The sequence below is a fragment of the Nelumbo lutea genome, chromosome 1, assembly GCF_056320005.1.
Source record: "Nelumbo lutea isolate HS-2025 chromosome 1, American lotus-T2T, whole genome shotgun sequence".
Lineage (NCBI taxonomy): Eukaryota > Viridiplantae > Streptophyta > Magnoliopsida > Proteales > Nelumbonaceae > Nelumbo > Nelumbo lutea.
The window spans coordinates 179,611,643-179,683,731 of record NC_142684.1 but is presented as its reverse complement, the minus strand read 5'-3'; the positions used below and the strand labels follow the sequence as shown (position 1 = coordinate 179,683,731).

Sequence of the window (72,089 nt, the reverse complement as noted above, 5' to 3'; positions counted from 1 at the left end):
CTTGGTTGAGAGAGGAAATTTTAATTTAGCTCCATTTTTGAAACTTTTAACTCATGTTGTTCAGAGAAGCGTTTTAAAAATCAATTTGGAGGCTGAACCATTTTTGTCTTTAGATCACAGGTTGTCGGTTCAACCGTTCAGGTCGAATGGGTCAAACCGTGTCATATCAATGTTTATATATTTGAAGTATATGCATTATTTTAGACATGATATATGTATTATTTTATATTTAATTTATGTTTTAAAATTTTTTTATGCATAAAAATGTTAAAGATTGCGATTTGAGGCCAAAAATAAGGTTTTTTTTTCACAAAAATAACAAGACAAGGCATTAAAAGTTACTCAAAATAAAAAAATAATCACCTCAATTCGGCCATCAAAATGTAAAATTATGACCTTCTGAAGTTTGCATACACAATTAATATGCAACTCGCAATCCAATGACTAAGTCACCGATTTGACAATCCAACCATCTGAGTTAAGGATTTTATTGACTTTTCAATAATCTTTAGGGCAACGCCGGGTTTTATAAGAACCGGACCTGAAAAGTCAATTAGATGACAGTTTAAACGGTTCGACCCTCCGAATGAATGGCAGGTTAAAAACATTGCTTAGAGAGGTAAGTTAATAACAGTGCCTAAGTGATCAACATCAATGATAAGAGCTTGTACTGCATACTGTTCCAGGTTGGTAGGCTGTCCAGCACTTGGTACAATTTACATATTATTTCAAAGAATAACATGAGGGAGCAAAAAAGTACAGTAATGCCCATGTTTGTCTTTTTGGTATTTGACAATGAACTTATACCTCCCTTGGTAGGCTGTCATTCTAACAACATATGTTTTTTATAATTGAAATACTTGTACCTCCCTTGACATTTCTCAAATGTATTTATGCCTCCCCTCACCTTTAAAAGTTGCAAAGACCTCCCCTCACTTTTGGTGTAAAAGTTGCTTATTGACCCCTTCCGCTAATTCTAGTGGATGGAGAGTGGAAAATTCCCAAACTACTCTTGTGTTATTTATCAGAAAAGTTAAAGTTTCATATTACTAAAATTACCCTTCTAGGATTATTCTGCCATCACTTGAAATACTTCCCACTTAGTTCCTATTTTCAAGTTCCGCCACTCAACTCAATATTCTCAAGGATTCTACAAAAACCCTGTGTTAAACAAATAATACCTACTTGTTGAAGGTGATTTCACACAATTTTCTGAGTTTACTTTGATCTTTTTTTTTAGTTTTTAGAGGTAGCATTTTTTCATGCGTTAAATACATTGTTAACCTATATCGTGTTTAGAAGTGTGGGCATTTTTTGGGACCGATTTTCAAGAAAAAATGCTCATGCTTCCAAAACCTGCTTTTCACAAAAAAAAAAAAAAAAAAACACTTCTGCCATGTAGGCAGTAAGCAACACTATGCTGTTTGGTAAGATGATTTTCACCACTGTTTTTCATGTATGTGCTAACAGGTAAGCACCACATAGGATACACATCAGTCAACCATTGGGAGAACGGTTTGGTGTTTCATGCATCGGTGGGGTCCTGATTTTTGAGGCATGCCCAATTTTTTAATAATCGCTTGAATCAAACAATGCGATACATAGGTGTTTGTTGAAATGTCTACATGGATCCGATGTGACACCATTTAAAAAAAAAACGACCACGGTTCCAAACATCCCCTAAGCTTTTTGTGTTTTTTATTCTTGATTTTTCTTGATCTATTATTGTTTATATAGCAAATAGGGCGATTAAAATGTATATATAGATTCTACTTAGCAGATCATACCTTGTTTTGTTATTTGTTTATATAGGCAACTTCACTGTTTGTTTAATACCTAGGTCTACTCGTACATGATGAGTCTTTTTTTTTCTTTTTTGTTGCAAAAAGTTTGATGGTACAGGAGTCTTCTTCTCTGTCAAAGAAATTTTTCTATATGTTTAATGCCTTTTAGTATTAAGATGCTTAGACTGTAGGAGACAGAGGCCCCTTACCCTATTGTTATTCTATTGGTGTCAATTGTGAACACATTAATATATTCTGCATGCCAGTGGTCTCTCAACCAGTAGGTGTTTGATGATGGTCCTCAATCAAGGTCCATTGGCATAAAGACTGAAACAACCCCTTATAAGCAAAGAAAAGACACCCTGCAAGTTAAGAATTAGTCATAATGCATGGCAGATTATAAAACTAAAATCAAATCTTGCTATATTTTTAGTGAAATAAGTATAAGATCCAATAGGCAGTAGTTGCCCTTGGAGCAAAGGGAGAAGTAGAATTGTTTTGTTGTCTTATACAAATCTTATGTATTTATATATGTTAGACAGGATACTAAACAGCATGGGAGACATTAATGTTGGGGGAGGACTAAGTGGTTTTGATGATAGCAATGTTGGTGGATTGGTTGTTGACAATGTAGATGGAGCAGAGGAGGACTTTAGTGAAGAAGATTATGACCCTAACTATGGTATTAGTGATAGTGAGCAAGGTGAAGATGATAATGACACTGAAGACCTTGATCTTGAGTTTGAGACAGAGGGACTTGAAAGTGGGGGTTGTGCCAACAATTATTTTTCTGATTATGAGCCAACTTCCAAATATGAAAGTTTAGTTGGTTCAGATGATAAGGATAACAGAAGGCCAGAAATTGTGTTTAACATAGAGGATCCACATACATGCTTCTCCGCTCCAAGAAGGCACTTACTACATAAAGAGCATACTACAACAAATACATGGCTGGCATAAAAAATAGGGGACAAAGTTTTGGGATGTAGCAATGGACGAGCCAAGGCACTAAGGGATGCCTTTTGGGATGTAGCAAGTGTTTATACGGTTCAAGACTTTAATGAGGCAATGTTGAAGTTGAAAAGTTTAAGTCAGCCAACTTAGAATGGGTGAAGGACATACCTCCAAAATGTTGGAGTAGGCATGCTTTTAGCACTAGGGCAAAGAGTGATGACTTAACTAACAATATGTCTGAATCCTTCAACAAGTGGATAATGGGAGCTAGGTACAAGCCCATAGTGTCTCTTTTTAAGTGGATAAGGAGAAATTGGATGGTTAAGGCAATGGATAGATATGAAAAGGCTTCAAATGACAACAATGTTCTTCTTCCAAAGATTGCAAAGTGGGTTTTCAAGCAAAGATATTTTGCAAGGTATTATTCTAACAATTACATTTTTATTCTTTTTTATTATTGCAAAATTCAATTAAACATTACTTTTGTTTTTTGTATATAGGAATTGTCCAGTGTTGCCAACTACAGAAACTAAATATGAAGTGCAATGTAATGGGATTTGGAATAGTGTGAAGTTACAAGACTTTACATGTACATGTCGATTTTGGGATATTAGTGGAATCCCTTGTCAACATGCAATGGCCGTAGATATTCATAGGAGAGAGAGAGAGAGAGCATAGAAGAATACTTCAATGTTACTGCTTCCAAGATACAGATTGATGATTAGTTATCGGTTTTTCACGTATCATGCCTTTTTATTTTCTCTGTCAATCAAATGGCCCTAGATCTAATAATAATAATAATAATCAATTAAGTTGAATTAGAATGCAACACTCTTGGCAATGTAGAACATGCAAAACCTAATGGAATTGAAGGAAGAAATGTCAACCTAAGGTCCCGTTTGATTCACAGGAATAGAGGTTTGGAATCAAAATTGGAATGGGCTATTTCGATTTCAACTGTTTAGTTGGGTGGAATCGGAATTCCGTTCCCATTCCTGTTGGAATGGTATTCTCCCATTTGAGGGAATGGCCATTCTCTACCCCTCTCTTGGAAATTAAATCTCATTCCTGCTGATTTTAATTCTCATTTCCATTCCCATTCCTATTCCTATTTGAACCAAACAGACTATGAGAATGGACCATTCTGATTTCGATTCTAGAAGATTTTGATTCCGATTCCAATTCCGACTACGAGCCAAACGGACCCTAAAACTTGTTACAAAGTTACTCTATGAATGAAGCAAATGAGAAGAAACCTATTTGATATAGTTATTGCTGGGGGGCTTTGGAATCTTCCTCATTGAATCCTTTAATTCACAAGGTAAATGAAGCTGAAATCCTATGTCATATATATGCATTTCCTACACAACCCTTTTCTAGCATTGAGCATGTTAGTTGATAGACAAGATTGGACACACTATCATAAACTTTATAAGTTACCCACTGAAACTGCACATGTATTCTTATCTGAATTCTTTGCTTACTTTAACCATTTCACAATTTTTTTTTGTCCTTTTCATCACAGGTTAAGACCCACATCAATGTTTAGAAGAATAAAACCACTGCTCAGAAACCAAAACAGAGGTCTCTAACCTAGCCAACCAGAGTCCAACCTGAAGAATTGGATTGGGGGTCCAACAACTTGGGTTGGATTAAGATTGACCTCGACCAAAGCTAACCCAACTTGACTTGTACCTCCCATATAGGACTTCTTTTGTTCTTTAAGCCCAAATCAAATTGGACTCGATGGCTCTGCCGTATAGACAATTGATCCAATCAGAGCCCAGGAACTGACTGCCCTAATTAACTATCCTTAGGCAATACCTTAGCACTTCATAAAAGGGCTTAGATCTGCCATCCACACCCTGTTCTCACATCCCCACCCATGAAACATTATAGTTGTAGATTGAGAATATCTCCTTTGTCATTCAGAAAAAAAAATTGTTTTTTTGTGAGTAGTAGTTTATGTTTATTTAAAATTACATATATCGATTTATTTAATATAAATGAAAAGGGATGTAGTTCAAATGGTAGAGTGCTTGTTTTGCATGACTTAGAGCTTATTGTTATAAATTTTAATAAGACTTAAGCCTTAAACCTCAATAAGCTAGCAATAGAGGATAAAATGGACCATGACTTTTCAAGATTTATACAAGGTTGTTGTTGCAACTGGGGGCTTTGAATAAGTTTTCTTCAATCTGTAAGCGTTTGCCGAATAAAAAAGAATAAGAAATTTGAACGTGTAAGCTTGATTTCAAGCTCAATGTTTTAAAACACGAAGGCGTGATGCGAGGCGTTCCACTACCTAGAGGTGTGATGCGTAGTTTAGAACGCAAGAGGCATAGGCTTTAAGAGGAGGATAAAGAGGAAGGGGGATCTCATTTTTTCTTTATTTTTAATAAAAATCTTTCTTTCTTTCCCCTTATGTTTTCTTCCCTTTCTTTTCCTTTTCTCTTTTTTTCTTCTCTTTCTTTTCCTTTCCTTTTTGTTTTCTTTTTTTATCAGATGTCCATGAGGCATGCGCCTTTAGCACGCCTCATGAAAAAAGCACAAGAGGCATACACCTCTTGCACTTGAGGCGTATGCCTCAGAGGTGTTAGCGCCTCCACGCGTATGCCTCCCACGCCTTTCTTTTTCTTTCTAGTAGGGGTGGGGCATTGGTTCGTAAATGGGGCTTCAGTGATTTTCCAGTATTTTCCAATTACTATCTATCAGAGAGTGGGAAAGTTTCTTCATTATCTTATTTCAACGGTTTGCCTGGCTATTCTTGTTTGGATTGTATTTTGTGGCATGTCCAGACTTAACTTGAAGTTTTTCAAGTTTTAAATAAACATGGAGAAAATTGGTGTTTCTTTGCAAGTGGACTAGGGAGTCCAAACAGAAATTGCAATGTTTGCGAGGGAATAGTCTAGAACAAGTTCTCTATGACTATAGATCGTCCTATCAATTAGAGGTCTATGTTACTTTTGCATTTTATTTTTTCTATCTGTTAAGAAGAATGAAGATTGGACCCATCAAAAAATAAACAAGAAATAATAAATGCTCGTGTTGAATGCTTATCATATTGATGATATTGTTGAATTGACAGGAGTGGAATGCTTGGAGGCCCTGGGTTATTTTGGCATTGCTACAAATCTGGTTGTTTACCTTAGCAAGGTCTTGCATCAAAGCAATGCATCAGTTGCAACAAGCATCACCACTTGGAATGGAACTGGCTATCTTTCATCCTTATTGGGAGCTCTTATAGCTGATTCCTACTGGGGCAGATACAAAACCATTTTGGTCTTCATATTGGTCTATTTTCTTGTATGCTTGACTTAAGATTCTCTATATGCAGCTCAATTCTTGTATTTTCCATGGTGTTCATGCCCTATTAAGTCAATCTAGCTGGTAATTTACTTAAACAGATGCATGTGCACACCTCCATATGAATGAAGGCAATTATAGGTTGCTAGCTTCTTTCCTGATTAATTTCCAAAAAATGCATTAAATTTCTGTTTCCCCTTGGGTGTGGGGGTATAATTACATTTCTTTTTCTTTCATGTCTTTAAACAGGGGATGCTAACAATCACTCTCTCTGCTGCATTTTCATTGTTGAAGCCTCTTTTTTGTAAAGGAAATTGCAAAATTGTTTGCCCTAAGAAGAAGAAGAAGGAATCATCAGCAACGGCTATCTCTTTGTTCATCATTATGCTGCTATCTCTCTAACTCTCTCAAATCCCAAATTATTTGGTGTATCTTAGATTTTAATATAAGATCAATGTTTAATCTCTCATCTCTTGCATCAAATTTTCAATTTCTTCATTGGAGTTGCAATCTTTTGTTATTACAACTTCAAAAGAATCATATAAATGAGAGAACTCAAAATAAAAATGGAATAACTAAAAACCCTAACTAATTTTGGCCATTGAGATTAATCAAACATGATTTTGATATATGAAAGTTTCTTTTATCATTTTTTTTTATTTTCTAATTTATATTTTTAAGATAAATAAAAATTTAGAATTAGTTTGAAAGCAACCTGAGAACCGTTAACTGGGTTGAACATTTTAATAGTTAAACTGTTCGGATTAGTAGTTCCCTGACCATTTCAACAGTTTTTTATAAAATAGCAATTTAGGGCCAAAACGAAACCAATGACCTGACCAATTCCTAGGCCAAACGGTCAAATCATCTAGTCTAGTCTGATTTTTAAAACATTGACTAAAATACTCATTTTTTTTTAATTTAGTGTAAGGTTTAAATTGTAAATTGAACTACAACTTTTCACCTAATTCAATTCCCTCTATTTAAATCTTATATTTTTTTTGATAACTAAATAAAAGAAAAAAGATTTATACTATATATAGAAGTGTAGATGTAAAGTGGAATTTTTTGGATTAAAATTATCCTCTATTTCTTTGTTTGGTAAAGGGTATGAAAGTCATTTTATTACAAATTTAATGCCAACTTTTGATGGCTTCTAAAATGCGCATATTTGTCTATTTATTACATATCTAATTGTAAGGGTTGAAAATGTAATTTCAATTATTACTTTCCACCTCATTTAATCCCCTTATACTTAAAGGTATTGACTATCATTTTCTCTTATTAAATCCTACATTTAAGTTATTTTTCACCAATAAGTTATTTAAGTTAAGTCAATATTTTTAACAATATAAACCCATATTTTTAAAACTGACTAAAAAGTAAAACCATTCTTTATTCAAGAGGTGGCTAAGCAATTCAACCATCCGAATCAAATTGATAAACCTTGAAGTCATAGTTAGGTAGTAAATTTTTTAAAATAGAAATAAAAATAAAAAATTACAAAAATGTAGAAAAAAATAGACACATTTATGATATTTTTATTAATCGAATTAAAAAATAAGTGTAATAAAAAATTTATTTTTTATTAATAATGAAAATGAAATACCTACTTTAGAACAACCAAAAATGAAATTATTTTACTATTTGCAAAGATCAATATAGTTCAACTTTTGGGTGGTCAAATGTGTTAACATTTAATGTCATAAATAAATAATAAAAATTAATAAAATATAAAAATACACAAATGAAAAATACATAAATGTTGTAAAAATAATTGAGGCACATGTATAATATTAATTAATTATCACATTAAACAAAAAAAGTAAGTGTGACATATCAGAATTATTTTTATATAAAAATATAAAAAATTATAAAAAAAAAGTAAGCACATCTATAATTCTATATTTACACTACTATTAAAAATATAAATAAGATTGTAAAACTTTCTTTTGACTAAAATGCTAATTTTTTAATTTAGTCCCTATTTAATTGTGAGGTTTAAATTATAAATTGAACTACTACTTTTCATCTCATTCAATTCCCTCTATTTAAATCTTACATTTCCTTGATAAATGAATAGAAAAGGCACCAAAAAGATAAAATATTATAAAAATAAGAATTTAGCCAAGCAAGTAGACCTATCAATGATACTTGAAATTTCACAACTTGATCCAATTACAACATATTTAGATGAGTTGTTTATGTAATCAGATTTAGATTTTGCATCTGATTAATAGTAAAAAACAAAAAAAAAACATATAAACAATAAAAATACATATTTATAAAAAAAATTGGATATATTATTACTATCATTATCATCATCTAGAATTAACCATTGGTTTTTTTTTGTATTGCTTAACCAAAATGAAATCGGTACCTTCAGTTTTTTGAAAATACTGAATTGGAATTAAAGCTATCGATTCAATTAACCAAAATTTTTTGTTCAGTTTTACTGATCCAGGTTTTCAAATTTTCATGATCACCCATACTATCTAGTTGGTGTAAATGGATCGAATTCGAATTGAATAAAGCAACATCTGAATTTGAATATGATTAAATATTTGAATTCGACAGATTAATTATTTTAAGTAATTAATAAATATATAAAATAAATATTTTATTTATATAAATATATAAATATATAAATATATAAATTATATAAAACATTTAAATATTTTATATATTATATAAAAATTAAATAATCGATTAAGTTTGAATATTTATTGAATCGAAACAAATCATGTCCAAATTTGACTGATTATAATATTTGAATTATCCCAATTCAATTCGATTATGTTGAACCTCAAATTCAAAATTAGATTTCAAATACTGCTAACACCCTTGGATCTTACCGTCCAAGTCTAATAACACTGATATCAACTAGGAAACTACACATTAGGAATATTTCTTGTATTTTATATTATCATATAAGGGAGGTTCAAAACATTTATTATGGACAACAATGTATTGTGGTCAGCAAATGTGGACTTTGAATCATAGATTCTAGGTTTGCATTTATTGTGAAGTCCAAAAAATATAATTTGACATTATTAACTTTTAGGTTTTTGAATCCCCTTAGAACTTTTACTAATTAGTGGGGGCTCGTTGTTAGGTTGTTGGTTCTATGGTTTGGTCTGATCGATACTTGGAATCGAATCCCACTACCGGTAAAGGTTAGGGGAGGGGTGGTTCTTTTGGGCAATCTTTTCAAAATCGGACCAGATTAGAAAAACTGGGAACCAGTCACTTGATTGGTTTGGTTTCAGCCCAGAATCGCTTTTGGCCAAAAACTATTGATTTGGTCAGCGAATCATTGACTTGGATAGTTGAACCGTTGATCCGGCAATAGTTTTTGGTCACTTATACTTTTTTATTATTTTTTGTTAGAATGGGTCATCCGTTCGATTCAAATGGTTAGACTGTTTGATCCAGAAACTAGACCCCAGAGTGGTTTCCTATCCAGTTCAGTTTTAAAAACCTTCCGGGATGGGCTACCCCCATTATGTGGCCCAATGTAGCAACTTGCACATAGTTACTGCAAGAAATATATGCACCAAAAGATGAAAATATCATTTAGTAGTGTTTTGATTGTAGGGTGAGTCTTTGTTGAAGGGGCTAAGTATCATCCAAGTGGTGGGAGAGGAAAGGGAGAGAGAATTAAGGAGAATGTATGAAGGGGTCAGGCAAAAGAGAGTCCAAGAGTCCATGTAAACCTTGCTTTATATATATATAGTACTAGCGGGGACCCGTGCGATACATGGGATTTGTTAAGTGAAATCTAAACAATAGAAACACATAAGAGTATACAATTGTTTTATATTTTTAACTTTTAAATAATTAATAATTATTTATATTTTAGGTTTGACTATGATATGGGAAAGATATGATATCTAAATTTTTTTTGACCAATCAACAAGTATCATATGTGGTAGCCAACCAAGTGTTATTTATCAAAATTCATGGGTGGATTTTAATTGGTCAAAATTCTTCTAATACCATATCTTTCCCGCATCATAGATTTTCCCTTATATTTATATACTACTTTTAATAATTTTTTACAATACAAAAATAACAATAATTAATTTTAACTAGGGTTGTTCATCAAACTGATAAAATCGACCAACCCGGCAAACTTGACCCAAGTTGGTCGATTTTCTAGTATTTCTAGTCTGCTTTGACTCAACAATTCCCCAACCCAACTAGGTTGATCAGTTTCATTTTGGCCATTTGTTAATTGATCAAAATCGAACAACCAACTGTAGATATATATTGATATTTTATATTTTTAATATAATTTTTTAATATGAGAGAGTGGAAAATTTCCTATATTTCTTAGTCTAGAATATTTTATATCATAAATTTATTTTTTAATAATGCCACTTGATGTGTGGCTCATTGTGACACTAGCAAGTGCACTAGCCATTCAAGTAATAAAGTAGTGAGTGAAGTATCGTTCCCACGAGGATTTAGGAAACAATTACCAATACTAAATTGAGCACTTCTTATCTGATCAACAAATAAATCAAAACTTTAATGAAAGCTAAAAAAATCCTAAATTAAAATCTATCTAAATCATTGGCCCAATTGCCTTCAAATTAGGTTAGAAGAGTAAGCAGTAAATGTCAATCTCAGAATTCAGCAATCTATCAATTTGGATCATTCGAATTAATCATGATTGAGCCTTGGTTTGGTGAAACCCCAAGGTCATGAACAGCCTCTCTCAAGCGCATGTTCATCCTATGCATGAGTGACGGTTCTTCTATCTCTAGCAAGAATCTAATCCCCATGCATGCATTTCTTCAAACACTTCTAAGGCATCAATTCAAATCTGAATTGATCACCAACTGAATTGTGCAAGTTATCTCTAACCTTGCACTCAATTCAGTTCTTGAATAGTAGATCTGAATTCCTAGAGTCTCTCTCAAGCACTCTAGGAATTCCAAGCTGTAGATTAATTCAGCCAATCTGAAAATTGCAGATCTGAATTCTCTTTCAAGCAATTCAGATCTTGCAATCTCAGATATGAGTTTTGAAGGTTAGTTGGCCGAATTAATCTACAATAACACCCTTATTCAAGAAACTTCAAGTACAATTCATAACCATTTGAATGAATAAAAAAGAATTAGATTGCTGAACTGAAATTTTACAAGCTGAAATACATCAAGGAAGAATGGAAAAAAGGAGAAAGAAGAAAGAAAATATAACAAAGAAACTGAATTCGAATCAAAAGAGAATGAAACTACAATTGATTTATTACAAAAGATCTTTGAATCACAAACCCTCAATTCGAACTCACCTTCTCTTCTAGCTTGCTTGTCTTGAACTTCCTTCAGCCCTTCTTCTTCTTCTTCCTTGCGCCTAGCCTTCTTCTCTTCTATTCTCTCAAGGTGGCCGAACCTCTAAGAGTGGGAGAGCCTTCCTCTCAAGCAATCGAACACCTCTCCCCCCTCCTAGAGGCCTCCTTATATAGTTTTTCAAGGGGGCTCTTGCCCCTTCTTGAAGCCTCTAGAATGGGGTATATTACACCCCTTTCTTGAACTTTCTAGAGTTCTCTTGAAAGCCTCCTAAGGGCTGCTATTTGGGCTGCACTTAGGCTCTGTCTTAGCACATGATAGCTATACATTGAGCTGCTCTTTTGGGCTGAGAATGGGCCTTCCTTGCTGGGCCGAATTCTACTCATAGCTAGGCTTTATTTTCTTGGGTTTTCTCAAGGAATTCACTTGCTCTTCTTGGGCCGAAGTGCTCTCTCTTGCTTTCACGACCGGGCTGGACTGAAATTGGTCTTTTTGAACCTTCTTTTCTTGCCTTTTTCCTTCATTTTCTTGGATTAATTATCCATGAACTTATTCTTAGCATTAAGCTAAATTAAGGTAAAAATTAATAAAACTGGCATAAAAATCCATGCTAAAGTCCTCAAAAATTATAGATAAATTGTAAGTTCATCACCACTGTAATTTTTTTTTAAATTTAAATCTTTTGAAACAACCGACCAAATCGAAAAACTAACCCAAAATGATATAAGCCGAATTGGCCAATTGATTTTGATTGACCAGCTCCCCAACCTAACCAGATCGATTTGGTTGGCCAAACAACCTACAACCGAACCAAAACAACCCATTAAAACTCCTAATTTTAGCTAAATTAATAGTCTAAGAAATAACAACAGTTTAATCTCTAATAATTATTGAAAATTTGTAGTGAAAATGCATAACTATTGAAAATACAATAAATAACCAATAAAAATATAATAAATGCTAAATAATATATTAAATTAATCAATAAATAGTGTAATCTCAAATAATAGTTTAATCTCAAATAAATATTAATTAATAAATTACAAAAAAAATACAATAAATTAAATTTAAAAAGTTAAACAATAGTAGTTTAATCTCCAATAATTATTGAATTAAATAACAAAACAAAAATAGATTTATAAATATAATAATTATTGAACAAAAAATAAATAATTATTTAAAATACAGTAAATATTAAGTTTTGCATGTATAAATATATATAAATATAGATTAAGATTTTAAAATTATTACTAATAAATATTAGTTTTTCTTTAATTTTTTCTAGAATTATTAATTGATATAACTGTAATTTGTTATTTACAATATTACTTCATTATTTAAATAATATCATTATTTAAATTTAAAATATTGATTGAATTTAATCATCCATAAAATTATAATTTATACTATTGTTACATAACTTTGTTATTAATTTTGTAAAATATGAAGTTATTATTAATTTGAATATTGTGTTGTAATCATTTTTCTAGTTTTAAGAATTTTTTAATTCATTACATAATTTCATTATTTTAACTATTTAAAATCTTGTTATGTTAAATATTTTGTTAGTTAAAATATTTAGTTATTTAAATATTTAAATAGTATGTAAAATATTTAAAATTTCTTGTTATTTGAATTTTAAATATTTTAAAGTCATCACATAATATTAAATATTTGAATTTTAATTTTTTTTGTTAGATTTTTTATTATTTGAATAACATTTACATTGGCTAATCCAAGAAACCATAATGTATATTGTTAGTACATAATTTCATGATGAATTATGTAAAAATATAAATTTATTAATAATATGAGTATTACTAAGGGGTCGTTTGGCAAGTCTTTTTGTGAAGATCTTCTAGTAGCTCTGATAGTCAAAAGATGCATTGAGCTTTTTCATTAAGATCTAAGTAGCCTAAAGCCCATTTGGTTAATGTTTTTGCGCATCTTTCCATGTGAAGAATAAAAAAACGCAAAAGCTCCATTTGGAGCTTTCCGAAAATCACCCGATTTGGGCTTCTCACATCTTTTCGATGCATCGACTTTTGACAAGTAGATCTGCCGCAAACCAAACGGGAAAGTCTGAATCACAGTCTTCCAAGCTTGTAAATAGCCAACAAACTACGCAAAAAGACATTTCAAATGGTGCCTAAATCTATTGTAATTATTTTTTTGTGTTTTTAATAAATATTTTAAAGTTATTATATGATTTTGTTAGAATATTTAAATAAATTTTGAATTTTTAATCAAACTTTCTTTAGATAGATATAGATAAAAAGTGGGGAGAGGATGAAAAGGGATTAGAGATAATTTAGGAGAGAAATAGGAATTAGAGATAATTTAGGAGAAAGTGGAAGGTAGTGGGGAAGATAGTTTAGGAGAGGATATTATTTAGGTTATTGGGAATGTGTGAGAAAGAGATTTCAAGTGTTTTTTTTATGGGAAAGGAAAACATCACATTGGTTGTTTAAAAAAAATGACATGAAATAAAAAAAAAAAAGGGAAATTGTCCAAAACCCACCATCACTTTTTATGAATTCTCTGAAACTCACCACAACTTTTGAAAACGTCCAAAACTCACCATGTCAAATGAGTTTTATTTTCCAAAACTCACCTTCCGCTAAAGCACCGTTAATGTTTCTTAACATAAATGGCCATGTTAGCATAAATAACACTTTTCATGACCAAATTACCCTTGAATGGCAAATTAGGGGAAGATGGTCATTTAGGTTAGGGTTAGACCAAAATTCTCTCTCTGCTTTGCCTCTCTTGCTTAGATCTGGCCACCACACCATTTTCTCTCACTCAAATCTTGAAGGTAGTCACTGCATCACCCACTCTCTCACTCAGATCTAGTAGCCACACCACCTTCTTTTGCGAAGATTTTGAAGGTAATCACTGCATCACCCTCTCTCTCGCTTAGTTCTGGTTGTCGCACCACCTTCTCTCACTCAGATCTTGAAGGTAATCACTGCATCACCCTCTCCCTCACTCAGATCTGGCCACGACACCACCTTCTCTTGCTCAAATATTGAAGGTAATCACTGCATCACCCTCTCTCTCGCTTAGATTTGGTCGCTGCACCACCTTCTCTTACTCAGATCTTGAAGGTAGTCACTGCTCACCCTCTCTCTCACTTAGATCTGGCCACCGCCCAACCTTCTCTCTCATTCTTGAAGGTAGTCGCACCACCCTCTCTCTTGCTCAGATCTTGCCACTGCCACACCACCCTCTTCGGATCTTGTTGCCACCGTAGCACCTTCTCTCTCGTTCAAATCTTGAAGAAAACGATCTACTGGTTTGAAGATTTGAAAGAAGACGATCATAAATTTCAAAGATTTTTTATGTTTTGAAACATTTGCAATGCATTCTTTTGAATCTCGAATGTAAATCCCCATCTAGGGTTCTACAAATTTATGCAAAAAATTTTTTTGTAATTATTTATCTGATTGTCTGAATTTCTTTTTGAAATTTTGTTGCAACAATCTTCGGATTCAATGTCTAATTTTTATTTATTTTTTGAAATTTTTTATGATTTTATTAGTTTGTTTGTAATTTTTTATTTTTTCTAAAATATATAATTAAAAAATCTTTTTTTTATTTTGATTTTTTTTAGTTGATGTTTTTATATTTTTATCATTTTATGTATTTTCGTGGCTGTTTTTTATTATCTTTTTGAAAATTTTATCACTTTATTGTGTTTTTTTACAATTTTTTACTTTCTTCTATAATATATAATTATTGAGTTTTTATCATTTTATGTATATTTGCAATTTTTGTTATTATCCAATCTTTATATTTTTCAAGTTTCTTTTGTCTTTTTTAGTTTTCAAATTTCTTTTTTTTTTTTTTGCTTTTTTAGTGTTTTGTTATAATTTATAATGCTTTTTTCTAATTTCTGTTTTTTTTACATTTTTCTATTTTCTACAATTTTTATTTTCTGATTTAGTTTTCAATTTCTATAGTTTTTTATTTTTTTATAATTTTTGTGTTTTTATGTATTTTATATTTGAAAATATTTTTTGAACACTTTCCTTTTTTTCACGTTTTTGTGGTTAGAATATTAAAATATATAGGTATATATTTAGATTTTTTCTATAAAGGGTAAAATGGTAATGGGTTAATTCCCGTTAGTCTGTTTAGCGTCAAGTTAATAACATGGTGAGCTTTGGATGTTTTGAAAAACTGTGATGACTATAAGAGAATTCATAAAAGGTGATGGTGGATTTTAGACAATTTCTCAAAAAAATTAAAAAAATTAAAAAAAATAAAATTTATAGACCGTTGTACTTTAGTGTGTATATATAGACTCCGGAACTCCTGCCCACGCTTGTCGAGTCTTACGGTGAGCTCGAGCCATAACACTTATTAAATTAGATTTGCTCCCAACACGTTAAAATCCATTATAATACGCTTCCAACAAGATTTGATAGCACACATGTCACGGTGAGACTGAGACTGGAATGTATTTGGTTAATAGCCATAATCCTTATTAAATTAGATTTTCTCCCAACAACATCCATTCCAATACGCTTCCAACATTTTTTGATAGCGCACATGTCACCGTGAGACTGAGACTGGAATGTATTTTGTTAAGAGCAGATCAAACTCTCACAGGTGACTTATCCCTCTGCCCTCCCATGGTCGAGTTGGGATTTGCTCATAACCAAAAGTAAAAAAAGCTGTCCAACACGATTCCAACAAGAGTGAAGGAATGCACGTGTACTCTACTACTATTAAAGTCCACGTGTGACGTGCTTCTTACTCAAATTTTGCAATGAAAGTCAACGTGCCTCTCGTGCTCCAGATTTGCTTCCAACATTTTCATCAAATAATGCTTTTTCCTCATTCATTTGGTCGAATGTCGATCAGTTCGATCATTCCCTCGTCTAACTTGACAAAGCCCGTTCTTGGATGGTCTGGGTTGGCTGGGGTTGCAAAGAGAAAGGGGTGGTTCCATCATCCATGGAAGAAGGTTTGGTTCATCTGGGTTCGTCGGAGACAGGAGAAACCACTCCTTTTCTAAACAAAGAGGTAATACCTTTGCTTCCCATACCAAAGAAAGTCATGCTTTTCTACACTTTCTTATTAAGAGCTTAATTAAACTTCAATTTGGCATGGGGCTAATCCTAAGCAACCTTCATTAAAGGTACAGTTGGGTTTGCCACAGTATGACTGTACTCCTCCAGCTGAAAACCAACTGATCGTTTCTTTCTTCAGATGAAGCTGATGGGTTTTTCACTTTTTCTTGATTAGGAGAAATAGGAAAACACTTCTCTTGAATTGGAATTGCTTCTTGGTTATCGCTTCTTTCCCCCTTTCTTGCTTTATTTATTTATTGATTTTTTTTCGTTGAAGGAGCAACTGAACATAGAACAAACGGAAGATGGGTCAGTGGATATTCAGGGAAAACCAGCAGGTCGGCATAAGATTGGAGGTTCAAGAGCTTCCGCCATAATTTTGGGTAAGTATTCTTATCGAGTATATGTTTGGCGTTGTTCTTTCTCGTTTAATTAGCCCAACTGTATCAATTAGTTTGAAGCAACTGTATATGTTTGGCGTTGTTCGATCAATGAAAGTGCATATATTCAATCGTATGACATGACTTAGAGCTACAAGTATTAGAGGATAAACATCGACCATGACTTTTCAAGATTTATACAAAGACTATTGTTGCTACTGGGGGTTAAGATCAAGTTTTGAACCTCCATCCGTAAGCTCTCCAAGTTTCTCTTTCTTTCTAGTAGGGGGTAGGGCCTTCGTTAGTATTTAGTAAATGGGGTTTCGGTGATCATCCAGCATCGTCCAATTACTATTTGTCAGAAAAAGTGGGGAAGTTTCTTCATTATCTTATTTCCACAATTTGCCTGACTATTGTTGTTTGGATTGTATTTGTTGGAATGTCCAGACTTGCCATGGAGTTCATTCAAGGTTTAAATAAATATTGAGAAAATTGGTATTTCTTTGCAAGTGGACTAGGGAGTCCAAAAGAAATTATAGTAGTTACAAGGGGAATAGTCTGCAACAAACTCTCCATAGATCATCTTTTCAATTAGAAATCTATGTTATTTCTTGCATTTTATTTTCTCCATCTGTTAAGAAGAACTAGGTTGTACTTATAAAAAATAAACAAGAAATAAGAAATGTCTATGTCACATACTTGTCATATTGATAATTTCATGGAATTCACAGGAGTAGAATGCTTGGAGGCCTTGGGTTATTTTGGCATTGCTACAAATCTGGTCGTTTACCTTAGCAAGATCTTACATCAAAGCAATGCATCAATTGCAACATGCATCAGCACATGGACTGGAACTGGCTATCTTGCACCCTTCTTGGGAGCTCTTATAGCTGATTCCCACTGGGGCAGATACAAAACCATTTTGGTCTTCGCATTGGTCTATTTTCTTGTATGCTTGAGTTAAATTCACTATATGTGCAATTCAATTCTTGAATTTACCACAGTAATCATGTCCTATGTTTAAATGGTTTAGCCAATCTACTAATTTACTTAACTAGACAAATTTACAGTTTCACGTGAATTAATTTCCAACCATTTTCTTGATCAGTGTCCAAAGAATGCACAAAATTTCTGTTTCCCTTGGAAGGGGAGTATAACTACATTTCTGTCTTTCATATCTTTAAACAGGGGATGCTTACTGTCACTTTCTCAGCTGCCTTTTCATTGTTGAAGCCTGTCCTCTGTGAAAGAGCTCAAAAGCTAGTGCTCCTATTCGGTTTATATCTCATTGCCTTTGGAAGGGGAGGAGTTGGCTCGTCTCTGCTGCCCTTAGGTGCAGACCAATTTGAGAATAGAAATTCAGCTGAAATAGAAAAGAAAAAGTCCTTCTTCAATTGGTTTTATTTCTCTGTCAACATTGGTGCTCTTATTTCAAGCACAAGTTTAGTTTGGGTTGAAGAGAATGTTGATTGGGCACTTGGATTTGGAATTTCTACATTCTTCATGGCCCTAGCAATAGGAGCCTTTCTATATGGGACACCAATTTATAGGATACAAAGACCAGGTGGGAGTCCCCTAAAAAGAATTCTCCAAGTTCTGGTTGCAGCTCTGAGAAAAGCAAAAATAGAAGTCCCCATTGATAACAGTCTCCTACATGAGGTTCCATTTAAGAACTCGATTGTCAAGGAAAGCTGGAAATTAGTTCATACTAATGACTTCAGGTACCTTATCCTTCTTTTCCCTCTTACATCAATTCTAATGGTTGAGAACTACTTACAATGAGACACAAATTGCTCATGAACATGTATTTAATTCCATGGATTTCTTACATAAAAAGAAGGTAATAAAATGTCTTTCTAGATTTCTGGACAGAGCTGCTACAATGTCAGAATCAGATGCAAATAGTACTGATTCTCGAAGTCCTTGGAGACTCTGCAGTGTGACTCAGGTGGAGGAGCTAAAGATTCTTCTCCGTTTACTCCCAATTTGGGCGGGTGGCGTTATATATTCAGTTTCTTATGCCCAAATGAGCACCACATTCATTGAACAAGGAAGCACAATGGAAACAATGATTGGAGGCTTCTCATTCCCACCTGCCTCTCTCTTTGCCTTTGAAGTCCTTATTGTCATCTTATGGGTTTTTATCTATGACACACTTCTTGTTAACATTGGGAAGAAATTTATATCAAATGGACAAGGACTTTCAGAGCTACAAAGAATGGGAGTTGGTCATCTACTGATGATCTTAGCCGTGTCAACAGCTGCATTGGTGGAAGAAAAAAGGTTGGAATATCTAAGGTATGGCAAAACCATGAGCATAGCATGGCAGCTTCCACAATATTTTATTTTTGGTGTTTCAGAGGTCTTCATTTATGTTGGACAGCTCGAGTTCTTTAATGGTCAGGCACCTAACACCATGAAAAGTACATGTAATGCATTTTCCTTGCTTACAATATCTGTAGGCAATTACTTGAGTTCTCTTGCTATTACATTAGTCACTTCGGTTACTACACAAGGAGGAAGGGCAGGCTGGATACCGGCTAACTTGAATGAAGGGCACCTTGATTATTTCTTTTGGGTTTTGGCAGGATTAAACACACTCAATTTTGTCAGTCACCTTATCTGGGCAAGAAGATACAAGCCTAAAAACATAGTTTTTGAAGGTTAAATTTTAAACGACTGGTTTAAATTTTGTATAATGAACTCTCCACTGGTTTAAACCACTTGCTTGGCCACCTTTTGTTGGTTTAATGTGATTAAAGGTGTAATCATTCAATAGCTTGTGAACCATGGACATTCTTTGTAGAGAATATTGAAGCTTGCTGAAGATCTACATGCCAAGATGTTCGTGTTCAAGAAAGGATTTACCAATTTGAAGGTAATTATCATTGAATCACCAACTTTAGTTTGACAGAGACTTAGAAACGAGTTAAATTCTCTCTAATAGGAGTTTCTTAAAGATTAAATATAGGTTAAGCCTTATCCCAAGCTCCCAACTATTTTGCATTAGCTACATGAACGAACTCTTCTTTGCATTCCTCTAACCAAGGCCTCCTATTTCTTAAACAATAGGTCATCAAGTCTTCTCTCACTACTTCAAGGTTTAAACTATGTACTTTTTAGTATTTCATTTGTACAACTGTACTTCTAAAGAGTTCAACTTACCAAATGATGGTAAGGGAGATGTCCAGGAACATGAATCTAGCATTTATCTGGCATGCAAACCAGGATTCAATGAAAATAAGGCTCTGTTTTTTTGGCAATGCAAATGAAAATTGCAATGGTGTAAAACTTTGAAAATAGGCTGAGTATCTGGTTTACTTTTATTTCAGATTGGACCTTATCTGTTTGTTTGAGAGGAGTAGATGGGAAGTAGAATGATGTGGCCCCACTTGAAAGATAATGAAGGTGGGAGGTTTTTTTTTTGAGTGGAATAGGAAGTAAAATGAAATGGGTAGAATTAACAATTAAGGTACAAGGAAGGTGCTGCACATTTTGCATCAGTTTTTGAGATGCAAAATCTGCACTAACGAGTACAAATTTGACAAAAATAAGTGCAAACTTGCATTAGGTAGGAATTCAAATCATGGTTAGAAGCAAACATTGCAAATCTGAAGCGCAAAATTTGTATCTGATTCGGATTTACACTGCTAACAAACAGAGACACTATCCTGCAGAAAAGTCATGACAAATAGCTTCAAACCTTATATTATTCATCACATATCTTTGACTTGGGTTGAAATGATGTGTTCCCAATTATGGGAGGTTCTCGCAGCTTAATTGCACAAACTGACCAATGTTGAATTTGGAAGTTCGTCATCTATACACGAAAGTCCCATCACTGCTCCCTTTGTTTTCCAATAGGAGGTTCTCGCAGTCATGAACTTAATATAACATGGGCATCCTTTTACACCGACCTTGTCCACATCACTCCACCCTTTGTTTTCCAATCCCCTCAAAATTTTGGAGTTTTTATAAATTTTTTTAAACAAATAAATTCACCATATGAACAATTGCCTTCTCTCTAAACAGTTCCCATAATTAGAAAGTCCCATCATGCTATCCTTTAATCTGACTCTCTACTTGTAAAATTACCTAATTAATTAGCTTAATCGATTTATCTTAAATAAGTTAATTATACAAGTCACATTAATTTAACTTAACATATCACAATCAACTTGAACACCCCGTCGAGTCTAATTTTTTTACTATTCAACGCAACCGAATGTACAGTTCAACCAGCTATTTTTGAGATGTAATATATGTGAATATACCATTTGAATTTTTAATTCATTTTTTATTTTTATTTGTAAAAATTGTTTACTTTTACGATTAGGCCCAAGAAAGAGCTTTTTTTTTGACAAAAATAGTAGGGCATTTGGTGTAAAACTATTAGATCTTAAAAATCAAAAATAAAATCACTTCAATCAGATATCAAAATGCCAAGTTAAAAAATATATATATACATTGAATGTGCAACTCGCTACCTGGTGACTGGGTTGAATGAATCAACAGTTGAACCGCCTGGATCAGACAATTTTCGACCAAGTCAATATTTTGATCAAACATCAGATTTTAACAGAACCGGACCCAAAATCAAGGCTGGGTGACAGTTTGAACGGTTCACGAGCCAGGTCAGCCTTGAGTTAAAAACATTTAATAGAACCCAGAAAATGACTCAAAGATCGTAAACCTTAGGAATGGAGACAAGACTACTAAAAATGCCTTTCCAACTGTAAAGAGAAGGTATTATAGTTTAGTTAGACATGTATTAGGTGGATGGTTCCATACCAGCACTAAAAACATAATAAATATGATCGTTAATACCCAATGAAGACCAATCAAAGATCTATAGGCAAAATCCTCCTCATAATACCTTCAAGAGAGTATAGCAAGGAAAATTATTTAAGCTCTCAATAATCGAATGTGAAACTACAAAATTTTCAACTCCAAATCCCAGCCATGCAAAAACCAGGTCCCCACATAAAAATCTATCCTCAGCTACAGAACAAAAACTACATATATGATATTGATATTAAAAAGAACAAAACTAAAGATCTAAAAGCAAAAGAGTCACTGATGCCAACCTACTGAATTAAATGATTTAGGCGGTCGAGGCTGCTGCTGCCGCAATGCGCTTTCTTGCTTCCTCAATAATGGAAAGCTTAATACCCTTGCCCTTGGGAAGAGACACCCATGGCTTTGTCCCCTTGCCAATGGTGAAAACATTCCCTAGACGAGTAGCAAACTCATGGCCTGTTGCATCCTGAATATGAATAGTCTCGAAGCTTCCCTTGTGCTTCTCCCTGTTCTTGATGATTCCAACACGCCCCCTGTTTCTTCCACCTGTCACCATAACAACATTTCCGACATCGAACTTAATGAAATCTATTATCTTGTTGGTCTCAAGGTCAATCTTGATGGTGTCATTAGCCCTGATGAGGGGGTCTGGATAGCGGATTGTACGACCATCATATGTGTTCAGGTAGGGAATTCCCTTGTCTCCAAATTGCACTGATCGAACTTTGCAGAGCTTGAACTACAACAAAGCAAATTAATTTACTTCAAGATCTTCAACAATGTCTCTTAGACAATCTTAAACGTGTCCAAAATACAACATACCTTTGCCTCTTCATCCTTGATAGAATGGAGGCGGAAACGACCCTTTGCATCATACAGAAGTCGAAAATTCTCATTTGTCTTGGGAATTGACACAACATCTGTGAATGAAAACCACAAAGAGAAGCAAAATTTAATGCTAAACAAATATAAATAAAAAAAAGAGAAGGATATTAAGTTCCTATAGCTAAAATCTTGGACCAACAAGTGTGAAAATACACATTTGAGTCTAACCCTGTGAGTGACCACTTTGTGCAAAAAAGTGTCCAAGTTCTGTATCCAGCCCACCCCCTCCCAAGACCCCAGATAGCTGGGACCAACATTGGACAATGGCCATTTTTGTCCTCCATCCTCTTTCTGAAACCATCAGCTAGTATCGATACACTCCTCTTGAAACTCATCATTAATGTCATCACCATCTGAAGTGGGAATTCTTTACCAGACTAATCAAGCCATCCCGGTTGGGCATTTCTCAGCTTGAATACACCTAAACTTGTGCCCCGTCACGACTATTTGAAGTGGGAATTCTTTACCAGACTAATCAAGCCATCCCGGTTGGGCATTTCTCAGCTTGAATACACCTAAACTTGTGCCCCGTCACGACTATTTGATGTCCCAAGATGCCAACATGAAGTCTATTTCTCACCTGAAACATTGTCAAAGAGCAGTATCCTCCAACTTCATTAATATGTAGTTGTGAACCCCAAATCGTTTCTCACAAAATCCATTTTGGCATTCCACTCTTTTCACAACATTTTTTGGCATCATCTTTTCAGAACATTAACCTGTACCAGTGCAACTTCTCACTGGAAAATGCTATCAATGTCCATAGATGCCTTTACTCCAAACTCTCAAATCCAAATGAAACTCTGAATCAGGTTTCCAGGTGATGCAAAACCTCATCAAATCCTTCAAGATGAATCACAACATCCTATAAGAACCTGCAGTCAATCTTTTGACTGACCTATTAGGCCAAATCTGTTGGTTCCATAAAAGGATTACTGACCCTTCCCTAAAACAATAACACTCATTACCAGATATGCTGTCATAACTTGTTATTCTCATTTCCACAATTCAGCGGGTTCTACTATGAAATGTCTAACTCAATTTATCTCCTTGTGAGAAACCACTGAATGATAGCCACATCCACACCACACAGTATCTGAGAACTGTCATGGGAAGAAGAATAGTAAATAAAAAACATGTCAACATGTTTTACAGTCACAAGACAATCGAGGGGGAATGGAGGATTACTTCAATAATATCTTGATGCAAGCACTCCATAAGATTGGGAACTTATCCATGTATTAGATCGGAAAAGGAGAAAAAATAGAAAAGGTAGTCCTTTAATGTATAATTGCTCCAAGGACAGAGTATAGTAGTTGGCAAGTACTTACCCATGAAACCAGCTGGATATGTCTTGTCTGTCCTAACTTTTCCATCAACCAAAACATGCCTTTGCATTAAAATAGCAATAACTTCACGGTATGTAAGAGCATACTTTAACCGGTTTCGCAGAATGAGGATCAATGGCAAGCACTCCCGGGCTTTGTGGGGTCCAGAAGATGGTTTAGGTGTCTAATAAAAGAGCATGTCAAATTAACATTCAGAAAACAAATAGACAGACAGAAAAAGCATTTATCAAATGAAATACTTACAAATGCACCCCCAAGCTTGTCAAGCATCCAATGCTTTGGGGCATTGAGCCTCTTCAGATGCTTCTTCAATCCTCTAGCCTGAAATACAAGAGAAGTTTTTGAAGATTAAAGAGGAATTAAGGAACAAAATCAAATCCATGGAAATGAATGGAAATTTGCCAAACCTATAATTCAGCAACCAAAGCAAAGACACAATCTGAAAGTTGATGTGCTTGTTGAGAAATAGCTGTGACTTGTGAGGCATTGTTGATGTAGAATGTTTGAAGGGAGGGTAGGTTTACTTGGTACATGGCAGTCAGGGTCTTTGTATTTCAGTTGTGTTGTGAACATGGAGGTCAGATAGGCATTGTGTTGGTGCTTGGGATGCAAAGCTCATATATGCTTGTATGCTTTTGCATTTTTCTTTATGAAATTTTATTTTATTATTAAAAACAAAAACAAAGCAAGGACGCAAGAATAACATGAAAATACCATACCTGCATTTATCGAGTTTTCTCTTTCAGAAGAGAGAAAATAACTTCCGAGCATTTGTCCACTGACCACTCAAATGGGACTACGGGAGAGTTTAATTTATCCTGTTTAATCTAATACTTTCATACAAGGTTGCCCCTTATTTTAAACATTTGTTAAGATCAACTGCATGGATGCTCTTGGCATATCATCTGGAGACCATCCAAACAACTCAACGGGATATCTTTACATTAATAGATGCATTTTTTGGCTAGACTTCTACCGCTCTCATTTATTGCACCTAGTCAAGATTGTTTCACAAAATCAGACTTAAAAAATAAACACTAAATTCTGGAATTTTCCAAAACACATGTTCACCTACTTTCTAAAAACGTGTGCACCAATTTTATTGGTATTCAATCCCGAATGTAATGGAAGCCTATCAATTTCAAGTTCACACTTATCTAATACCATATAACTTCCTCCACTACGATTTCTATCAACAAAACATGAAATAGACACTTGTCTGAAAGATCTGTTGATTTGACAAATCCAAGAATCCAAGAAGTGTTTCTCGGCAACAAAAAAGGGGAAAAAAAAAGATGAAGATATAAAAAGTTGAGAAAGTAGGATTCCCCTGGTTTCCATTAAGACCCTAATTCCTGAAAGTACATTTTATAGATTGATTGCATATTTCATCTTTAACAAGAAAAGGGCTCTAACATATAAGTTTTCGTAGTACTTCCTCAACTCACAACCCCATTAAAAGAGTTAGAAAAATTTGGGCAACCCTAGGTTTTTTTTGCCTAATAGGAGCAATTGAACATAATTTTGGGAAAAAAATAACACAAAAAATAATAGTGAGCAACCATGAATATACATCCCCAGAAAAAAAAATAAAAAAAAAATGAACGAACAAACCCCCTTCTTTTTTATTCTTTTGCTACAAAAATAAATCCCCTTCTTATTTGGTGATGCGAGAACATTTGAAATTTGGGAAATCTCCAACAAATTCCAAAAGGCATTGCATTATTTGTGGTGTAAAATTTCCTATATTCCAATCAATATCTTGCTATGAGGTTTAAACAAAACTTACTTTGAGTTTCCCCATAGATTAATTAAACCTGAAATTAGGTTGGCCGTTAATGAGGAGAAATTCAAGTTAGAACAAGAACGCAAAGGTAGTACCGGTTGGTTAAAACTTATCAACAAATGGGCGTACAAAAATCACAAATTGGTAAGCCGCAAGACATTTGTCTCAACACAAGATCATAAGTAAACACATCGAAGTGCTTTTCTGGAGTTGAACCAGTTCAACATCTAAACAGATACTCGCAATCCCCATCTAGCCCAGGTAAAGTAGCTCATCTCTTCACAAGAAGTCACACGATGTAAAACACAAATATGATCATTGTTAGGTATCTATGCAGTGTTTCTCCGTTACAGAGGACCAAAATTAAGTACTAGAAGACGTTTGTGGGAAGTCCATCCTCAGAAGTCAGAACTCTTTCAATAATAATCGAATCAACTAGAAACTAACATAACGGAACTACCAATAGAATAATAACCTCTCCCAGGGAACAAATCAAGGAAGAAACTAGAAAAACCTCATAACCAACTCAAAAACAATAAAATTATTTGTCATATTTGTGAATCTAATAGATTTCAGACACAAGAATTCTATATTCACGTTTGGAGAGAAAGAGAAGAGGTGAAATGGGTAATGACATACCATTTTTCTGCTGGGGCTCTCCGATCAGAGCTTCGGAGCTTCCAACAGCAAATGCAAAGTGAAAGAGGCGGGTTTAGGGTTCTAAACGCTGAAATATATATGAGGAGGGTTGATTTGGGCACGTCCCGGATTTTGGTAAAAGTGGGTTAAAGAATGAATTGGGGGTGATCATGGGGCTGGTCCTGGGCCCAAACTTTACAGTTTAGGGCCTTTTGCACAAGCCAATGAAATTATTCTTTTAATTTAAAACTTATTCTAAAATTTAATTCAAAACTAAGAAAATTATATATGAAATTTTATCATATATGCTATAATATATATACATAAACTATGAATATTATATTTTATATCATATATGCATATCCACAAAGTGGGCTATTATTAAAACAGAGCCCTCAATAAGAGCTTCTCCCCCATACAAGTAGTATCTTATTTATTTACTTATTTATACTTTTAAATAAATGCTTTCCTTCTCAAGCATGTATTTACTCACTCGAATGGTAATTACTTTCACTAAAAAAGGAAAAATAAAACAAAAATTCATTTTAAATGATGTATGGCTATTATTTATAAATAAAACTTGAGTCAATTTCTTAAATTACCCTTATAGTTTAACTAATTGAATAAGTGTACCTTTAGTGTTAGAAAATTGACTAACACTACTCCTATTGTTTCTGACAATTGATTAATACTTTCCTTACTGTTAACACCTATTAATAGAACAATGAAAAAGACTATTTTACCCTTCATTCTTCTTCAAAATTTTAAAATAGAGCAAAGAAAAAGAAAATCAAAACCCAAATCACATTTATGAGGACACATTTGGAGTTGGGCAAATATGATTGACCCATTGTAGAGTTGTTAACTGGGTGCAAAGGGGTTATTGAGCAAAACCATCGCCATTCAACACAACCGGCAAATTCAAATCCTCTTGTGGAGCAAGTCTTCCCCTCACCCCAAATGGCAATGAATTTTACTTGACCTAGTGCAGAGTTGTTAACTGGGTATAAGCTTGTCATATCCAAGGGATTGAACAACCTAGTGCAGAGTACACCCCAACCCATTTTGAAAAACATGACCTTCCCCATCTTTGAGATGTCGTTGTAGAGTTGTTAACGCCAAAACTCTATTTCTAAACCTTTCAACATGAAATTCAAATTCCTTCCCACATGCAGTCTTAATGGTACATGGAGATCATAAAGTTGGAGAACCAAATGCAGAAAGACAATGGTGTTCCCCTACCTCAAGTTATAGAATGATCAAAATTCTATACTCCTCAATTTCACTTCATGCTCTTCAGATTCTAGCTCTGGAGGTGGGTTTTCTTCTTTGGAAGCAGAGTCCGTTTATTGAGTTAGGTCGAGGTCATCAGGGTTTACGACGTAGAGGCCAAAACTGATTTGAACTTGTATACCAGTTCATTCGGAGAAGCCTATACACTACTATGATCATGAACTAGAGATAAAGTTGCATGCTTTTGAACTTGTTTTCAAAAGTTGCATGCTTTTGAAGAAACTCATCGTCGTCATCATCTGGAGAGAGATTCTACACTACACTACATTACATTCAAGCTTGTTTTCAACTAGCGATAAAGTTGCATGCTTTTGAAGAAACTCATCGTTGTCATCATTTGGAGAGAGATTCAGTTCCACAGCAGAAGCCTCCAAAAAATGAAGGTGGTTGTTTCATCAAGACTATACCTATTCATGGGTCGGGTGGCCCGACGGGCCAGCCCGGCTTGGCCCAATCCCCAAACGAGCTTGAATAGGTATATAGGCCCGCGGGCTTAACCTCGGGCCAAAAAGCTCAGCCCGCAATAAATTCAAGCCGGGCTCGAATTTTCCAAAATAGCACGGCCCGACCTATAAATAAACCTAAAAACCCTAGTTGAATACCCCTCTTTTTTTCACCTCTTTCCCTTCTTTTTCCAACCAAATTCTTCTTCACATTCTCTTTCCCTTCTTTATATATATATATTTTTATTATAAATAAATTTTGAATTTATATATATTTTTAATGTAAATAAATTCTAATTTATATTGATTATTGAATAGAGAAAATTTCTAATTTTTTTATTAGGTCAGGCTTCAAGCTCGGGCTTTAGGCTTTTTATTAGGGTCGGGGTCGGGCCCAAGTTGTAGGCCCATTGGTCGGGCTAGGCTCGGGCTCGAGCCTAACATATTTCTGTTAATGAAGAGTAAAAGCCCGGCCCGGCCCATGAACAAGTCTAATCAAGACTAAAACCATAGCACTAAAGCTACGATCTAAAGAAGGTGAAGCAACCGGCCAGTCCAGAGCACCCAAGCAAGCAACCCCCTAGAGAATCCTGTGTTATTCGACCCTTGAAAGCTAGCAAGGTCAACTGGTCTATTTTGTTTCCACCAAGACCGGTGTTAGCACCGAAAGCGGCAACAACAACAACGACAGGAATAAAAGAGGGAAAAAGAGGGAAAATAAGGAAAGTGAAGGGAGAGAATAAAAGAAACTGGAACGGTTGGAACCTTCATTGCTGGAACCACCCTTGCCAACCTTCGCCGTTGGAACCTCTAGTGCCTAGTCGAAAACCCCAGAGTCCACTTCTAAATCATTTGTCCATTGGAACTCCTCCAATAACTGCAAATTCGAAGAGAGATGCAATTGTGGTAGTTTGGACTCTGGGGTCCACCGTTGTAGCGGGCCCCATCTCTTGCCTCTTGTACAACAAAGCTATCATCTCCTACGAGGATCCTCGTATTGATGAAAAAGAAGGGGAGAAGAGGTGAAGGGTAAAATTGGATTTAAAAAATATATATAACGTGCGAATGAGTTTTGATGGAATATTAACAGAACTTAATGGTAAAGGTAGAGCTAGTCAATTGTAGAAACAATAGGGATAGCGTTAGTTATTTTTTCAAATAGTAAAGGTACACTTATTAAATTAGCTAAACCATAAGGGTAATTTAAAAAATTTACCCTTTTTCGTTGAATCTCTTAAATTAAATAGTGATCTATACGTGGAAAAAGAAATGAAATAATAAACAAAATTTACAAAAAGGGTGTCAAGCAATTTTATTAAAATACATAAATAAAAAAATCAGAATACTGGCCCCCGTATTTAGTATACGTACTATATTAAATCCGGGCCAGAACAAGCTTGGATGAAGAACATGTGTTTAGACCAATAAAAGTCGAGAAATGCCGATCTAGGGGTAAATGGTTATCCCTGCAAACATCATTATGCCATGAAATTGGTTTCAACTCTAGTAGCTACTGGTTATTATTGGGCTGCTTATGGGCCGGGCTTAACATTTATGGCCGGACAGGGGCCAGCCGGGCTCGCACCCTAAATTTATGGGTGACATGGGTAGGCTCAGATTGGGGTTTTGTCAAAGTTTAAATGAATTCAACCGAAGTTCAAGTCCGAAACAGTGTAAAATATTAATTTGGATAAATCCAACTTGCACCCCAATCTATAAATATGAACTTTATATATGATATAATATAGTTTTCTGAATCGGACCGGATGTTCTGAGTTGTGGATAATCCAATGGAAGCAGAACCTAGTGTGTCATTTTGAAAGCTGGTCTTTTTACTAAACAGTGTAGAAATTTCTAGTTGCGCATTCGGATGCCAAGAATGTGGTTGATACTTTCCAGGGTTGAAGTTTGTATTTAGCTTGAAAATTTCATGAGGTACCGGATCCAATTAAATTAAAGTTGTTAAATATTTTGATTTATGTTTAAGAAATTTACTTTAACGGCTCATTATTCAGGAGGACAAATCTTTGAATGATATATTTGTAAAAATTCATTACAAAAATGTATTGAACAAGTTGTATATAGGCTTGTTAATGATACTTAAATTCTGTGGTTCGATCCAACATTTAATCTGATTATTTTGGATTTGGATGATGTATTTATGCAATTGGATCAAATTCAGGTTTCACAATCTGAATTCAATTAATAATTGGATTGGACTTGAATTTGACTCTATCTGATTCAATTAAAATTTGAATATGATTATATTATCATATTTATTGATTTTAATATATAAATCTTATATAATTATATTTAGAATTATAAAATATATTTTATATATTATATTATATATATATATATATAATAAATTTGATATGTATATTTACATTAATATATGATATATAAAAGTTGAAAAATAATTAACATTTTAACTTTTTTATATTTTAAAAAATTAAAAGAGTCAAATTAAATCCCAATCAAATATGAGTATGTTAGGATTTCGGCTCCGAGGTATTCATCAAAACAGATTTTGAAAACGGATTCAGATACAAGTTTTCAATAATCAGATCAGATTTAGATTTTACTTAATCCAATCTGAATCTGATTCAGTTATAGCCCTAATTGTATATTATATTTTTGCGTAAATGTAGTGATTTTTTCTTAGAAAAATTTGGATATATCGGTTTTCAAGATGTTAAATTGGTGTTGATCCTATTCTTTTAGATACAGTGAATTACCAATAATCAGAAATAAAACCTAATTTAGATCGTGTTTGTATTAATTTCATGGTTTGTGCTTCAAAAGCCCAAAACACAAAATCCTAATTTTAGGCTTTATGTTTTGTGGTTATAAAGTGTTTAAATTCAGAGTATTAATGTTTTTTGTAAGCAATTCTCGTCAAATGCTCAAAACATCTTTTCCCTTTTTACCCATATAACGGTGCCAACAAGCTCAATTGTTAAGTTCTTTGACTGGTTATATGGACTTGGACCAAACCGTGTGATTTTTCAAGGGGAAGTATGAAATAGGGATTGGCTATCAAGCTTGGATTGCTACCCAACTTGCAGACTAGACCTATTCATGGGCCAGGTAGCCCAACGGCCTGGCCCAGCCAGTTCAATCTAAGTCAGGTTTAGACAAGATTTTCAGGTACGTGGGCTTGGGCTTGGGTTTAAAACATCGGGCCCAACTTTTTTTTTGGGTAAGGCTCGGCTTTCTCAAAAGTCTAGCCCAACCTCAAGCCTAACTTGATAATATATTATATAATAAAAATATATTTTATAATATACATATATATATATATATTAATTTTTCTTTATTATTCTTCTCTTTTTTCAAGTAATAGTGCGATTTTTCATTATTTTTTTTAGGTTTTGAAGTCTTTTAATATAAATAAAATAGTTTTTAGTTAAATAAAAAAGAAAAAAATTATTTATACCAAATTTCTAGTCAGGCTCGGGCTCATGCCTAAGCTTCAGGCTTTATATGAGAGTTGGGCTCAAGCTCAAGACCTAGGCCTGATGGTCAGGCTAGACTTGGGGCTCGGGCCTGAGCATATTCTGTTAATATAAAGGCAAAGCCCGCCCCGCCCTGTGAACAGGTCTACATACAAAGTAGCATTTCGACACGTCATTAGGTGTTGAGTCCAAACTGAGACTAACTTGTGATTTTTCAGTGTGTTTGGACTTGAAGGGATTTTCTTTTCGAGTCAAATTGCATTTTGACATGTCATTAGGTGTTGAGTTGGAGTAAACTTGCAACCAACTGAATGAAAACCCTTTTCTATGAAAAAAAAGTATACATTCTAAACTCAAAAGAAGAAAAAACAAATAGAACGAGGGCAACCAGAGCGACCTCAACATTACTACTTCGAAGCAACAATGCAACACACCATCATCATACTAGATTCCAAAATGATCATAATGAGGGTAACCAGAGGTCCAGAGCTGGCTTTCTCCTCCTTTCGAGTGACTTAAGGCTAACTGCAATTTGTGCTACAATAATACGTTAGAACTCTTGCCACGGCTTGGGTTGTTCTTGAGTTGTGACCACAATAACAGGAAGTTGGTCTATATGTTAAGTGAGCACAACAGGAACTTGGATGAAATCTGGTGCCAAATTTGCCATTGTAACCATTTTCCACATGGAGCAAACACTCTTCATCCATCTCTTTGTTATTGGCATGAAGTGTTTGACTTAGAACCGACCATCTTTCCTTCACTCCAATAAGGTTGAATAGCACAACTCGTGATAGAACAAAAGCAGACCTTTTCATTCACTCCTCACAAAGCGCTTTTCACACCAACCTCACAGTTATTTCGGCCATGCATTTGAAATATCTCCCATATTTGTATGTTGTCGTTCATGTGAAGATGTTTTCAATGCATGACTGTGATGTGCTATAGGATTGGTGTTATGAGCACTTTGTGAGGAGCATATCTTCTTCTCCCAAAATTGCTAGAAGGCATTTTAAGTTTCCATGTCAGTTATGTTGCTCTCTAATTGGGGAAATGTTCATCTCACATTTCTTCAATACACCTGCATTGTTAAATTATGATGAATTGGCATGGTTTTAAAAACTGAACCGGTCTGGGGTCTGGTTACCTGGTTGAATGGTCGGCCTATTCTGACAAAAAAATAAAAACGACCAAAATGGTTCGAATAGTTCACTACTCGGGTCAGCGGTTTGCTGACAAAAATCAATGGTTTTTGAAGAAATTCTGATTTTGGAGAAAACCAAAACCGATCACTTAACCGGTTCCCAATTTTTCTAGTTCGACCGTCCGGTCCGGTCTGGTTTTGAAAATCATGTGTGTTGGTGTTGTGTAGAGTATGTATGAATGGCAATGAGGCAGGGACCATACTCCCCATCACCAATCCCAATCTTGTTGGAGAAAAGTTAACCTCCATCCTTGATCATCAACGGGGACGGGCTTCTCATCAAGGACCCATATCTCTAATTTTTTAGTAAAATTGTTGAAAAAATACTTAAAATAAAGTAAAATTTTGAAAATTAAATAATAATTTAAATATATTTTGATATTTTTTTATAATATAAATCATCATCATCCATGCTTTGCCCCAACTATATGGGATTGGCTACACGAATCCTGTTTGCCAATCTATTTCGTCAATTCCCTATCCTCGTCAAGACAATCTCCATTGCTAATCCGATCAAGTCAAGGAGGCTAAATACTTAGCAGGAACGAGGAAAATTACCACCGTAAGGACTAGGACGGAAATGAGGGTAACAAAGGAAAATCAGAACCCTCACCCATCAACTTAAAAATCCCCACACCCCCATTTACATTCACCTTATATTTTATCTCTTATTTATGTTTATACATATTTATTAACTTTTGCCCCTCCCACCTGGTGCCTTGTCAATGGGTTGGGATATGGTTAGACTTGACAAAAAGTTGACCCAACCTGTGAACCCGACCCGAAAAATGGACTAGGTTGGGTCATGGATCAACCCGCAGACCCGATTGTCAAGTCTAATTGGGATTATTTATGCATTTTAGAAGTTTCCACTCTTTAATTTTTTCTATTTAGTCTTTACTTTTTATTGTTTACTCTTTAAATGGTTAAATATTCAAATTTTTATTTTATATTTGGAATTTTAAGGTTAATTCTTTTAATTTTTACATTTTTTATGTATTTTTTTTATTTTTTTAAATTCTAATTATTTTTTGGGATGACCCGAATTAACCCATGGGCCAACCCTAACCCGAACATTTAGGGTTAGGGTTAGCATTTGACAACCCAACCTGACCCAAATTAACCCGAACAACCTTGACACAACTCGAACCCGACCCACCCAACCCGATTGCCAGGTCTATATATGGTGTATCAGTCCCAAATCGATTGTTAATCAACATAAAATCATGGACCAATCTTTTAGATCTATCAGTGTCATTAAATTCTGATGTGTTGGTGTCGTCTAGGATAGGGCTGTCAATGAGTCCGGTTTGGGTCAAGAGAGGGTGTCTCAGTCCTGAATTATTAATCAGGAAAAAATATGGGTCCAAAACCATCTGATTATTACTTGCTATGACATCTATATTTATTTATTTAAATAATAACTTAAAAGTTGATTTTTGATAATACAAATGATAATAACTAGAAAATTATTTATATGTTAATAAATTAAGCCTTTAACCAATATTATCTATGAAATTTCAAACCTAAAATACAATAAAAATTGTGAGAAAACTAGTAAACAATAAAAATTGTGAGAAAACTAGGAAATTCTTATATATATTTAATAAAATAATTGGCTCATTCTGAAACAGTTCAGAATAAGGAAGAATCAAAACCGATCCAAATATATTAATCGGGAAAAAAACATGGAATCAAATCTAGCATAATCAGTTTGGTCAATCAGACATAACTGACCCATTGACAGCCCTAGTGCAAGGGTAATCAGGGCGGCTTAGGATGGATTTAAGCTCAACCCTAGCCCGATCCTTAGTATTGGGGCCAAGGCCCGAGCCCAGGTTGATTCCGAGGTAAAGCCCGATTTATTCAACCCAGGCCCAATCCTGTAATAAAATTTGATGCATTAAGATTGGGATTAGGCCAGGACCAAGCTTAGATTGGTCAATCGATCTAAACTAAAATTTGGCACACACACATATATATATATATATATGGTCAGTTGGTCTAACATGAGAAAAAACACGCTAAACTAATATATGGATTCAGCCTAATGACAAAAAATTCAAGCCTAATTTCTTAAAAATTACATGCTACGTAGATTTGAGATTAAAAACAAACTTTTAATTAAAAAAAAATCAGGGATTCAGGTGACCGATGGAGAATCCATCTTAGTCGAAGATCAGGGATGTAGGCTACGGGGATTGAGGTCAAAGATGGGGGCTAATTTAAAACTCGGGGTTGGAAATTTGGGAGGGGGAGTATTGTCTCGGCCCCAAACCCGTTCATTTCCATTCCTACCGGAGGATCATTCCTGAAAACCATAAACACAGTTCCAAAAATATGGTAATTATAAATATAATATCTAACACTTATGAAAATTATTGTTGATGAATGAAATTAGTCTAATGGCTTCTTATAAAAAAATTGGAAAAATCTATGATACAGGAAATATATGATATGGAAAGAGTTTTGACCAATCAAAACCGACCCATGAATTTTGATAAATGACACCTGATTCACTACCACGTTTATGATTCCAATTTATTGGTCAATTATTTTTCTGATATCATATCTTTTCCAATATCATAGTGGAACCCAAAAAAATTAAATAAATTTATAAACTAATAAAGACAAACTTTTGCAACCTTGTGGACCAAACCGTGGCTCTAGAAATCTTCGTAGAATTGTATTGTAAATTTGTAATCGTACTGTTTGGTACTACCACTACAATTGGTTGACGGTTCAACCAATTGACCAATTCCACCCCCATTAATTTCCTTTTTTGTCCCCAATTTGCAGTGACGTTAACGTATTCTCAAGTCTCAACCACCCGGTGGCCCATGGCCATGGGCAGACCGATAGACTATAGAGCTTCAAGCAGACCCAAATCCCAACTAATATCTAATTCATTGACTTGAAGATGAAAGACTAGGTCATGGGCTTAAGGATCCATAAAACGTTTTGGACCAGTAAAGGCTCAGGACCCATGAGCCGGATCCCATCTTGGATTAGTTACACAAATATTAGTTCAACTCCTCAAATATGCGTCGACTGATTGATTATCTATGCTGCATTGGAAAGTTGGCTTGTGTTGAGAGCACAGCAAGGCAAAAAAAAAACTGCACCACTTTTAACCTAGAAATAGAATGCATTAGAGACAATTCAGGAGTCGGGATTAAAATTAGGGTCTATCATTTGAGCTAGCCCAGCCTGAACCTCACTGGTTGGGGTGGAGTTCTTGGGGCTGTAGGTTGGGCCTGAGCCAACCATTTGGAAGGATTCAAGATTTGGTTGAGTTGCATGCATGCTTTGAAGAAGCCATTAGAAGAAGCTTCAAAAAAGTCATGGTGGTTGAAGATAGTCAGTTTGGACTGTTTGCATTTTTTCACCAAACATTGCTAATCGACACTCTGGATGAACCCCACTTTGCTAAGCTAAAAGCAGAAAACATGAAAGCCCTCTCAAATTGACATTTGAAGCTGGGGTTGTACTACTACTTAGGCTTTATGGATGGGCCATGATTTTGAAAACTGGATCAGGCCGGATGGCCGGACCGGTTGATTCAGGAATAGGTCAAGTAAATGGTTCTATTTTATCCTAAAACAGCCTTTTGGCAAAAAATTATTGATTTAGTTGACTTATCGATCCAAATAATGGTTTTGGCCATTTTTATTTTATTTATTTTTAAGTCAGAATGGATCATCCGTTCAACCTGAGACTGGTCCTTAGAATGGTTCTATGTCCAGTCCGATTTTTAAAAAATTGGGATGGGCAGCCCTTGGCCTTGTCTGTTTTACAACTAAGGCTTCTAAGCTCACTCTACACTACACGCCCAAGTTGCATACTCATCTGAGCCATGCCCATGCTTGATTTTAAGACAAAAAAAAAAAAAAGGAAACAAAAGTAGTCATTTGTGGTTGATCCAGCACATAATCAAATGGGAACTCTCTCTTTTTGTTACTCATGTTATCCAATCTACCATGATTGCTAGTAATAATGAAATTATATATATATATATATATATATATATTTATATAACTTTTTCAATTTTTTAGTCAATAAATGATTAGAAGGTAGGTTTAAAAGGGAGAGACGTAAAAAATGATATGAATTAAAGTAGTAAGAAATGGTTTAGGAGCTCGTGACTTAATAATAATGAATATGGCACGAATAGCAAAACATGATTCTATAGTGAAATCCATATAGTTGGAATAAGGGTTTAGATGAAGATGGTAGATTGATTACGATATTCTTAAGTTTATTATTTAAATAAATAATTTATCCACTAAAATGCAATGCAATGATTTATTAAGTTCAGCTGCTTCATCCATTACCACACAGTTCCTCAGGCTTTGTTTGAATTCAATATAAAATTTCATAAGTGTAAATCAATTAAATAATATAGTATTTAAATCGATAATCGATGATGTAAAACTTTATGCTTGATGAAGTTTTATATTGATTTACGATATAAAATTCTACTTCATTCAAGTGCCAATAAATCTAAAACGGATTGGAGTTTTACATCAATCTTCATTTAAGCTTCTTCCAAACACTAACAAAACCGAATTGATGTAAACTTTTAACTGATTCTTGATTTACATCAATTCCAAAAGCAGCCTCAATTTCATACGATCCCTTCACATAAATGCTAGTACATTACTAGCAGATAGATCGTAGCTCAAACCCTGCATTACATTACATTATTGCTCGGAATAAATTAAAAAAAAAGGAAATAGCGTGCCTAAATTACAACTAGTTAAACAAAAATCATGGAACGATGTGGGGTCTTTTTTAATACCAGCCAGGGAATCCATCTCAAATTTGAGATCGAGGTGCTCCTATCTCTCACAGTCTACGGTGGATGTGGATAGTACAATTTAAGCGGTAGCAGTTGTAGAAGATTGCACTCCCACAAACTCTCATCAGTACAATAGTACAAAGCTACCATTTACAACCAATCCGATAGTACAATAATACAACTTGAACGGTACTAATTAGTAACTACAAGTGTGCTCTCTCTCTCACACACACAAACAATATAAAGGGAGGAGAATCTGCCTTGCTTGTTGCACTTCTGATCTTCTATTCACCCATAAACCCTCGATTTACCTTGATTTAGAGCATCGTTTGAGCTATACATTCACCATTGTTGCTCGACTAATGCATTTCCCTAGGAGCATTGAACCTACTTGATAGTTAGAGGTTGAAGAAGAGCCCGTATCTTATCCATCTGAGCATTTTCTGCTTCAAATGAAGACTAGGTAAGCTTGGATTCATCTCCCCTTTTATGTTTAATGAGCTTCTGGGTTCCGTTATCACAGAATCCCATTTGATTTTTTACTTTCTGAGGGTAAGATCTATTATGGGGGAAAATAATCAAATGCTGTCTCTGTAAATAAGGAAGCCGTTTGATTTAGTTAATCGTTCAACTCGTAAGAATCCAGATCTGACGATATCATCACAAACTACAACCCACAGCTTAATTAGACTTTAGCCTGGAATGGGTTGAACTTGGGTTATGCACCTTGGTCCTTGGATCAAATGGTTGGCTCCAGCAATTAAACAGAACCAGATGTGATTTTCAAATGGGGGCTGTTCCTTAGTCACCTTTTAGACCAGACTGTACATTCATGCTGTTTCATTACATCATCAATGAATTTGCGTTTTATTTATTACTCAACCAAACAAAGCTTTTTCCCAAGTATATGGGCTCGGCTACATGAATCTTGTTCGATTATTAGGATCTGTTCAGTACTATATATATTTGTATATTCGTATACACATTATTATGTGCGAATATTCACAAGGCATATGGTACATTAACGCTACAAATTTTCAAAATTAAGAACAGAGTGTACGACAAATTTATCTTAACATTATATGAATAGGTTACTACAGAAAAACCCTATATTATTTTTTATGACATTTAGCCCCCTTTCTACCTAATTGACCTTACATCATTTTTATTTTTATGCTTTTAAAAAACACAAACATAGATTGAGTGATGTCTAATGTTGGTTATTGTTGGGGATAATATATTCTCAGGTGTTTCAGGTCCATTGATTTATCATGGATACCATTGAAAAACTACTAGATCTTTGGTTATAATAGTACATCGATTTCTATATGATAACATTTTGATGGTCTTGATTTTTGGATTGATTTGGTACATCAATTGAACAGCTTAGATTGATTGAAATCTTGGTGTCACTTGGACGGTTGAGATTGATTCATTTATCATATGAAGACTACTTTCATGCAATGTTTTAAAAATTGACATGGAGGTTAAACCGTTTTGCTTTTTGGTTATGAGTCATTGGTTCAATCATTTGGGTTGGAATGGGTCCGACCATACCACATCAGTATGTTTGCTTATAGGTGTGCATAAACATGTATTTTGTCAATAAATAATGTATAATTATATTTTAGATGAAATATATATTATTTTATATTTGTTAAATTTTATTTTATTTTTTATTTATAAAAATATTAAAAATTCCAATTAATGCCAAAAAAGTTTTTTTTTTCACAAAAATAGTGGGGCAAGGCACCTATTGCACCTTAAGACAAAGATCTTGAATAGTTACAAAAAAAAAAAAAAAACAAAGCTCACCTCAATCACACATCTGAGCACAAAGTTATGGTTTCTTGAAGTTTACATTCACATTTAAATGCAACGACCTAGTCATTGGATTGAATGGGTCAACAGCCCAACCAGTTAGGTGAAATGGTTTTTGACAATTTTCTGGAATTTACTAAAACTAGACCTAAAATCTTTGCCGGATGATGGTTTGAAATCATAAAATTCATATGGCTGAGATTTACTTATCGATCTTAAAAGGCTATTTTGATGATCCAAATCTTTGTTTTGTATATCTCTTTATCTAAATTTTGGTGCTTTACTTGAATGGCCAAGATAAGTTGAATGTTTCATATATTGCTTGAATGGTTAAGATTAATTCTCCAATTTGTAGAGATTGTATTTTGGGTTGATTTGGTACATTGTTTGGACAGGTCAAATTAGTTGAACTTTCGGTACATCACTTGGATGGCTAAGATTAATTCGTTGATCTTGGGTGATCACTTTGATGGCCTAGATTTTTTGTATTGATTTAGTACATTTTTTTTTGTGGTCTAGATTAGCTGAACCTCAATACATCAGTTGAATGGTTCAAGTTAATGCAGTCATCTTAAGAATAGACCATTTTGATAACTTTCTGGCACTTAAACAAATGCAAACTAAACCAGGAGGAATGTTGTTCAGACCAAAATCAACCCACCCATTAGCCATTGAGAGCTCATAGTTTACTAACCAATCTGCAGCTGATTAGCCTCCCTGTAGTGAATATTCTCATTTAATCACTTCTTTAGCTCTAAGCATTCCTGGATGATGTTCCTTAAGCGCCATGGAGGATTGGAGAGGCGTTTCGAACACGAGATAACTAGCTTAGAATCGCCCTCGATGATGACGGGGTTGTTGGAGAGGAGCTTCACTTTCATTCTTGAAACCCTTATAAATCACTTAGATTTTTAAGATTAATTTACTGATGTTGAGGTATGAATTCAGTGGTATAGATCTTTAATTAGAAATTCGTGAATGGAAATCTCTTTTGATAATGTCCAACAATGCATATGACGTGTACATGGGTATAATACTATCAATTTTATATCTTGCTGTACTGCTTAGTTTATGCTCAATTTATCTGCAGTTTATAGTTAGCTTTTTAATTAATTAAGCTCAAACCTTAGTTAATTAATGGTTATTGTTTTCTCTCATGCAGGTTATTCTGGACTCACAAACTCATGCACTGATTTGTCAGTTGAAGCCAAGATTAGGTGCAATGAGTAGGTATTGTTAGTCAAGTTGATCACCTTCCACACTTTGAGTGCTTTCCATATATTGTTGTCTCCATCATCAGAGTATTCGCTCTTTTCCCATTCATATAGAGAGATGTCAGATGTGTGGGCTAGCTGCACCTTTAGCAGTTGGCAAGGGAGAGTCTCAATCTGTCTGGTCAAGTAGAACTATTCCTGGTGCAACAATGGGGTTCATTATGATTCTTCAGTCGAGCTCCCTTCTCCTGGTTGCCATGTTGGGCACAAAAACTTAGCATCGTTGATCAATAGAGACTGTAGTGTTGCAATTTGCGAAGTCAATGATCACATCAGCAATCTCGGATGGTGATAGCAGTATTTTTGTTTCTGGGTTATATATCGATCTCAATAATGGAGATACATGGATGGTGGTAGTGTAGAGGACGGACGACTCAGACTCCACGAGTGAGAAGTGGCAAATCCGTGTTAATTTCAACGTGAAGGTATGTCTAGGTCTCACTGTTCATGGTAATGGCTTTCTTTTGCTCTGATATGTCGTCATCAAGTGGGTAGGAATATTAGTGGGTCCGGTTAAGTGGTAAGCCTGCATTGACCCGACCCGGCTTCAGAGCAGTCTTTAATAGGGTTTTGGATTTGGATTGAGCCTGCTCTACACCTAATCTGACCCACTGACATAATGTGAGAAATGTAAAAAAAAAATAAAATAAAATAAAAAACACTTGGGCCCTGTTTGGTTTTTAGAATCGGAATAATCTATTCCCATAATCTGTTTGGTTCAAGACAGGAATCGAAATTAAAATTGGAATAAATTGAAATGGAATTTTATTCCAAAGAGAGGGGGTGGGAATGACCATTCCCGGTGGTATAATGACATTCCATTTCAACAAGACTAAGAATAGAATTCTGATTCCATCTAACCAAATAATTGAAAATGAAATAATAATTGCAATTGAAATGACCGATTCCAGATCCCCCTATTCCCGTGAATCAAATGGGCACTTGGTAGTGATACTATTCATAGGTTGGGGTGGGTTGGATTTGGATTCCTATCCAATTAGTTGGATTGGGTTGAGTCGAATCCAGGGTGGACCAGACCATGCCAAAACAGACCCAATATCATCCCTCAAAATGGAGATGAAATGGGCATTTCAGTATAAATAAATAGGGCTTTACTGAAAAAAGAAAGAGAGTAATAACTATTAGAAAAGAAAGAGTAGACCCTACAAATTTCAATTCTCTTGCTTAAAAATGGTTCAAACGCATTTTCTATACATACGCATTATGAGATTATGAGATAAATTAATTGCTATTTGGCTTATCAAAAGAAAAAAAAATTATATATACTTGTTTCTCTTTGACCAGTGGTTTTGTGTACGTCAGTCTCCCAACCTATAATGAATGGTGACGGGCCAAGCTCCAAGGATTTCAGGAACCAACAGTGGAGAGTTTGTTTATGTGGCATCTGAGTCGTCCCATCTCGTTATGATCCATCCATTAGTCCTGTACTCCTATTACCATCCGAGATTGCTGATATGATCATTGCCTTTCAATTTGCAATACTACAGAATCCTTGTTGATCAACGATGCAAAGTAAGCCCCCAGAAGGAGGGAACTCGGCAGCAACATCCAAATGAATCCCATATACTGTTGCACTGGAAACAATAATAATAGATCCGACGGCATTGTACGAGTGCAAAAGCAAATGCAAAGAGAGACACGTCTATCTACAGTCTATATATGAATGAGAAGAGAGAGCAGTTGTGGTTGGAATATGGTTGTAATAAGCTGTGGGAGGCGATCAACATGAACAATAATACTCAACCATTGCACCTACTATTAGCTTCTTTCTATGATGCAGGATGGACTATGGCATTTGCCATTTAGGCTGCGTTTGGTTGCAATGCAAATTTATTTTCACTGATGCAAAAATATGGTAGCTTAAATGATTTGGGTTCAAATTTTGATTTTGTTTTGTTCCAAAATTTACTATATTTTGTTTAATTTCAGTAGAAATAAAGTAAAATAGGACTTAAAGTAAAATAAAGTAAAACCCAGAATAAAATAAAATCAGAATTTGCATTCTTTTCATTTGCACTCACATGCATTTGTATTAGTGCAAATAACATTGGCATTTGACATTCCTTATTTTAAGGACTTATCCCTTTTGGCAGTTAAAAGTTCATAGGGGTATTTTAAGTATAAAAAGAAGATAAATCCTTAAAATAAGGAATGCCAAGTGCAGCCTTAGCCTCTTACAATTACAGTGTGGGTGGGCAAAATTCTTACAATCCATTAAATTTCTATCTTGACTTTTGGATTAAAACCACTGAAAGGCGTAAAGAACAGTAGTAGGGGTGGAACTTCAGTGGGCCCAATTCGAACCCATAGCCAGCTCTAAATTTAAGATAGATTGGGCTTCGACTTTCAATCCTCAAGATGGTGTGGGCCTAAAGCCTTTTAATTTTTTTACTTTTTTGGCTGAGCCTAGGCATAGCCCTTAGTAGCTCAAAGCCTCCTCAAACCCAATCCAAACTCGACCAATGCATACAAAATAACATTATTCGTTTTTGATAGTTGAAATTACTTATGCTAAATAAATTAAGAACAGTGTTTTTAAGCATTGGACCTATTAGGCCTACTGAGCCCACCTAAATATGATTGATAAACCCAAAACCAATTCAGACTTGAGATCAAGCTAAATGTGTCCAGTTTGAGGGGCTGGATCTGAGCTATGCAGATCGGATTCAACCCAAAAATCTTCCAATTTTTTGTTTTTTAAAGCAGTAGGTCCGCCCAAGTCAACCCTTGAGATCAGCCACAAATATAGTACGCATGTCTTATTGTCTTGTATTGCAGCACATTAGTTGAGCCATTGTTTTCTCGTACTTTTGTGGTATACTTTATTTCATCCCTATCAAACCCACGTCACCTTGTCACTAATCCTTCTGTTTAATAAGGAATTGTCCCTAATCAATATCTAAGATGTAATTCGTCTTTCCTAGTTCCTACTCTCTTTCTTCTTTTCTCACACGGGATGTGAGGTCAGGTTAGATCAGTCAATTCTAACCCAATCCAATCACTTATTCACTTATTTTTAGTAAAATCTTCTTAATATTAAGGGGTTAAAGTTAACTCACCTTAACAATGTTACAGCAAAAGGGCATAGTTTGATGCTTTTTAGGAGTTTTATATTAGAAAATGTTTGCCTACAAAACTTAAATTTGTGTGAATCAGTAGATGCATACATTCACGGGTATATATATACATATTTATATGATATTTATACATACAAATAGAAAGATAGAAAAAGCTTAGGGCCTTTGGGTTGTTCAAATCTTCAACCATCAGGGGTGAAACCGGGAATTTTCTTTGGGGGGGCCAAAACCTAACATGGATCGAGGAGGGGAAAATATACATAAATGGGGGAATAATATAAGGCCCTGTTCGCTTTTGGGCAAGTTATTTATCTGAATAAACACAACTACTTGGGTAAGTTTTTCCTAGGAAACATTTAGCCGGGTAAGTGCATTGTTCTTTTATTTTCCAAGTAAATAAGGCAATGACCATTTTAACCATATAGTTCATTATTAAAAAGGGCGTTTTTGTCCCATTCAAGTATTGGCAACTTCTCCCAGGTGGGAAAGTTATTTACCCACCTAGAAGATGGGTATCACTTACCCAGATAAATGATATCCAAGAAAATAAACTTTTCCTGGTGGTTATCCAGGTTCAGCAGTAGCATCAAACGGATATGGGGCACCAGTCTCAACCAGATTGAATTTGGCGATCACATAAGTCACGTATCCAGGCTCCAGCTTCAGTGCGGATTTCCATGTCTGCTCTTCAGGGGGTGTGAAGATAACTGTATCTGTTAAATTGCCTTTCAAATCGCACTTGTTTGGATCACCCAAAGCCTTCATACACTCCGTGAACGCCGAGGAGTTCGCCAACGCCGTCGAATTGATCATCTGGATTGAAGCCAAGTGCAGATGCAGTGGGTGATTATCAGGAGTCAAGTTGATCACCTGCCACAGCTCGGTGCTACCCGTTTTGGGGGTCTCTGTTACCGGATCATCCGGGCTTAACCCGTTTATGTAGAGATGGGTGGGTTTCGTTGTATCACTATTGTTCTTGTAGTACTCGTACAGTGCGATTGTTCTTGTTGTTACAATCACAGGTAGTGTTGCCGGCACATAATTCACTAAGGTTGTGGGGATCGTCGATGTATCGGGTCGGACTGGACTTCCCGCTGAAACGTTGAACTTCATTACGAATCCAAGACCCCCGGATACGAGTGTACCGGTCGGGTACGGGTATGGTGCGTCGTTAGTCATAACCGATTCGGTGCCAATACAATGTGTGAAATCGATGATCACATCAGCAATCTCGGATACGGATAGAAATACGGTGCTGGTTTCAACGGGTGCGGAGAGGTAGGATGAATCGGATCCGACATGGACAAAGGTAAGATTGTTGGTCAATGAGAGCCTGAAATAACGTGCGTTTGCAGCGTTGACGATCCTGAAACGGTATTTCCGCCTCTGGACGTTGAGATAAGGCCAGGCCTTGCCGTTGACGATAATGGCGTCCCCGAAATATTCCGGGTTCCACTGTGGGTGAATATCCGGGTTATTACCAACCGGATCCATATAAATGGATCCGTTTGAATAGAAGCTCTTATCAAAGAGGAATAAGAGGCGGTCAAACTCCCGTCCAGATGGAAGGTTCAGAGTTGCTTCTAGCGTAGGGTTGCGGATGACGTAACCACCGATCAGGCCCGCTAGGAGGTTGAGACGTGTCAAACCGACGGCATGATCGTGGTACCAGAGGTTTCCTGCGTGCTGGACGTTGGGGTAGGTGTAGGTTGGTTTTGTCCAGGTCTTTCCGGTGAGGTTGAAATCGTTGGTGAACCAGGCAAAGGCATGGCCGTCGCTTAGTGGATCCTGGACCCCACCGTGTAGGTGGACCACAGCAGGAACCCCACTGGAGAAATTGGCTACAGGAATGGTTCGATCCCATGGGAGTATGTGGCTTTGAGGGAGGTGATTTGTCCACGTCACGTATGTTGGTATTCCTTGGAGTGCCTCAATTGTGGGACCCGGCACTGTTGCTGTCTCTCGGCATGTCCCGTACGCGAACACCGTCGATGCAAGTAAATCGCGGTGGAATTTCTGTGCGAGTAAGTATGGGAAAATGAAACGTGAGCTTGTACAAAAGGAATCAGCCGAACAGACCGGATATCTAAAAAACCAGATCACTTAAAAGGAACCGGACCATCTATATATTTAGCAGGTGTTTGGCATCCATGCTAGGAATACAACACTGTTTTCTCATAAAAACAGTGCTGGGTATGCCTGAGTTGTGTTTGTTTGGAAGCGGTGCTATCATATAGACTGTTTTCTGGGAAAACTGTATTGGTTTTGTTTTATATCAATGCTCTAGAACCATTTTCAGCTGTGGTCGTATTATCCAACATCCAAAATAATGCCACATTGATGTAACATTATTATACCGCTGGCAGTAATCGGCTATTTTCTGAGAAAACATCGAAATTAGTGTTTCTTCATACTATACTTTCCCGATTTTTAAAACGTGGTATGAAGTAAATATTTTTTTTGAAAAAATGATACCAAATAAAGGGAATTTTTCTGAAGCATCGCCTTTTCTAATGTGGCATTGTTTTTTAAGAAAACGACATCGAAGCCGAACACCACCTTAATTGTTGTTTTGATTAAAAAAGTGTTATTTTGTGTCAGGTAGACCACCTGTTCACGAGCTGGGTTCAGGATCGACTTTACCTCTATATTAATAGAACATGTTTCAGGCCTGACCCTAGCCCTCGTATAAAGCCTAAAGTCTAGTCTGGAAATTGGGCAAGAAGTTCTTTTTACTTAATAGCAAAACTGATTTATTTATATTAAACAATTTCAAAATTCTAAAATATTGAAATGGACTATGGAGTGAGAAAAGAGCAGAGGAACATGGGCCTAGAATGATTTCAAAACCACCATAGTATTTGATTTATAAAATATTATCAAGTCGGGATTTTTTTGAAAAGCCTAAGCTTGAGCCTATGGGCCTAAAACTATGTCCAAGCTTGACAAAGAATGGGCTGAGCTTGGCTAGCCTATCAGGCCACCAGGGCTATAAAATGAGTTGGTTCTACCCCAACCGAACCAGTATATTGGTTCTGGTTATGTGATTTTGTTCCAGTTAATAATTAGATCAGTTTTTTGTTCTTATTTGTTTTAAACCAATTATTGAGTTAATAATATATAAAGGTTTCCCATCTTTTTAGTAATTTTTGTTATATTCTATGTCCAAAGAGGTAAATTTGATAATCAATATATAATATAATTTTGATTGAAAACACTTGATTTATTAGCATATAGATAATTTCTTATTTTTTTGTCATTTTTATTAGGATTATATTATACAAATGAAGTTTTATGTTGTTATTAACATAGATAGATGCCAATATAATATAGCCTAATTGGGTTAGACTTGATTGTCCCGATGAATAATTGGGACTCCATTGGCAGCCCTATTTTTTGTGTTGGTTAGTGATACAAGTTTTCTTTACTAAATCAGCCATACTAACTGAATTACTAGGGTTGCAGATTTAAATCCAAATTCAATCTAGTAAGAACTAAACTTGGATCTCCCTTGATCCTAACAAATCAGATCGAGTTGGAAAAGTTAGTCCCTTTAGTTAACGGATTGAATTCAAATGTACCCAAATTCAATCCGCCATGACCCAATCTGATCTACCGATTTATTTGCAACCCTACAAATTACTGATATGGTTCAAATTAACATTACAAAGAGTGATTAGAAATCATTGTGATGAAGATAAAAAAAAAAAAAGTGATTAGAAAGAAATTTGATGCTGGAAAAGTAATAAATATTGAAAATAAAATAAGGTTGTATTTGGATAAAGTTCAAAGCTTAAAAACACAAAGCCAATTAGGTTTGGTGTTTTGAGGCTTAAAGATGCGCGAACTTCAAATTGTTAGGTTTTTAAAATAGATCCTGAAGATAATTTTTCGTTCAATTTTATTTTTCACAATCCAAAGCTCAAAAGTAACAAAAACTTATCCAAACAGAAACCTAAATTGGTTTAAAGAAAAATGTTTTAATTTGAAATTTTCATACCCATTGTTTGTCATACATTCCGATGGTGAGATGGCGGGGATTAAATTCGCCATATCCCATGGAATAACCGAGGAGCTTGGGCATTCGGGGGAGTTCATCGGCAAACAACTCTAGATCCGCAGCTACTCGGCTCGGAACCACTTGTGATATCTGTGCGTGAGCCTTGAAAGATATCACAAAAGTTAAGCATACAACAAAAAGCAACGTACTCTCCTTCATCCGTCTACCTTGATCTGTCTGGGTGAAATGGCACAAGATAAAATGGTTAGTCGTCTAGTATCAATTAATAAATACAGCTTAATTAATTTTAATTTCAAGTTAGGTTGCACGATTTGAATAACTTCAACCATACGAAGCTTGAATTAAGCTTTAGGCTCTGTTTGGTTTGAAGGAAAAAGTAGGAAAAGGTAGTGAAAGTGACTTGGCTATTGGGTTGGGTGGGTCGGGTCCCGGTTGGGTCAAAAGACTTCGGGTTGATTTTGGGTTGGATTAGGGTTGACCCATGGGTCGATTCGGGTCATCCCAAAAACCAACTGAAATTAAAAAAAATAAAAAAAAATTACATGAAAAATGCCAAAATTAAAGAATTTAACCTTAAAATTCCAAATATAAAATAAAAAAACATGAACGTTTAATAATTTAAAGAGTAAACAATAAAGAGTAAAAAGTAAACAGAAAATATTAAAGAGTGGAAACTTCTAACAATGCATAAAGAGTCCCAGCTAGACTTGACAATCGGGTCAGCAGGTTGACTCATGGCCCAACCCAACCCAACCCAATTTTTTCCTAGTTAGGTCGGGTCAGGTCATTCTCACATTTAGATAGCTAAATATGAGACCCTAACCTTATGTTTTCATGTTGGGTCGGGTCGAATTCATGGATTGGGTCAACTTTTTGTCAAGTCTACAAAACTTATATAGATTTCTCTACTTTTTCCCTCAAACCAAAGATAGCCTTAATCTACTGAAAATTTGACCCAAGATTGTAGAGAGTCCACAACTACTGTGACAAATTCCCAACCAGTCATTATGGTTGTACATAGGGATCGAAAATCTTCTTATGAATGACAAACTGCAATATCCTATTAGAGACAGTATTGGAAGCGTTTTATTGATAGCAGATCCCTATTAAATGGTGAGACCGAGACATCACATGCGGACAAAGATCATGGTGGAAGAATGTTTATTGGGAGGAGATCCCAATTCCCCCAACTCACTTTCACTACAAGAAACCGGCCGGCAGATGCTTAACTGCCAGCACAGAATGAAATTTGGTGGTTCAGGAGTCAGGACTGCCGGAAAAACCCTATTTGGCCGTACTAGCCGGACACAATGAAAGTTGGTTCTTCTAGTCCATGAGGAGGAGTCTCCTCGTCTCCACCCTAATTTTCATGGTTGAAACTCCTCGGAGGGAACTCACACAGCCTGGTTTCTTTCTTCTCAGTTGTCACAATTTTCTGTAACCAGAGTCTAGAAAATTAAGACAGTAAGTGAAAGACAATGAAAAGTGAAAGATTATGACTATCAAACATACCTCTGTAGTCAGTGGAAGGGGAAAGAAGATGAGGCGTGTGGTGAGCACAAGGCTAATTGCATCAAACCAGATATATTTATACTAGCTGTAAGCCTGTAAATATGCAATTGGCACCTGGTTTCTGAGTTCCCTTGGTTGAGAGTTGAGATCGAGACTTAAAGAGTTGAGGAATCTGACATAACATGATCCAGTGTTGATCCTGAGGCTACTTGATTTGATGATAATATAATCTAGTTGAAATTTAATAATGAGTAAACAGCTGCACCACCACATTGGATCCTCTGGGTTATCACTAGAACAAATGCTTGTTTTCCTTTGATTTTATTATAATAAATGATAATTAAGAGATATTAATTTGGTCAAGGCAAGGAATCAACATCAAGACAAGAAATTAAGGCATGAGAGTTTAAATTTGTTCACATGCCTAGAATTATTATTGTTTTATTTCTTGGGTTGAATTGGTTATTGATTATTGGATAGCAGCATTGATCATACATTTATTAGTTTTTTAATACAAAAGAAATTGAAAAATTAGGTTCAGTTTTCAAGATCTTTCCTCTGAAAAAATATCGATTCTCAATTAATGGAGTTGACAACCAAGGGAGCTCTAGTCAGTTTTCCTTCTATCAAGGAAGCATGTTCTCTCCATTTTCCTTAATTATGAGTGAAGTTTATTCAAGGAAGTCGTGTTCCTGTTGTGCTTAGCTGGACTAAATCTGCAATATTTGTTCTTCTAGCTATGTAGAGAGAGAGAGGTAGGTTGAAGGTTGAATAATGATTAAGGACCCGTTTGAGAGGCTTCAGCTTTGATTTAGTTGTTTTATCTGAGCCATTAAAGAAGCTATTAAAACTATTTTTTTCTTTGTATGAATGAATGCTTTTTTGAATTTTCTGAGTTTTTTTTTCACTAAACATAGCTTCTAGGCTTTTCATGTAATGCCCATCTTTCAAAGAAGCCATTACGTAAAATCCCCCACATTACTTTGGAGGGTTGTCTTGCCTATATAGTTTAAGTTGTTTAATTAGGCTACTCTAATTAATTATTCATTTAGGTGGCTTAAGGACCTGGAGACAGACATTTGCCCCTAATTACTTCAATTTCTCACTTCGTGTGCATGACTGATGTGGGGTATTATTATTGGTTAAACAGTGCTGTACATCTTGTCATCACTAATCCCATTATTCTACTAACCCGATCTAGACTACAACACATTGTCCCTATCCGGAGCAAAGCTGTATCAAAAATGAAGAAAATAGTAAGTCAAAGCGTGTAAAACAAAGAAGGAAAATATTTAGTTAATTCAGCAAGTTTTTGTCACTAGAATAACTCAAATGTGGAGACAAAGAAAGAGAGATCTAGTCTGGATCACCTTCAACAAAATGCGTTCCAACACCCTACCAGCAACATCTGACACCACGCATCTATACATGCATGGCAGGTCCCAGTTTTGAAGGAGTAGAGTTGCCTAATTAAGCCCCGTTTGACACATCTTTTTGTGTGGGTTGTTGACTTTATTTTTTAGAAACTCGGTAACTTGTATTTTGGTCTTTTTTCATTTTGTTGACAAAAGATCTAGTTACCCAAAGCCACAACCTTGAAAAGATGCAAGAAGCTTATTTCGGGCTATTTTCGGGAAGCTCCAAATGGAGCTTTACGCCTTTTCTTTCAACTCATTTTCATGCAAAAAGACGCGCCTTAACCAAACGGTCTTCAAGCTGTTAAGATCCTGATGCAAAAACTCAATTCGTCTTTTGACTACCAGAACTTCTAGAAGATCTTTCAAAAAAAACTTGCCAAACGACCCCTAATTGTGATCGAAAATAGATAAGTCTTTTGTGCCCATAATGATCCTAACATTTGTATCTTATTTCCTTTTAGGGGCCTTGGGTGTATATGCAAAGGAAAACCATGATCGTGCTAGTCAATTACAAAAGTATATGCCATATATATTGTAGTAAGAAATGATCTTAGGGGGTTTTTGATAGTCTGATCTCTATAAGATGTGGTGTATTTGAATCTATTACTGATGGAGCGTGATCCGGCTGGTCTTAGCTGTCCGCTGCCTTGCTTTCGAACGAGGTAGCAGGGATCCTGAAACGGGAGAGATGGGAAAGCTCCGGGGGGGAACCCGGTGTAGAAGCTCTGAAGCTCAAGTTAGAATCTTTCAAAAGCAAGGTAATACCAGATAGCGCAAAGTTTTTGCATACCTCTCTTATCGGGGGGGCAGGGGGCTCTTATAGTCGCTTCGCGTACTCGCCCCGAGGCCCTTGTCAGATCAGGTATGATTACTCTGGCGCTTGTCAACTCGGCTGTCGCCCCTTCTGCTGAGACAGAACCGTCACTGCTTAACCGTCCAACTGGAGATGGCGGCGTCAGTGGCGGTGGCAGGTGGCCATTTAGAGTGCAGCTGCCAAACGTCAGATCCCAAGTCATTCAGGCGTGGCGCCCTCGGGCACGGAATTCCCTGGTGCCAGGCGTGGTACGACTTGTTTGGCTTTGGTGCCTAGAAGATGATGTGAAGTGCTGAGTGAGGCGGTCTTGAGCTCGGAGGTATCCCGAACTATAACAAGGTGGGTCAGTTCGGCGAAGTCTGTCCCGAGCTGTTACAAGGCGGTCAGTTCGGCGAAGTCTGTCCCGAGCTGTTACAAGGCGGTCAGTTCGGCGAAGTCTACCCCGAGCTGTTACAAGGCGGTCAGTTCGGTGAAGTCTACCCCGAGCTGTTACAAGGCGCAGTTCGGCGAAGTCTATCCCGAGCTGTTACAAGGCGGTCAGTTCGGCGAAGTCTACCCCGAGCTGTTACAAGATGGGTTAGTTCGGCGGAGTGTGCTCTTGCCGCCTAGGCTTGACCCCTTTTGCCGAGCTGTCGTTTCTGCCACGTGTCTCATAATAAAGAGGTCGGGCCAAATTTTCCTTCATCAATTGCCCCCCACTCCTTGCGCCGTGGGCCTTGCCATGGTGCGGGGAGTTTTCACGAGGTGGTTGTAGATTTGTCCCGTCCTTCAAACCTTCACTGTACGAAATGCTTTTGCTAGGGTTTTTTCGGTTTTCGAGAAGGTTGGAAACGTGCCTTACTCAAAAACGTTGGTGGTTGTGACCGTGCGTTTTAAATTTCAAACCAACTCGCGCCGCTGGGACATGACAGCGGGTCATTTCAAAAAGGCACGCCACTGCTGTACGTACGCCGTCGACTGTCAGGGAGACGTGCGGCGCGTCAGATTCGAAAAGACGCGTGTCGAAGTGACGTTGGTTTCAAAAAGATGTGCTGACGTTCTGATTTTTTCGGAAAGACGTGCGCCAATCACGTCTCGACTTTAAGGGTTGCAAGGTTGGTAAGAACGTGGGCCGTCGGATCGTCTTCAGTCTGCACGGTCGATTCTTGGTTACTATAGCTATAAATAGTGGGGGACCCCGGTTGGTTTGTTACTTCTGCGGTTGTCTATCGAGTTCGCGTCCAACCTTCCAACTCGCGTCGAGGCTGGTTATACAATCTTCACGGTTCTTTAGCTTGTTCTTCAAACTTTCCGGTGAGTACTTTCTTGAATCTATCTTTTCCCCAATGTCTAGCTTTGATAGCTCAGACGATTCTTCGAGTAGGGCCGACGTAGGTTCTACCAACCGAGCCGTGTCCCCAGACTACCTCAGTGACCCCGAGGTGGAGCTTGAAGACTATGAACTAGTGGGCCAAGTTGCTTCGGGCAGTTTGGCGTCTACCTCCCGCCGAGGTCGGATGCTAGACAGGTTTGGTCCTTCGACCATGACGCCTGAGGGGCTTCAATCCATACTTCTGTCCTACAATCTTCCTGGGGGGTACACATATTTCATTCCTTCGGGTAGCTTTCCTTGGGAACACGGTCCCGACGAGATCGTGATTTTTCGAGAGCAGCTCGCCGCAGGGTTGTGACTTCCTTTCCATCCGCTCCTCGTCGAAGTCATAAACCACTTCGGTGTCACCATTGGCCAGCTTCATCCGAACTCTGTTCGGAACCTGGTGGGGACGATATCCCTTTTTTGCGAGCAGAATTTCCCCTTGGATTTAGAGATATTCTCCTCTATCTTGATGCTCAAGAGACAGGCGGGTCCTCTTCCTGGGGGGAGGCGGGCGTATTACCTTACTCCTCGCCAGGGTTTTAAGCTTCTGTACGATCTCCCTAACAAGGTCCCGGCGTGGAAGCGGGACTATTTCGGCGTGCGAAGTGCACAAGGATGGCCCTTTCAGACCGGGTGGGGTGAGGCCGCTCCCGACTCGGGCGTAACTCTTGATAAAGAGACGGTGAAGGGTCTCCGGCAGTGGGCACGGCAAGGCTTAAAGTGCCACCACTACTTAACGGAGGCTAAGATTTTTGCAGCCGGCCTGAGTTCGGGTAGGTTTCTGGCTATGCGGTTTCTTGCTTGCTCTGTTCCTTCATTTTTTCTGATGTCGAACTCGTTCTGCAGGTGTGATGGATGCGGAGAGAACTTGCGGCGGGCGTTTGTTCCAAGGTATGAAGAGGAGGAAGCGGGTCGCCAAGCGAACTCGTACCGAGCTGCCCCTGGATGAGGAGCCCCAAGCCCCAGACCATACGACAGAGGATCTGCCCAGGGAGCCCGAAGCGACTCCACCGGTGCACGAGACTGCCGGGGCGCCTTTCGCTGAAACCACTCATACGGGCGCTCTTGCGTACTCAAGTGCTCCTCACTCCGGGTCTGCTCATACGCGGGCTGGGCCCTCAGGCTCGGGAGCTCAAGGGGAGTTTAGGAGCGTGTTGATGCCGAACTACGCTCTTCAAAAGAGTAGGGATGCTACTTTCCCCGAGGAGGTCGCGGCGTGGACCGATCTTCCCTTGAATCAGGTCGCTTGCCGCGCCGTAACACATGCCATGGTGGTAAGTGAGATTCCGTCTTCCTTTTTTATTCTGTTGCTTCTGCTGTTATTTGCTCACTTGTTTCTTTTGGTAGGTGAATTCTTCAATTCATGCCTTGGCTGCCCAAGTGGAGAGGAGCTCGCGACAGGCGTGAGCTGCTGAGGCTGCTGCTCATGCGGCTGAAGAAGCCTTCCGTGCTGCAGAGGCAAATACCCGGGCTGCTGAGGCGGCTGCTTACGCTGCTGAAAAGGCTGCTCGCGTCGCGATGGCCAGACAGGCGAGGTCTCAGCGTGACGCCGAGGCCATGGGGGTAGTTGAAGACTACCCCAAGGCATTGAAGTCGAGTATCTTCAGGAGGACATTAGGGAGAGAACACAGATTTTCTCCCAAGGCATTGAAGATGCCAAAAAGAAGGCAGTTGAAGACTATATTGCCTCCCCGCGTTTTGACGATCTGATGGTGGACTCTTACAGGAGGGGGTTCAAGTTGAGCCGGTGGATGATCCGGAAAACATACCCCGACCTCGATGTAAGTGCCATAACCACTTCGCGCATAACTCAGGAGATGGCCAATGCTGCCGATGGCGAGCCGGACTCTGAAGGAGAGGCAGGGCCTTCGGGTGTTGTTGAAGTGCCTTCCGATGGCGAAGAAGTAGCTCCGGGCATGTAAATTCTTTTTTTTTGCCAATGTACTGTTTCTTGCAATGGAGTGTCTTTTTCCCCTTGCTCATCTTCCCCGAGCTGTTTCTTTGCCGGGTTCTTAGATTTCCGTGGTCTTTTATGCCGCGAACTGATTTTTTGCCGAGCTGATAATGTGCTGAAGTTCCTCGGCTTGCCTTTTGGCACGGCCTGGCTTCGTTAACTTCGCTAGGTGGTTTATAGGTAGTATCGCCTCAAGTTCATGATGTTCCACGTTCGGGGTACTCATTTGCCTTCCAAGGTTTCGAGTTCATATGCGCCCCCGAGCGTTGTTTTTACTTTATAGGGACCTTCCCAATTAGGTCCAAGCTTGCCGACGCCGGGTTCGGGCACCATAATTCTTCGGAGGACCAGGTCGCCGACTCAGAAGTTTCGTCGCTTTACTCTGCTATTATAGTAGCGGGCTACCTGCTGCTGGTATGCCGCTATTCGGATGTGCGCGAGGTCCCTTACCTCGTCCAGTAGGTCGAGGTTGGTGCGTAACTCGTCTCCATTCGTCCGATCATCGTATGTTTCTAATCGCAACGTTGGTATTTCGATTTCCGCCGGGATCACCGCTTCAGTGCCGTAGGTGAGGTTGAAGGGGGTTTCTCCCGTGGCTGCTTTTTCGGTCGTTCGGTGAGCCCATAAGACACTTGGTAGCTCTTCGGCCCACAATCCCTTAGCTCGATCCAAACGTGCTTTCAGTCCGCGTAGGATGACTCTGTTCATTACTTCTGTCTGACCGTTTGCCTGTGGGTGCGCGACTGACGTGAAATTTTTCCGAATCCCCATGTCCTGGCACCACTCTTGGAACTTGATATCCTCGAACTGTTTTCCGTTGTCGGAAATTAGAACCCGAGGTAATCCGAAGCGACATACTATGTTCTTCCAAAAGAAGTTCTGTATGTTTCAGGCCGTAACAGTTGCCAGAGGTTCGGCTTCTATCCATTTCGTAAAATAATCTACCGCAACAACTAAGAATTTTCGCCCGCCTGCTGCTGGTGGGAATGGCCCGAGGAGGTCGATGCCCCATTGTGCAAAGGGCCACGGGCTGGCGAGGTATTTGAGGTCAGAGGCAGGTTGATGGTGGATGTTAGCATGCTTCTGACACTTGTCGCATTTTCTGACGAGCTCGACAACTTCTGCCTTCATCGTTGGCCAATAATATCATTGTCGAAGTGCCTTTTGGGTGAGTGCTCTGCCCCCCCAAGTGTCCGCCGCACAGGCCTTCATGAGTGTCGCGGAGTACAAACTCGGCTTCAGTAGGTCGCAGGCACCGCAAATAGGGGAGCGTGTACGACCGTCGGTATAACCGTTCGTCTATTATGACATATTTGGCCGCCTGGCGCTGCACCCTTTTGGCGGCATTGCGTTCTACAGGGAGGGTTCCGTCTATCAGGAAGCTCGCGAGTGGATCGATCTAGCTCGGCTCTGCTTCTAAGACGGGAGCGACCTCCTCTGTCCCCCCGAGAATACTAGGCCGAGGTAAGTCCTCTATGTACACGGTTCTCATATTGTTGTGACTCGTGCTGGCTAACCGGGACAGGGCATCGGCCTCAGTGTTTTCGGACCTCGGGATTTGCCTGATGATGTGTGACCGGAAGTTGAGCAGGGCTTCTTTTACTTTGGCCAAATATGCGATCATGGAGAGATCGCGTGCTTCGTATTCGCCGGTAACTTGGTTTACCACGAGCTGAGAATCACTGCAGATGACCAAGTGTTTTGCCTTTAACTTTCGCGCTAGGTCCAGCCCGGCAATTAGTGCTTCGTACTCTGCCTCATTGTTGGATGCCGCGAACTCAAAGCATAGCGCGTACTCTACTTTTGTGCCGCTCGGGCCGCACAAGACTATTCCAGCTCCGCTGCCCTGCCGGTTCGAGGAACCATCCACGTGAAGGATCCAGGGCTCCTCATCCCAATTCGCTCTTCGCCTGATCAGGAGAGATGCCAGACTGGATGTTACTTCACGGGGTTCGAACTCTATGGGCTCAGGAGCTCCGGGTTCGCCGCAAATGGGGACCTCGGGCTCGACCTGCGGGGCTTCGTGGCTGAAAGTGCACTCGACGATAAAATCTGCCAAAGCTTGGGCCTTGATAGCGGTTCTCAGTTTGTACTGGAGATCGTACTCGCTGAGTTCGATGGCCCATTTCGTCAGTCGACCGGAGACTTCGGGTTTGAGTAAAACTTGTCTGAGAGGCTTGTCAGTTAGGACGATGACTGTATGAGCTTGGAAGTACGGGCGGAGTTTTCAAGTTGCTATTACTAGGGCGTATGCTAGTTTTTCTATCTCCGGGTACCTTGCCTCTGCTCCCTGCAAAATCTTACTAACATAATATATGGGTCGTTGGACCCGGTCTGTTTCCTTTATTAGTACCGAACTGACCGCCTCGTCGCTCGCCGAGAGGTACAGTTGTAAGACCTCGCCCACCTCGGGCCGGGCTAAGGTTGGTATACTAGCGAGGTAACCTTTTAGTTCGTCGAACGCGAACTGGCAGTCCTGGGTCCATTCGAACCCTTTGCCTTTGACTACCTTGAAGAAGGGTAGGCAGCGGTCTACTGACTTGGATAAGAAGCGGCATAGAGCGGCTATGCGGCCGTTTAGCCTCTGGACCTCTTTTACTTTCCGAGGTGGTTTCATATCTAGAACGGCTTTTACTTTGTCCGGGTTGGCCTCAATACCGCGCCGATTGACAATGTAGCCTAGGAACTTGCCCGAGGTGACGCCGAAGACACACTTGTTGGGATTCAACTTCATGCTAAAGTGTCGCAGGATTTGGAAAACAGAATCTAAGTCTTGTATTAACTCTTGTGAAAACTGAGTTTTGACGACCATGTCGTCTACATAGCACTCTATCTTCGTACCAATCAGGGGCCGAAACAGCTTATTTACAGGTCTTTGGAAGGTTGCCCCGGCGTTTTTTAGTCCGAAGGGCATGACTTTGTAGCAATACAGGCCGAACTCGGTAATGAAGGTGGTTTTTTCCTCGTCGGATGGGTCCATCCTAACTTGGTTGTAGCCCGAGTAGGCGTCCAGGAAGCTTAGCAACTCGTTTCCCGAGGTCGCGTCCACTAGGCGGTCAATTCTGGGGAGGGGGAAGCAGTCTTTCAGGCAAGATCGGTTCAGGTCGGTATAGTCGACGCACATGCGCCACTTGCCGTTTGCCTTTTTTACCAACATCGGGTTGGCCACCCAGCTCGGGTAGTGGACTTCCCTTATGAAGTTTGCTGCGAGGAGCTTCTCAACCTCCTCGTCGACCGCTCTCCAGCGTTCTGGGGCTAAGTTGCGTTTCTTCTGTCTAACGGGTCTGACTACAGGGTCAGTATTAAGCTTGTGAGTTATCAGTCCGGGGCTAATGCCGGGCATGTCGGCCGTGGACCAGGAAAAAATATCTAAATTTTGGAGTAAAAAACTTACCAGTTCGGCTCGTAGGGGATCTTCGATGGAAGCTCCGATGCTTAGTGTGCGAGCTGGGTCCATAGCTGAAGCCTGGATTGCGACTGTTTCCTCCGTGGGCGAAGCTCGCTCCTCACCTTGCTCCACCGGCCGCTCCAGCTCGAGGTCGTCGACCGTCTTGGTTTTTCCCTTTAGGGCGGCAATGTAGCACTTGTGGGACTCGAGCTGGTCACCCCGCGCTACCCCTATACCGAAGTCCGTAGGGAACTTCATGGCCAAATAGTAGGTGGAGACCGCCGCCCGTAGGACATGCGTGATCGGTCGCCCTATTATGGCATTGTATGGGGAGGGGGTCGCGACTACCAGGAAATCATGGTTGAGTCTGACCGCACAAGGCCATGTGCCGACTTCCACAGGGACAGTTATTTTCCCGAGGGGCCTAACTTCCTCTCCGCTGAAACCTACCAGGGGAGTGTTCGCGGGCTTCAGCTCGCTCCTCTTTAACTGCAGCTGGTCAAATGCCGATTTGAAGAGGATGTCCGCTGAGCTGCCCGAATCTACGAGCACGCGCCTGACCTCGAAATCGCTAATCCTTAGCTTAATGACAAGCGCGTCATCATGGGGGTAGTGGACTCCACGCGCGTCGTCCTCCACGAAAAAGATTGGCTCTTCGGTCTTTGGCCTCTTTGGGGGGTTCCTTTCTTCGAGGGCCACTTCGCGAACTGAAGTCCGGGCTGTTGCCGAGGTACACCCCGCTACTACGGATCCTCCTACTATTACATGGATGGTTCCCCGAACTGGCCTCTCTTCCGGAGGCTGCTTCTGCAACGGTTCGGCCGGTCTGTTGCTAGACTCGGGTGCGTCCTTTTCTTGCTCCCCTTGCCGACCTGCTTTATTGTTATTGTTGTGCTGTACAAAATTTCTCAAGTATCCGCGACGGATGAGTCCCTCTATCTCGTCGCGGAGGTTATTACACTGTTCGGTGCTATGACCATGGTCTCTATGGAAACTACAATACAAATTCTTGTTTCTATCGTTCGGATTTCCCTTCAGGCGAGGTGGCCACCTAACGTATGGAGCGTCTTTGATCGTCATTAAGATCTCTGTCCGCCTCGTGTTCAACGGCGTGTAGTCCGTCCGAACTGCTAAGGGGGCCCGGAAGGACTGGTTCGGCTTCGGCTCCCGGATCGGGTTTTTTCTACTCACCTTGTTGGGGAGCTCGTTTTCTCTCTTTCTTTTCTCGTTCCCGCCTTCGGTTTGTTGGTTGATCTCTTCCTTAGTCCTCATGAACTTATCCGCGAGTTTGAGGAATTCGGCCACGGTCGCGGGCTGGTTGGCCACCATGTGCCATTTGAACTCTTTGTGCGTCACCCCTCTTTTGGCCGCCACGAGCTGCACTGTGGGGTCCAACCGTGGTATTTGCAAGCATACCTCGTTGAACCGCTTGATGTAGCCCCGAATAGACTCTCCTTCTCTTTGGACCACTCCAAAGATGCTTTCCTCTGTTCTGGGGCACCGTCGGCTGGTGACGAAGTGCGTGGTGAAGACTTGCACGAACTGGGCCCTGCACTTTATCGACCCGGGGGCCAGGTTCCTGTACCAAGTGCGGGCTACCCCCCTGAGGGTGGTGGTAAAGGCCACGCACATGCACGATTCGCTAGCCCTGGCGAGGTGCATTTGCGACTGAAAGGCGTCAACGCGGTCGTTGGGGTCGAAGGACCCGTCGTACTTGTCCAGAGGTGGGAGTTTGAAGTCTCTGGGTAAGGGGACCGCCAGGAGTTCCGATGCGAGGGGGGAAGGAACGGAGAGAGCCGGGGTAGCCCCTACCTCGTCTGAGCTCGTGGCTTTGCCTCTGGCTTCCGACAAGGCGCGGGTGGCGGTCTGGCGGCTTCGCCGGTGCCTTCGCCGTTGAGCGGGCCTTGTGCTGGCGCTGCTGGCCTCCGTGTTACCGACCTCGATGGGCCCGGAGTGCTGGTAGTCCGCCGCCAGGGCGCTGAATCGATTTTCGGTGAGCGGGAGCTCGAGCTTGGAGCGCCGGGGTGCCGACCTCGCGGGCGAGGTTCCCGATCCACCCGCGGGTTGCGAGGCGGGGATGACATTTCTCTCTCTTCGGCCTGGGGACGAGGCCTGGCTATTGGGGTGGTTTTGGGGCCGGGAGGCCTTCGCCTGGCGGGGGCGCCCATCCTGCGGGAAGGCCTTGACTGGCATCGGAGCGGGGTGGCGAGGTGGAAGTAGTGGTTGGTTCAGTGGCAGTTGGGGGAACTGCTGTTGGTAGTGATACTGGGAGATGTTGTGCAGCACTTGGTGCTGGTGAAGCTGGTGTTGCTGGAACTGTTGCATTTGGGCTTGCATTGCCCGCATGCACTGCACCAGGTCCTCCAACCGGTCTTGGCTAGCTGCCACGGGGATGGTAGTTGGTTCAGTGAAAGTTGTCTCAATGGGGAGATGAAAGGGGACGTTTGTGGTAGGAGGGTTTACGGGTGCCACTGCTTGTGGCATGTTTAGGATGGGGATCCCATCCGCCGAAAGGGGGATGGTGAACTGTCCAACGCACACCACGGGGACCTGAAGTTGCTCCCCGGTGGCGTTTGTCTCCGTGTCGCGTCCGGTGTTGCTGGAGGAGGCCATGAGTATTGGGATTTTTAAACAAGAAAGGGGGGTATCGAAGTTTGGAGGGAGGCTTTTTGAAGCGTGTTCCCACAGACGGCGCCAATTGATGGAGCGCGTTCCGGCTGGTCTTAGCTGTCCGCTGCCTTGCTTTCGAACGAGGTAGCAGGGATCCTGAAACGGGAGAGATGGGAAAGCTCCGGGGGGGGGAACCCGGTGTAGAGGCTCCGAAGCTCAAGTTAGAATCTTTCAAAAGCAAGGTAATACCAGATAGCGCAAAGTTTTTGCATACCTCTCTTATCGGGGAGGCAGAGGGCTCTTATAGTCGCTTCGCGTACTCGCCCCGAGGCCCTTGTCAGATCGGGTATGATTACTCTGGCGCTTGTCAACTCGGCTGTTGTCCCTTCTGCTGAGACAGAACCGTCACTGCTTAACCGTCCAACTGGAGATGGCGGCGTCAGTGGCGGTGGCAGGTGGCCGTTTAGAGTGCAGCTGCCAAACGTCAGATCCCAAGTCAGTCAGGCGTGGCGCCCTCGGGCACGGAATTCCCTGGTGCCAGATGTGGTACGACTTGTTTGGCTTTGGTGCCTAGAAGATGATGTGAAGTGCTGAGCGAGGCGGTCTTGAGCTCGAAGGTATCCCGAACTGTAACAAGGTGGGTCAGTTCGGCGAAGTCTGTCCCGAGCTGTTACAAGGCGGTCAGTTCGGCGAAGTCTGTCCCGAGCTGTTACAAGGCGGTTAGTTCGGTGAAGTCTACCCCGAGCTGTTACAAGGCGGTCAGTTCGGTGAAGTCTACCCCGAGCTGTTACAAGGCGCAGTTCGGCGAAGTCTATCCCGAGCTGTTACAAGGCGGTCAGTTCGGCGAAGTCTACCCCGAGCTGTTACAAGATGGGTTAGTTCGGCGGAGTGTGCTCTTGCCGCCTAGGCTTGACCCCTTTTGCCGAGCTGTCGTTTCTGCCACGTGTCTCATAATAAAGAGGTCGGGCCAAATTTTCCTCCATCAATTACACCTCACACTTACCCACAAAACACTACAATTGTATATTGAGAACATCTCCCCATGAATTATAACATGCAAATAGCGGAGATCTTCTCAATGTACGACTATAGTAATGTGTGGGTAGGAGATCTAAACTCATGGTTGAAACTATAGTTTTCAAAACTGAACTGGATCGGACAGTCATACCAGAAAAACTGGGAACCGGTCAGGTGATTGGTTTTGTTTTTTCTCAAAATTGGATTTTTGCCAAAAAAACGTTGAATTGGTTAGCAAATCGCTGACCCAGATGTTCAAACCATTCAATGATTTTGATCTTTTTTTTTTAATATTTCTTATTTTTTGTTAAAACGGGCTGATCGTTTGATTCAAATAGTCAAACCATTCGACCCGGGAACCTGACCCCTAACCGATTCGTTGTCTGAATCGATTTTAGTATTGTTGGTAAAATTTTAAATAAAATAATCGAATCATTTATCATTTTATATATAGTAATCATCCAAGTTGTGGAAGAGAAATTGCAATTAACTTATTGTTAATGTTATTGTATAAGAAGCCTAGATTTTTACAAGTTTCTGAATACTTAACAATTGCAACCAAACGAATCCCAAAAAAGACAATTGCAACCCACTTGCTAAAAAGGAAAGAAAGGGGCACAAGATGTAAGCCTGTAACACCCATCCAAAGCTTTATCAAGATCAAGTAGGCCATATATTTTTCTTTAAAATGATCAAATTTCAAACATATTGCTTGCTTACAAGATTAAAATACACTGACACCAACTTCATTGTACCTATATTTGTATTTTTAACTTACACCAACTTCAGACTGTGTTGGAAAGGATGTAAATAAGTGTGAATGCAAATATGTAGAGTGTAAAATGGTCCATAAAAATTGTAAAGCTGGACCCACTTCTTACCAAACATACTTCTTAGCTGTAATGGATGCAAACACAAATTCCAAGAAACCATATGCTTTCTTTTTTATCAAAAGCCCACTTGAATTCAAATTTATTTATTTTTTATTGATGCACTTTTACATCTTATTATATGGGATTTACACCCCATTTGTATCATATCCGAATGCAGCCTTAGTTAGCTCTTTTTTTGGATGGAACTCCTAGACGTGTTTGAAAAAGTTACCCTTTATGAGTGATGATGAACTCTTCCCTAAGAAGAGAACACAGGTTATTATATACTCTTTATGGTAAAATCATCAGATTGGAATTTTAGTTGATCCTCAATGGCAGGGACCCTACTAGTAGATTGAAATAAATGATGAGAGAGATGGAAACATACAAGATATCTGTGAAAATTGCCTTTCTCATTTCTGAACCAGTCTAAAGCACTATTTTTAAAATCGAACCGGATCGTCTGGTCGGACTGGAAAAACTGGGCGGTTCTGTTTTTCTCAAAACCGCTTTTTTCCTCAAAACTGTTGATTTTGATCAGTAAACTACTGAACCGGCTGATTAACTGTTTGAACCGGTAACCAAACCCCTGACCGGTTCGGTCACCGGTTCATTTTTAAAAACCATGGTCTAAAGACATCCGAGCCATATTCATTTAACTTTTTCTTCAAATTTCACAAACCCGTTCCATTCCAAACCCATTAAACCCATCATGATTCACCTTAATTAATTATTATTTAATCAAGTTAAATCCGACCCATCTCACTTGATTATCATTTAATCAGGTCAAATCCACTTTATGATGTAACCTTTATACTTCCACTATTTTAATGATATTATACTTGTCTTTTTTTCTAACCGAAAAAATATAATACTCATTACATTTTTTAAATTTTCTTTCCTTTTCTTTTCTTCAGCGTGGTAATTGTCAAATGGTTAGAATGGATTCATTTCTTCTTCAATGTCTAAGCCACTGGATGATAACACCCAATCTCCCTTGTAAACAATCATTTGTACAAAAGTATCTATTAATTGGGAAATCTATGATACAAGAAAGATACGGTATTTAAAGCATTTTGATCAATCAAAATCCATCCATAAATTCTGATAAATAACATTTGATTGGCTATCACGCTTTACGTTTATGATTATGATTGATTGGTCAAATATTTTTCAGATATCATTCAAATCCCTATTAATTTTGTGTAAAACCATCATCAATTCACTCATTTTTTCTTCACATTTCCAATATTTTTTAGGCAATTCACGTTTCTAATGTTTGAAGTTTGAACTTTTCATTACTTAACTAAATGGTGTTAATCAGTTGAGTACATTATACTCGAACTTTTTTTATTAAAAAACTTATACGAGAGAGAGAGAGAGAGTGATAAAGCATGCATAGAGTCAAAACAATGAATATTATATTTTTATGTATTTTACATAGATTAATATATCTACATACACGTATTTCCTAAAAGACTATTTTGGTAAGACATGCCAAAATTTCTGGTTATGACGATTTAATAATAATTTATTAAATATAATGGCGTTACTTAGTCAGTCATTGCTGTACCAATCCCTACATTCTTTGTTTCTTTATATATAAGAGTATGCCAACTCCATTCTTGATATTGACGCAATTTATCTTGAACCAGTCCTTAACATTTTCAACTTTCACGATGAAGTCCACTTTATAAAAACATTATCATAAACATCTATCTATATATTTATATCGGAAGGGTGTACAAGAGCATTAAATGATTGACAAGTGTCTTTCTCTCCCTTTTCTTTTTTATTCTCTCTTTTCTTCCACATTTCTTTGTTGGAAAATTATAAGAATGTCACATATAAGACTAACTTCCCTATATAATTGCTTCTATAATATTCAAAAATTACAGCAATGTCACATATAAGATAAATCTCTTTATATAATTGATTCAATGGCATTCGAAAATTACAATAATGCTACATACAATTATTTATGATTATGACATCCTATAAATAAAATGACAGTCCTCTTCTTTCTCTCTCTCTCTCTCTCTCTCCTATTTTCTATCTCAACTTTTATTTATTTATTCATTTATTTACTTATTATTATTATTATTATCTAAACATGTATTTATTTATTTTACTAAATTATTTATTTATTTAGAAATAATTTACTAATAAATTATTTTCTCCCCTTGAACCCAATATTTAGTGTTGTCAATGGGTCGGGTCTGGTTTGAAATAGCCTATACCAGTCTCGTCCCAATAGACTTTTATTTATTTATTTATTTAAGAAAAACTAGGGCTGAGCCAATGGGTTGGGTCTATCCTGATGGAGCTAAATTGATCGAACATAATTATAATGATTTTGGTTCCACAATTTTGTCTTGATTAATTATTGGATTAATTCTCATTCTTACTTGTTAAGAATTGATTCAGGTCCGGAACTAAACATTTTATGAAATATATAATTTTTTATCTTTCTTGTTGATAAGGGGTAATTTGGTCATCTCATTAATATCACAACATGTGGCAGCATCAAACAGCTAGACAACAGCTCAATGCTGAGTAAGCAGATCACCTCGGAAAATCAGCTAATAACACCTTGTCTAAGGCCAACCTAAAGTACCTCGGCCCGGCCGAGCTAAGGGACTTGCTTGTAAGGAGCGACCTACTTTGGGTACAAGCCAAATTAGCCTAGGTACAAGTGATGACCTACAAGGAGTGCTTGCCAACCTGCCCCATATGTCTATTACCATGACTGAGTTCTCCGGGGTAATGACACTTGATTGCTGAGTCCACTTACCCACATTGCTCGCATCATAGACGATTAGACGGACCTCAGCTCTCTACATGGATTATGTAACTGACAAAGGAATTCTCTCCTAGCTAGCGGAAATGGCTCTTCGAGAATCTCAAACCTGTTACAAGGGGCCTCTAGTCCCACACACCTATATAAATGCATCGATCACTCCCTTTAAAGAAGGTACGCACGATTCAGTTCTCGCACTCTCTAAGCTTCTAAGCAATCCAATATTCTCTAAGACTCCCATATCACTGACTTAAGCATCGGAGTGCCCTCCCCAAGTAAAAGCAACCCGAGCACTCTAGTATTTCTTTCTTGCAGGACAACTTACTCATCACTACATAGCATGACATCCGAGCTACAACCAGCTCAGCCATACTTAGCTCGAATTCCAACAAAGGAATCTCTAGCTCGGCATCTGAGTCACCAGTCAAGTGAGGGCTTCCAGATCGCACACCATCACTTGTATTTTTATCATGTTTCATGCTTGAAATAGTAAATTTGATAAATAATAAATAAGATAATATTAGTTAAAAATGTTTAACTTATTAACATAAAAATAAATTAGTATTATTTTGACTATTATTTTTAATATAATGAGGTCTATGATTTGATCCCAATTAAATAATCAGTTCAAAATTAGTTCTCGCAATTGTTTATTATTCATAATATTATAGTTATAGTTATTTTATTTTAAAAAATATAACTTAATTTATTATTGTATCTCCAAATAGGCATAAAAAATTATATCTCCAAATAACATTTTTAAATTTTGCCCCTATGAAGTAGGGGCTTCCCCGCTAGTAACTTTATTAAGATATATGGCTAAATAAGTCCTAGTGGCCCAAATTGTTTTGGCATGAGGAAGCCCTTTCCTTTCATATATATAGAACTCGCCAATGAGAGATGGCTACGTTGTTTGGGCGAAAACAGTCTAACGTTAATGGGTCTTTGGCCGTTAACTGGAGTGTGCGGTTGATCTGGAAACAAAACAACAAAAAGCTTATTAAAACCCCTTTTAGTTCGAACCCTACCTCCCATTTTCTCTTTCATACATTCTCTGGCATCCTCCTCCTCCTCCTCTTCTTCTTCTTCTTCTTTTTCTTGTTCTTCTTAAGAAGGTCTTTCTGGTTTTCTGTTTTGGTGGTCTAACGCTGCGAAGCAGGTTGGTGGTGCTGTAGGGACTAAAGGTACTGGTAGTGGGGGTTAAGGGTGTCAATGGATCAGTTTTGGATTAGACCCCGTCCAGTCCAAAATCAATTTGGACGAATTGAATGGACTAATGAGACATATTGGATTGGACCAATTCGGTCCAACATATTTATTAGATTGGATTGGACCTGGTCCATCCATAACAAATTTATAATGGATAGGGTTGGATTAAGCCAATATCTGATTCATTGATATAAGATAAGAATATATATGTGTCAATGAACCAGATTTGGGTTGAAACCAATCTAAATCAAAATAAATTTGAACAGATTGCATGGTCCAGACATTGAATCCATTTATAATGGATTCACATTAGACTGGATCAGATTGGACCAAATCCAATCCAATTGACATCCCTGGTCGGGGTAGGCCTTAATAGCCATGGCCACATTGTTAGCGACAGTGCTGTTATCAGGTGTGGGCCAATTAATCAAATGGCTTCTGCTGCCACGAGCAGGAGCAACATCGTGGTTGTGTTTGCCCTCGTAAGTGGTGATCACCTCCCTTAGGTCATGTTATGACCTCTCCACATGCTTTCTAACGGGGTATCCAACGTGTGTACACTTGTAGTAGCTCCTGCAATGTCAGACACAGAAAGCAGATATATAGACACAGAGAATTCAAACGTCTTTGATGCAAAGACGTCAAAAGTTGATGAATTTGTAATAGGTAGAGGATGAAGAAGAAAAAACACAATATTAAATATGACTAGATTGAGCGCTTCTGAGGAATGCTTATTGCCTTGGATTGGGATTCCCCTTCACTAATTTCTGCTCACATTTTCTCCTTCTGCAACCATTATCAAGAGTATCGATATCGCTTGTTGTTTGGACTACAACTCTGGGCTCTCTAATAGTTTTCCTGAACTCCAATAAAAGAACGAATAATCAAAACCAAATTTCACCATCACTTTACTTAACTACGGAAACATACATAAATATGAAGAGTACATTCCTTTTTTCGATTTTCAATGAATACAATGGTTAAGCTTACCATCGTTTTGCATTAGGTTCATCTTCATCAAAATCATCTCCTGCTGATCAGAGCATTCAGATTTCACCATGGGCTTCCCGAATGAGAAATCGGTTTGTTTGGTGGGTTGAAAATTCCACTCTTGCTGAAGTCTTTCGGAGGTTAGGGTCACCTTCAATCTGTTTTAAGAAGAAGAGGAGGAGGAGGAGGATTGTGAGCTCTCCCGCACACTCTAGTTAATGACCAAAGGCCCATTAACGTTAGCCTATTTTAACCCATACAACATGGTCGTCTCTCATTGATGGGTTCACACTTGCATGAACCCACGGGACACGGGTTCACAGAACATGGACTCAATAGAATATAGCATCCTCTCAAAATCTCTTTGCCTTGTCATTTAGATGAATTATTAATGCATGTTTCACTATTTTAGGGAATAGGGAATAGGGGGGTTAATATTTCCATTTGATTGATCTTGTTAAATGTTAATTGTAATATTTTGAGATGTATTTTGACCATTTTTTTTAAAGAAATTTGTCTTTCTGTCTTATTTTGAAAAGAGTATGAATATAAATATGTAGAGTGCAAATGCATATAAAATAAAATAACATACAAAGTTTTGTATTCATCTTGCTAACACTGCTCCTATTTTAGGGAAAAAATCGCTGCCCAACAAAGAATTTTGCCAAGAGTGCACAGCATGATGTTGCGTTAAATGATTTTTTATTTATTTATAATAAAAAAATTACTAAACATTTTGGGAAAATGAAAAAAAATAAAAACTGTTCTCCTTAATGAAAGATATATTTTTCATTTGTTTAATTTCATTGTGTCAATGGATCAGGATAAGTGTTGACCAGCTTCAATCTGAACCCAACTTGAAACCCGATTGGATGACCCGATAGGGTGGTTAAGGCAGGCTTCCTTTCCAATTGAATCCAAAAATCAATATTTTAAATTAATAACTTTGATTATAAATATAGTCATAGAAATAAATATACATGGAAAAAATATGGACAATTCGGCCAAGTTGAGCCAACCCGACCGAGTTTTCTAAGTTGGTAGGAGTGAATCAGTGAGTTTAACAACAACAAAACATGTGTTAGAGAATCTTGCAAGAAACTCTATGAACACCCTTAAGAAGTCATTCTTCACAACTTTTCCAACTGTCCAACATTTTCTTATCAGAAGTGGTGGTTTTATGAGCCACGTTTCAACCAGGAAATTAATGGCTTTCAAAACCGATCTAGACCAGAAATATCGGGAATTGGTCTGGTGATTAATTCCCTTTTATCTCATAACCATTGTTTCACTAAAAATTGTTGATTTGGTCAGCAAACTGTTGATTCAGGTGATCAAATCATTCGAACCGTCCAATGGTTTTGGTGGTTATTATTATTATTTTTTTTTATTTTTTTGTCAGAATGGGCCATCCTTTCAGTTTGAACGGTTAGACCATTCGACCTAAAAACTGGACCCCTGACCAATTTGTTGTCTGATTCAATTTTAAAAACCTTAAAGAAATTATTGATTACCAACAACTCCTAACCCCCGGAAGATTATTTGAGCAACCTAAGGATCTTATAGGCTACAAAAACGATACATAAGTACATAACATGCATGGAGTGAATGCTAACAAGGATGCTGTAATTTGAAGGGTAATTGTCCAAAACAGCAAAACCCACAATCACTTTTTATGAATTCTCTTAAATTCACCATAACTTTTCAAAACGTCCAAAATTCACCATGTCAGTGAGATAATGTTAATTTGATTAACGGGCATTATGCTTTTCAAAACCGGACCGGACTGGACGGTTTGGCCGAGAAAACCGGGAACCAATCAGGTGACTGGTTCCGTTTTCCCCCAAAACTGGATTTCCCCTCAAAACCGTTGATTTTGGTCAGCAAACCACTGAACCGGGTGGTTAACCGTTCGAATGGTTTTGACCATATTTTATTTTTTTGAAAATTTTTTAATTTTCTTGTCAAAACTGGTCCAGTATTTGGTTTGAACGGTCGGGCCATTGGACCTGATAATCGGACCCCTGACCGATTCGGTTTTAAAAACCATGACAAGCATCATTAGTTTACTATTTTACCTTATATTATATTCGGTCCATTTTACAATATACCAAAATTACTTCCGTCATTCTTCAACTCAAAACCCTAACAGTGAGAAAGCATTGGCCGCTACCTTCTTTCTCCCTTCGTCTGAGAAGCAAGTCCATTCTCAGGTCTGCAACTCTAGCCACGTCCATTCTTCTCTCAGCCTCTTGTAAACTGATCATAAGCTCCTCACGCCTTTGCTTCAATCTACGTATCTCATCTACCCTCTCCTTTTCCTTTCTATATTTCATTACCAGTGGTTGTAATTTATCCCTCAAATCATCCAACTCCTTCCAAACCTGATGCAGTAGCAAATGAGTCTGCAGTCGAAGTATTGAATATGTTTTACTCATCTCAACGAGACGGGCTTTGCTTGCTTTGTCCTTCTCTCTCTCAAGGGCGTGCATCTCAACTTCCAATTGGATTCCCTTTCTTTCAAGGTTATCAATCTCTTTAGGTTGGCTATCAAGCCGGACTCTCACATTTGCACAAGCTTCATCAACCAGATCAATGTAGATGACGGCGTAAACAGAGCAAAAGATACATTAATTAAAACCCCAATTTGAAACCAAATCTATAAACCAAAATCTCAAAAAAAAAAAAAAAAAACAAATTTGAATTTAACCCCCAAAACCACTCCCACTCATTAACCACAAGAACTTGTTACATAACAGTAATGTAGCGACTAAAGAGCTGAGCAACAACCACAAGAGCTCTGTATTGAATTCGAACACCATGGTGACTGATGAAGGGTGATTTGGTCCGACCTAGTAAAAGAGGGGACACGTGGACATAACCTGACCAAGAGATGATAACTCAATCTGACATGACCAGTTCGCAACAGATCGAGCTCGGATATCCAACCACCTCGGGATAAAGTGCTCGCGACAATGTCACCTCGGGACGAGATCGCAATAGGATCACCTCGATCCCAAGGCACTTCGGCATTCAACCTAGTTTGGAACTTAAAGGCATCAGCTCGGGGATACCGACTCGAGACCACTACATGGTGATCCCAAAAATCCCTCCAACGGATTCCGAACCTCACGGGATCACACCACGTAATAGCTAGCATTATCTCCTGCCTGCCCGATTCGGGCGGAATTGATAAGCCTTATTGATTGGCAACGTTATCTTCCAATTAACGCAGAAACGGATCCCATCGTGACGAAAATCCCAGAACCAATCCGCAAAACCCGCGATGACTCAACTATATAAAGGCTCCACCCTAGATGGCTCAAGGTACACATGATTTCTCTGCTCTCTAGCTCTCTATATTCTCAAAGCATTTTTCAACTCACAACAACTTACTAATTTAAGAATTGCAGCGACTTCGTCGAGTTAGCTACCCCGGGTTCTCTGGTCTTATTTTGTAGATCCGCTTAGCTCACCATTCGACTGGAAGCCAGATCATCCTCCAGTAGGGAGCAGTCAGATCGCGCTACATCAATTGGCGTTGTATGTGGGAACACTACAGAAAACCCTTTTCCACCATCAAGAACAATTCAAAAATCCATGGCATCTTCTAGCCACGCCGGACAGAGCATTGAAATAAATGTCTCTAGGGGGCAGCCTCAGTTCCCATCTGTCTGCATCGGTCAATTCACCATACCGCTCACTGCGGCTAGGGTTCCAACACTAACCATGCCACAAGCCTCTATGCAAGTAAACACACCACTCCCCTTGTAGTTGGTGCGACCTTTGCTGAATCATCTATGGTTCCCCCGGAGTCGGGCAATCCCAATTCGACGACATGGTACACTACGTGCGGACCATTCAGGTCTAAATGCAACAGGTCCAACAGTTCCAACAATACTAACAATAAGTCTTCTACCAATTCTATCAGCAGTAGTTCCCTCCACTACAACAAAGCCAGCAACCGGTTCCACCCCGACATCCAGCGGTTCAGCAAAACTAGCCTCGTGTATAGAACACTTGATCTCCCTAGCGAGGCGAGGAGACTTCACAGGTTCCAATTCCTCTTGGGAGCCGAGTCTCACCTAGCGGCAGGAGAGGAGGGCAGGTCACTCCACCCGCTTCACAGGGCAATGTTAGAAACAGGTCCGGAGACACCTAGCCCGCCAGGGCCATCCTTCATCGGCGATTGCATCAAGAGGGTTCGCTCGCAGGTAACCGGTTCAGGGTTTTGGCCGCGAACTCAAGGCAAGGCTCTTCCATCCCTAGCAGTCAGCCTCAACATCCGGGGAGCCAAGAGCCACCTCACGCCAGAACAGTATCAGACCACACAGAGGTCAGCAGCACCAATGCGGAGCTGACGAAGAAGCAGCAGCGAAGGCGTCGCAAAGCATGCCGAACTTCAGCCCAGAACAGTCAGCCCCCAAGGCCCAACCAGTAGGAACAAGTAAAAGGTAAAGAGGAGGCGAGCTCA

General features: G+C 38.3%; 3 protein-coding genes, 1 long non-coding RNA gene and 1 pseudogene across 6 annotated transcripts; 2 read left to right on the top strand and 3 right to left on the bottom strand.

Moving 5' to 3' along the window:
• Positions 1-16,104: 16,104 nt before the first annotated feature.
• On the top strand, positions 16,105-19,643 carry LOC148879538 (protein NRT1/ PTR FAMILY 8.3-like). Of its 2 annotated transcripts, none has more exons than XM_088961094.1 (5): positions 16,105-16,375; positions 16,700-16,805; positions 17,534-17,751; positions 17,991-18,523; positions 18,675-19,643. In XM_088961094.1, exons 1-5 carry the CDS (start codon positions 16,256-16,258, stop codon positions 19,468-19,470), a joined length of 1,773 nt encoding a protein of 590 aa, XP_088817220.1. In that variant the 5' UTR covers positions 16,105-16,255; the 3' UTR covers positions 19,471-19,643. The 2 variants fall into 2 exon arrangements, with proteins under 2 accessions (XP_088817220.1, XP_088817219.1); XM_088961093.1 differs by having other exon boundaries at positions 18,663-19,643.
• A 2,048-nt stretch (positions 19,644-21,691) lies between these two features.
• Positions 21,692-26,330, bottom strand: LOC148879537 (small ribosomal subunit protein eS4z-like). Its single transcript, XM_088961099.1, has 5 exons — positions 26,262-26,330; positions 24,080-24,157; positions 23,819-23,999; positions 22,425-22,522; positions 21,692-22,341 (listed from the first exon to the last, which is right to left on the bottom strand). Exons 1-5 carry the CDS (start codon positions 26,262-26,264, stop codon positions 21,907-21,909), a joined length of 795 nt encoding a protein of 264 aa, XP_088817225.1. The 5' UTR covers positions 26,265-26,330; the 3' UTR covers positions 21,692-21,906.
• An 11,314-nt stretch (positions 26,331-37,644) lies between these two features.
• On the top strand, positions 37,645-46,034 carry LOC148879536 (uncharacterized). Of its 2 annotated transcripts, XR_016104270.1 has the most exons (4): positions 37,645-37,923; positions 40,444-40,980; positions 41,861-42,431; positions 44,226-46,034. It is a non-coding gene; the product is annotated as an uncharacterized LOC148879536 (long non-coding RNA). The 2 variants fall into 2 exon arrangements; XR_016104269.1 differs by lacking the exon at positions 44,226-46,034 and having other exon boundaries at positions 41,861-42,456.
• Positions 44,218-49,341, bottom strand: LOC148879535 (multicopper oxidase LPR1 homolog 1-like). Its single transcript, XM_088961091.1, has 3 exons — positions 49,187-49,341; positions 47,654-47,890; positions 44,218-45,669 (listed from the first exon to the last, which is right to left on the bottom strand). Exons 2-3 carry the CDS (start codon positions 47,870-47,872, stop codon positions 44,218-44,220), a joined length of 1,671 nt encoding a protein of 556 aa, XP_088817217.1. The 5' UTR covers positions 47,873-47,890; positions 49,187-49,341.
• A 20,406-nt stretch (positions 49,342-69,747) lies between these two features.
• Positions 69,748-72,089, bottom strand: part of LOC148879534 (chaperone protein ClpB1-like) — a 12,689-nt pseudogene continuing 10,347 nt past the window's right edge.

Excerpts from the sequence above, each read along its gene's own strand:
- LOC148879538 (XM_088961093.1), top strand. The coding sequence starts at position 16,256 with ATGGTCTGGGTTGGCTGGGGTTGCAAAGAGAAAGGGGTGGTTCCATCA. Across the intron at positions 16,376-16,699 it reads CTCCTTTTCTAAACAAAGAG|GAGCAACTGAACATAGAACA; the intron begins GTAATACCTTTG and ends TTTTCGTTGAAG. Across the intron at positions 16,806-17,533 it reads AGCTTCCGCCATAATTTTGG|GAGTAGAATGCTTGGAGGCC; the intron begins GTAAGTATTCTT and ends TGGAATTCACAG.
- LOC148879537 (XM_088961099.1), bottom strand. Across the intron at positions 22,523-23,818 it reads ATATCCAGCTGGTTTCATGG|ATGTTGTGTCAATTCCCAAG; the intron begins GTAAGTACTTGC and ends TTTCATTCACAG. Across the intron at positions 22,342-22,424 it reads TCAAGGATGAAGAGGCAAAG|TTCAAGCTCTGCAAAGTTCG; the intron begins GTATGTTGTATT and ends GCTTTGTTGTAG.
- LOC148879535 (XM_088961091.1), bottom strand. The coding sequence starts at position 47,872 with ATGAAGGAGAGTACGTTGCTTTTTGTTGTATGCTTAACTTTTGTGATA. Across the intron at positions 45,670-47,653 it reads GAATGTATGACAAACAATGG|AAATTCCACCGCGATTTACT; the intron begins GTATGAAAATTT and ends TTACTCGCACAG.